Source organism: Triticum aestivum, chromosome 7B (assembly GCF_018294505.1).
Source record: "Triticum aestivum cultivar Chinese Spring chromosome 7B, IWGSC CS RefSeq v2.1, whole genome shotgun sequence".
Taxonomy (NCBI): Eukaryota; Viridiplantae; Streptophyta; class Magnoliopsida; order Poales; family Poaceae; genus Triticum; species Triticum aestivum.
In genome coordinates, this window is record NC_057813.1 from 391,991,361 (window position 1) to 392,063,449 (window position 72,089).

The following is a 72,089-nucleotide window of genomic DNA, read 5'->3' on the forward strand; positions in this document are numbered from 1 at the left end:
TAGGGGTGTGCGAAGACCAGGCCCGTGAGGCCTGGCGAGGTGGGGTACGCCAGGCGTGACTTGAGCGTAGCCCCTGTGCCTAGCCCCCTCGCGCTACCCTCCCGAGGGAGAGCAGCGCGATGAGGCTGGTCAATGAGCCTGGAGGCTCCTTGAGGTTAATGCGACCGCGAGGCCACCCCCAGTTGTTTATCACCAACACGGAGCATAGCGCTTTCGCTCTTGCATGGGCATAGCCGCTCCTCGGCAGTGTTGACGGCCAGCACGGAGCATGGTGCTTCCACTGGTGCGTGGGAGGGGGCTCCCTCTGAGGAGAGCCTTCGGGGCTTGTACAGCCCCGCCCTGACATGTGGCCTGCACGGCAGGGCTGAAGGAGGTGTGTATGGGCACCCGTGAACCAGCACGGTACCCACGAGGCCCTTTCTAAAGGCGGGTTGCACCTGGTCTTGATGGGGGATGCTTGAATTAGTCCCGCGAGATGGTTAGGCAGCCTACACCGAATGAGTCTCCTGAGGTTATTGCATGAGAAGGCCAGGCACCAACGACCCCAGGAGGTGACGTGAACGGGACCGGCGCGCCAGACAGAGCTCAGCTGCTGGGTTTATCGATGCTGCAGGGACGGACCAGAGCACAGACACCATGCCCAGTCTTCTCGTGCAAATATCCTGAAGAAAAACAACTGGTGCGCGGTTCCCGTGGCCACGGGGGCACCAGGCCGCGCGCCCTCACTCGTCCACCCGCGATTAGCTCATGCGAGAACAAGGCACCAAGGGCCATGGGAGGTGACGTACACGGGGACTAGCCCATGAGCCAGAGCTCAGCCACTTGGATTTAGCGACCCTGTAGGGACGGACTCAAGCACAGACGCCGTGCCAGTCCTTAATCATGAGGCAGTTACGGGAGGGCTTGCGAGGGCGCGAGATGTTCTTAGCGATGAAGTGTCGGTCAGGCAGTTAATAATTCAAAAGTAGATTGCAAAGGATTGTAACTGGCTCTGATAGATGCAGAAGGGATACATGCCGTAGGGACGGACCCACACGGCCTGGGGATGATGCAGCCCAAGGGGCGCCCCCAAACTGAATGAACTAGAGAGATGTCACCTGGTACCATCGCTGAAGAGGTGTTGAAGTAGCCAAAAAACGCGCGCTGTTGGAGTCGTTCTTCATGAGCCCCCTGGTGCTGAGCCTCGGGAGACTCAGAGGGACCGGAGGAGCTAAAATTGCTGAAATACAGAATAAAGCTAAAGCATGAGAGGCAGTTCTCTACCTGGTTGGATACTTTGTTGTAATCTTCTTTTCTTTCTTTTTGTTCCTTTCTTTCTTTTCTTTTTCTTTCTCTTCTTTTTTCCTGTTGTAGACCTTTTTTTATAGATTTCTCTTGATGTCTTTTTTCTTTTCTTTCTTTCCGTTCTAGGGCTTACCTCAAGCCATTAAGACTGCTTTACTTAGTTTATTAATTAATAAAAGTGTAGTGGGGTGTTTACCCTACTGTTTATAGTCAAAAAAAGGTGCTCCTCCATCTCCGCTAGGATCGCCTGATGCCTGGCCTTGCAAGACGTCTGGATGTCTCTCATGCAACACTGGAACGCTTCAGCCACGCCCGGCAGGCCGAAGGGCATGCAGACGTAGATGTGAGGTGGACCCTCGCACCGGCCGACACGAGACGGCCAGATGAGCTGCCGGGACGCGGCCCTGTTGAGCCCGGGAATGTCTATGCAGACATGGAACTCCTTACCCTCGCTAGGGCAGTGAGCTGCGCCGCGCGGCAGGCGACGATCGCCTTCCAGAACCCTTGCCTCTTGAATCTCCTCGATTGCCTTGCTGATGAACTCCTGAACGCCTGGTGCCTCACGCATGTTGCCTTCTCCTGGGAAGCGTGCGCTGAAGAGCGCCTCCACATGGTGCCCGAGCGCCTCCCTCATGACCCTGGCTAGGTCTGAGGCCCTCCAAAGGAGAGCCCCTGAGCCTAACCCGAGAGGGGCATTGGGCGCGCCTTCCTATGCAATGGGTGAAGGTGCCGCGGCCGAAGACGCGAGGCTCAGCGTGGTGGCCTCAAGCGATGTTTCCTCATGAGACCCTTGTTCCAGCTGCAGCTTCTTCGTCTTGGGGCGACCTCAGGAGGGAGGGCGCCATCCTCGTCTTCTGAGTTCTCGACCACTGCAGCCTGGAAGGCGCGCTCGAGGGAGCACACTTCATCCTTATCTTGACACACGACCATGATGACGCCGCCGCTTCCTGGCATCTGAGGACGTTGTAGCCATGGTGCGTAGCCGCCATGAACTTGGCCAGTGCTGGGTACCCTAAGATGGCATTGTAGGGCAGGCAGATGTCAGCGATGTCTAAGTCGATGAGCTCAGTGTGGTAGTTGTTGCGCTCGCCGAAGGTGACAGGGAGGCGAACCTGCCCTATCGGGTGTGTAGAACCGTTGGTCACTCCTGAAAATGGCTTGGTTGGGTGAAGATGGTAGCATGGCACTTGGAAACTGTCGAACGTCTGAACAGACAGAACATTGAGCCCTGCTCTGCCATCGATGATGAGGGTCTTGGTGACGACCACATTGCTGATGACGGGGGAGCAGAGCATAGGGAGCATGCCAGCAGTGGCCGCACACTTGAGCTGGTCTGAGGAGTCGAAGGTGATGGCGCACTTGGACCACCTGAGAGGGCGAGTTGCTTCGGGCTTGGGGAGTGCTACGTTTGCCTCACGCGCGAACTGCTTGAAGACGCGGTGGGAAGCCGGGGCCTGTGAGCCGCCTAAGATGCAGGCGATGGCGCGAGGCTCCTGGAAGCCCCCAGCCCCCTCGTCCCGGTGGTGATCTTCATTCCTTCTTAGTGGTGGAGGTAGAGGAGGCAGAGCAGCGTTGCCCTGAGGGTGCTCCTCACAAGGCTGCTCCCTCTAGGCGCCCTCACGAGGCTGGCCCTGCTGGCGGTCCTCACGAGACTGGTCGCGCCACTCCTGATGATGGTCGCGTCCGTCCCAGCGTCCTCCTCCTCGGCTGCCCCCACGACCGTAGCCTCAATCCATTGCACTTGGGGCATCGACCAAGGCGCCCGTCATTGAGGCCCTGAGCTCCTGGCAGTCATTTGTGTTGTGGTTGTGAATGTTGTGGAAGACGCAGAACGGCCAGTTGCTCTTGGATGACTCGGGGTGGTCACAGCCGCGCTTCGTCTCTGGTTCTGCCGCAAGCACGGCTAGCCCATTGTGCTTCACGTCCTTGGTCTTGGCCTTCTTGTCTTCTGGATCAGCATCGGGGAGCTCGAGGAGGGAGAGGCATCCCTCCTCAGCCCTTGCGCACTTGATCACCATGTTGAACATCTCCAGAGCGGTGCAGAGATCCTCATGGATGGTGAGCTCTTCCTTCATCTTGATATCGCGGACGCCATCAGTGAACGCTGAGATGATGGCCTCGCCAGACACCTTGGGGATCTTGAGGCGGACGTTGTTGAAGCGCTGGATATACTTCTGCAGGGTCTCTCTGGGTTGCTGCTTGATGCGACGCAGGTCACCTGCGGCCGGTGGATGGTCGCGAGTGCCTTGGAAGTTGGCGATGAAGCGGCTGCGCATCTCCTCCCAGGAAGAAACCGACCCCTCGGTCAAGTTCAGGAGCCAAGAATGCACGCCATCCTTGAGGGCAATCGGGAACCAGTTCGCCATGATCTTCTCGTCGCTGCTCGCCGCCTTGATGCTTAGCTCGTAGAGCTGCAGGAAATCGGCGGGGTCGGCGGTGCCATCGTAGCGTGGAGGCAGGCCAGGCTTGAACTTGCTTGGCCAGACGATGTTGCGGAGCTTCGGAGTGAATGCGCGGCATCCTGCCGTGGCCACTGGAGGTTGTCGAGGGGGTGGAAACTGGTCCTGGTGCACGCGCACCGCCACCTCCTGCGGCGGTACGCGGGCCTGGTGCTGGGGTGCTGGAAGCACGCGTGCTTCCCCCTGGGGACGCTGCACGACCTGGCAGCTCACGTCCTCCCGAGCTGGCGCAAGGCGTGGCGGGTCGCACCGTGGAGCCACACGCCTTGGCTTGATGATGACACCCTGGGCCTGAGGTGGTGGAGGAGCCCCGTGTGCCACGTCGCCCGCTGCAGGTGGTTGCTAAGGCAGCGAGTGAGCCGGCTCGATGGAGCCCTCGTGCGCAACACTGACGAGCTCAGCAATCCGCTCGAGCCACTCCTTGTAGAGGTCGCCCACCGGGCGGTAGCGAAGGAGCTCCCCCACCATGTGCAGAGCGGCCTACGCATCCGCTTGGCCATGACGCAGGTGGGATGACGAAGCTGCTGGGGTCAGTGACGGAGTAGCGGTGCGCCCATCGCGGTGCACCCGTTGCGATGCATCGACGGGTGCAGCAATGAAGCTTGCTGCTCGTGGCCGGCAGGGCTCGTGGCGGCGTTGGCCACCGGAGATGGAGTGCGATGGGCACAACCATCACCCGCGGGAGCCGTCTGAGCGACACGGGCGGCGACTGCAGCCCGACGCTCGGCGCGAGCCCGACATGCATCGGCCATGGAGGTGTCGGAGTGGTGGTGGATCGATCGACGGAAGAGAAGATCTGACGCACCCCTACCTGGCACACCAAATGTCGGATTATGGGATCCTCAAACCCTTGAGAGGTTCGAACTCTTGGGTGCATGCGGAGATCTCAACCTACCCAGCCTGCCTACTCGCGATCCTCCTAGGCCTAGCGCGTCAAGCACAAAGAGATAACGAGACACAACAGTCTATTCTGGTTCGGGCCACCTTGCGGTGTAATACCCTACTCCAGCGTTTTGGTGGATTGCCTCGAAGGGCTGAGGATGAACTAGTACAGTGTATGAACTGGCCTCAGGAGGTAAGGTGTTCTTGAGCTGGTGTGGTGTGTGCTAGTTCTACTTGTCTTGTCCCCTCTATGGTGGTGGCTAGTCCTATTTATAGTGGCCTTGGTCCTCTTCCAAAATATTGGCGGGAAGGGATCCTACAACGGCCGGATTTGAAAGCGGACAAGTAGTACAGCCTATCCTGACAAATGTAGTCTTCGCCTGCGAAAAGCCTCTGGTCGTGACGCTGCGGTGGGCTCGTTGATGACCTCCATCCTGGCGGTCTTGGTCTCGTTGCACCGAAATGGAAACCTTTGACTGATTCCTCGGGACTCCGCGCCTTTGGCTTGCCTCCCTTGCACCGAAGAGGAAACGTGCACTTTGCGCCCTCCTGGTGCCCGCCTAGCCTTGGTCGTCATGGCTCACGTCAGCTGAGCCTCGTGAGGTGAACCTTGCATAGAACTCTCCGCCCCTCGGGGGCCAGCCTGAGGAGGCCGATCCCCTCGGGGGTCTTGGTGACGCCCGCCTCGTGAGGCTTGGCCCCTCGCGAGGGTCTTGTGTTGTTGTTGATGAAGCTGGGCCGTACCAGGCCGTTGATGGTGCCACGTGGTTGGCCGAAGGCGGGCAGGGCTGGATACCCCCATATCCAGGATGCCGACTAGTTCAATGATTAGCATGGCATGGACTAGAGATGTGGACCCCTCAAAATGCTATGGACACATATTGGCAACAAGCTCAAGACTCTACATTTTTCATTTAAGTGATCCGAGATCATATTGAGTCAATAGGAAAGCCAATACTATTAAAAGGGGACGAGGTGTTGCTTAATGGCTTACTTTCTCAAAATGCTTAGTGATATGCTCCAAAACCCTCAACTACTCATTTCCACATATGTCCTAAACCTAAAAGTCAAAGTCGGCCCCACCATTTGATCTATCCGGCGCCACCGAGTTCCATTTGACATAGCCACTGCCACAAACCCTAGTCACTTTGGTTTCATCGATAGGGATCTCAGTCTCACCGAGATGGGATTGCAAACTCCCTGTTTTCTTTTTGTAACATTTTGGTCCCAGCGAAATGAGTGAATCGGTCCCACCGAGTCTGCATTGCAAATTCAGTGTTTCCTCTTCGTAAAACTTCGGTCCCACCAAAGTGAGCGAATTGGTCCCACCGACTTTGCCTGACCAACTCTTTATGTGCCTTTTGCTGAAATAGGTCCCACCGAGTTTATGTGATCAGTCACACCGAGATTCCGTTATGCCCTAACCCTAGCATATCGGTCCCACTGAGATGACTGTGTCGGTCCCATCGAAAAGGCTAACGTTCATATTTTGTCCTGAATCGGTCTGATCGAGTTTTACCATTCGGTCTCACCGAGTTTTGGAATTTGTGTGTAACAATTAGATTTTGTGTGGAGGCTATATATATCCCTCCACCCACTCTTCATTCATGAGTAGAGCCATCAGAACGTGCCTACACTTCCAACATTCATTTTCTAAGAGAGAACCACCTACTCATGTGTTGAGACCAAGATATTCCAATCCAACCACAAGAATCTTGATCTCTAGCCTTCCCCAAGTTGCTTTCCACTCAAATCATCTTTCCACCATAGCCAAATATGTGAGAGAGAGTTTAGTGTTGGGGAGACTATCATTTGAAGCACAAGAGCAAGGAGTTCATCATCAACACACCATCTATTACCTTTTGGAGAGTGGTGTCTCCTAGATTGGTTAGGTGTCACTTGGGAACCTCCGTCAAGATTGTGGAGTTGAACCAAGGAGTTTGTAAGGGCAAGGAGATCGCCTACTTTGTGAAGATCTACCCTAGTGAGGCAAGTCCTTCGTGGGCGATGGCCATGGTGGGATTGACAAGGTTGCTTCTTCGTGGACCCTTCATGGGTGGAGCTCTCCATGGACTCGCGAAACTGTTACCCTTAGTGGGTTGAAGTCTCCATCAATGTGGATGTACGATAGCACCACCTACCGGAACCACGCCAAAAATCTCCATGTCAACATTGCGTTTGCTCCCTCCAAACCCCTTCGATTTACTTTCTTGGAAGTTGCATGCTTTACTTTCTGCTGCTCATATACTTTTTGCATGCTTGCTTGAATTGTATTAAGATTGCTTGACTTGTGCTACGTTGCTAAAATCTGCCAAGAATTAAAATTGGGAAAAGGTTAAGCTTTTATTTGGTCAAGTAGTCTAATCACCCCCTCTAGACATACTTTCGATCTTACAGTGTCGTAGTTTACGGGATGCCATGAAGACTGTGTAGGCTATCTTCTGATAGTGAGGGTATCGGAATTTGCGAGGTGTAAGGACCTCCGATACATAATAGACAGGTTTTTGGGTGGGGAATTTATGTCCCACTTCCCCTCGTTCGACAACGAGCACAACACTAACTACTTGGTTAGTTGCCGAAATATCTAATAACATAGGCTCGCGAACACATGGTGCAGCTAGGATTGGGTTGGTTGCGAGAAGGGCTTTGATTTCTTCCAATCTGGCTGTGGCAGTGTCCATCCATTTGAAGTTGTCAGTACATCGTATTAGTTTGTAGAGTGGTAATGCTTTTTCTCCCAATTTGGAGATAAAACGGCTTAAGGTTGCGACGCGCCTAGCTAATTTCTAGACTTGTTTTAGGTCTGTTGGTATGGCCAATTGTGACAAAACTCGGATCTTGGCTGGGTTTTCTTCAATTCCTCTGTGGGAAATAATGAACCCTAGCAATTTTCCAGCTGAAACTCCGAAGACACACTTTTCCGGATTGAGTCGTATGTCGTATGTCCGGAGGTTGTCGAAGCTGAGGCGAAGATCGTCCACCAGTGTTTCGATGTGTTTTGTCTTAATGACCACGTCTTCCACATATGCTTCGACTATTTTGCCGATTTGTTTTTCCAAGCAAGTTTGAGTCATACGCTGGTAGGTAGCCCTAGCGTTTTTGAGCCCGAAGGGCATAGTGTTGAAGCAGAAGGGACCGTAAGGGGTGATGAACATGGTTGCGGCCTGGTCCAATTCCTTCATCTTAATCTGATGGTATCCGGAATAGGCGTCCAGGAAACACAAAGAATCTTGCCCTGCCATTGCGTCAATGATTTGGTCGATGCGAGGCAATGAGAAGGGGTCTTTAGGGCAAGCCTTTTCGATGCACAGGCGCTAGGATTTGACCTTCTTTGGTACCATAACCAAGTTGGCTTACCAATCCGAATGTTTAATTTACCTAATAAACCCAGCCTCTAGCAACTTGGCTAGCTCTTCTCCCATGGCTTGACGCTTGGGTTCGGAGATTCGCCGTAGTGTCTGCTTCACGGGTTTGAATCCCTTGATTATATTGAGACTGTGTTTGGCCAGTCTGCGTGGGATGCTGGGCATATCTGAAAGGTGTGAGGCAAAAATATCCCAATTCTTTCGCAGGAATGTGCGTAGGGCGGCGTCCACTACCGGATCCAGTTGTGCTCCGATAGATGCTATTTTGTTAGGGTCTGTCAGGTGCACTTGAAATTTGACTATTTCCTCAGCTGGCTTGAAAGAGGTGGATTTGGATCTCTTATCGAGAATCACATCATCCCTATCCACCATGGACCATAGGGTGGTTAATTCCTCCGTCGCTAGGGCTTCAAACAGCGCCTCGAGGGCCAAGGATGCAGTCTTGTTTTCGGCACGAAGGGCTTTGTCCAGGTTGCTCAAAATTGTGATGATTCCATTGCGTCCGGGCATTTGGAGCTTCATATACCCGTAATGGTGTATAGCTTGGTAGTGTGAGAAAGTGTCCCGCCAAGGATGGCGTGATACCCACTATTGAAGGGGACCGCATGAAAGAGCAACTCTTCGGATCTATAGTTTTAGGGCATGCCGAATACCACATCCAGTTTAATTTTCCCAGAGCATCGTGCTTCTCGTCTAGGGATAATGCCTCAAAAGGTGATATTGCTTTCCTCAATGCCTGATCTGTCCATTTGCATTTTATCGAGCATGTCCTCATAGATGAGTTAAAGCCCACCGTCGTCGTCCATAAGCACTTTCGTAAGTCGAAAACCATCCACAATGGGGTTTAGCACTAGGGCAGCGGGTGCTCGGACTAATCGAGCCTTTGGTTCGTCTTCGGCCGTAAAGGTTATTGTCGTATCGTTCCATGGGCTTAGTGCGGTAACTTGGTGGACTTCGGCGAGGTCGCGGAGTGCTCATTTGCGCCGATTGTTCGAAGAAAAGGTCTTGAAGACCATGAGGACGCTAAAGGTGTCCATCTCCGGAGAGTATTTCTCTAGAGTGGTGGTGAGGATGGCCTCTCCACTTTTTGCTACCTGTCAGAGTACCCAACATGCTCGAAGGCTATGGGTTGGGACTATGTGCAGAGTGGCGTGTATCGGGCAGGGCTTGTCCAGGAGTTCATCAAGAATGGACCTATGTCCCGTGAAGGGTTTATTTTTCGTGCCCATAGACTGGTGGTCGGGTGACCCGCCAGGATGTATCCGTTTAGTCTGGGCTGCACACTACTTAAAGGCAGTGGGCTCCAAATGAGTTTTCTGGGCCCTGCAGTGCTTTCCATCGCTCAGTACTTTTGCAATACTTATGATAGTTCTGTAAAGCTCTGTATGTGGCGACGGTCGAGGGCATTCAATATTCCCTCGTCAGTGCAATTACGATGAAAGACCGAAACTATGTTGTCATCCGGGCGGTCTTTGATCCTGTTTTTAACAAGCAGGAATCTGGTCCAAAAGTGGTGGACGGTTTCCTGAGGCTGCTGCCGCACATACATCAGGTCGTATATATCTAGAGGACCTGAGTTGCTTGGAGAATATAGATTGTGGTGGGTGGGCGGTTTAAATTTTAAATGTAGTCCCACATCTGTATTGCTTGAAAGGTCTTCAAGGCGACCGGTTTGGGTCCGGGGAGGCCCAAGGTCTCATGCAATCCTATGCTTGGCCCAGAGTCCGGAGGGCGTGAGGTCTCATCCGAAGGGGGAGTATCCGGCTCAGGGGATTTGGAGACCCGAACATACTTAGTCTTCAATATAGGGAGGGAAGTGTCCTTGGCTGGTTCCTCAATGACCGCTACAGGTGGGTGATCGACGGGTGATTAATTTCCCTCTGGTCGGGCTTGAGCCCGATACGATCATAGTCCGTTGAAACCCCCAGGGTGGCGATGCAGTCCAGCAGTTCATTTAAAGACGAGACATCTACCGGATCCGACTTTTCGGAATACTTGGGGTCGACGCGAAGACGGTGTTCGGCGGTCGTAAGGGGTGTTGCAGGCTCGACGGCTGTGCAAGCTTCTACGGTGAAACTGTTGAACTGGAGGGTCTTCCTGGAAGCCAGGCACCTTCCAGAAGTGATATTGTTGTTGATGACTAGACGAGCCATATATCGCTTTTTGTAGATAGCACGACAGAGCTCTCAATGAAAGCACCAATGTCGGTGTCAAAACCGGCAGATCTCGTGTAGGGGGTCGAAGTTTTGCGTCTCAGGATCAATGGTAACAGGGGACCAGGGGACCTAATGTTTACCCAGGTTCGTGTCCTCTTAAAGGAGGTAAAACCCTACTCCAGCTTGATTATATTCGAAGAGTATGAAGATTACAAGAGTCGATCTACCTCGAGATCGTAATGGCTAAACCCTAGATATCTAGCCTATGAGTATTCCAATGACGGTAATGAAGATAGCCTCTACGGACTAACCCCTCTAGTTTATATACACAACGGAGGGGCCTAGGGTTTGTACAAGGTCGGTTCATAAGGGAAGGAAACACCCGGACTCTAATCTTGCCGTTTATGTATGGAGAAGTCCCATCCGGACATAGAGAATAATCTTCAGCTTGATCTTGTACGGCCCATCCACCCCGGCCCATACTCCTGGGTCGGGCACATGAGGACCCCCAAATCTAGGACTCCCTCAGGAACCGCCACTAGCGTGTTTAGCATGGAAGATGTTGATAATTGATGGTCGTGAAGTAAAAAAGAAGGGTGCATTTCTCAAAATATCATTTCCCCCTGTTTTAAAAACTTGAGCTCTCGCACCGCTGCAAATCACTGCTTCCCTTTGCGGAGGGACTATCTATTTACTTTTATGCTCTATCATCACCTTCTAAAATAAGCGCCAGAACCTAAGAGCACTGCTGTCATGCTGATGCATTGTGTGTAGCTAATGTTGGGTGCATCATGACCGGATCTTTTCTACCATGAATTACAATGTTTAGTCGTTGCTTGGACTTTGGGCGTGCTCTGTATTTATGTTTTACGGTCTTAGAAAGGGCTAGCGAGATACCACTATTGTCATATTATATCATGGTTTTTTTGATAACGTGTTGCTGTTTGAGATGTATTATTATTGCTCGTTAGCTGATTATGTCATTGATATGAGTTAACATAATCTTTAAGAGTTATTGTCAACATGGTTAGTTATATTATTGGCTGAAAACCTGGGTGATGTTTAAGCTTAGAAGAGCATAAGAGTTCGTAAAAGTTTTTGTTTTTCACTATCAGTTTATCAACTGAATTGCTTGAGGACAACCAAAGGTTTAAGCTTGGGGGAGTTGATACGTATCCAACGTATCTACTTTTCCTAACGCTTTTCCTCTTGTTTTGGACTCTAATTTGCATCATTTGAATGAAACTAACCCTCGACTGATGATGTTTTCAGCAGAACTACCATGGTGTTGTTCTTGTGCAACATTAAAATTTCTTGGAATGGAACGAAACTTTACGAGGATTTTTTATGCAATATATGGGAATTTCTGGAGCCAAGAACCACCGAAGACAGGCACCTGGGTGGGCACAACCCACCAGGGCGCGCCCCCCTCCAGGCACGCCCAGGTGGGTTGTCCCCACCTGATGGCCCCACAGACCCTGAAACCGATGCTATAAAATCACATATTTCTAGAAAAAAATCAAGGAGAAAGAATTATCGCGTTCCACGAGATGGAGCTGTCGTCACCTCCTGTTGTTCATCGGGAGGCCAGATCTGGAGTTCGTTTGGGGCTCCGGAGAGGGGGATCTTTGATCTTCGTCATCACCAACCCTTCTCCATCGCCAATTCCATGATGCTCCCCACCGGGAGTGAGTAATTCCTTCGTAGGCTCGTTGGTCGGTGAGGAGTTGGATGAGATTCATCATGTAATCTAGTTAGTTTTGTTAGGGCTTGATCCCTAGTATCCACTATGTTTTGAGATTGATGTTGCTATGACTTTGCCATGCTTAATGCTTGTCACTTTGGGCCCGATGCCATGATTTTATATCTGAACCATTTATGTTATCACCATTATATCCATATTCTAGATCCGATCTTGCAAGTTATAGTCACCTACTACGTGTTATGATCCGGCAACACCGGAGTGACAATAGTCAGGACCACTCCCGGTGATGAACGTAGTTTGAGGAGTTCATGTATTCACCGTGTGTTAATGCTTTCTTCCGGTTCTCTATTAAAAGGAGGCCTTAATATCCCTTAGTTTCCAATAGGACCCCACTGTCACGGGAGGGTATGACAAAAGATGTCATGCAAGTTCTTTCCATAAGCACGTATGACTATTTACGGAATACATGCCTACATTATATTTATGAACTGGAGCTAGTGCCATATCGCCCTAGGTTATGACTGTCATATGATGAATATCATCCAACAAATCATCGATCCAATGCCTACGAATTTCTCTTATATTGTTCTTGTTATACCACTGCTATCGTTACTGTTGCCCTTGCTACAAAACTACTGCTATCACTGTTACTGTTGCTACTGCTGCTGCTATTATTATCAAAACTATCATACTACTTTGCTACTGATCACTTTGCTACAGATAATTAATCTCCAGGTGTGGTTGAATTGACAAATATTCTACCCTCGAAATCTATAAATTTGGGTTGAATATTACAAATATTCTTTGCCTCCCCTTGTGTCGAATCTATAAATTTGGGTTGAATACTCTACCCTCGAAAACTGTTGTGATCCCCTATACTTGTGGGTTATCAGCAAACCTTAACCATCTTTGATCAACGAGCTAGTCAAGTAGAGGCTCACCAGGGACACGGTGTTTGTCTATGTATTCACACATGTATTTAGGTTTCCGATCAATACAATTCTAGCATGAATAATAAACATTTATCATGAATAAGGACATATAAAATAACAACTTTATTATTGCATCTAGGGCATATTTCCTTTAGTCTCCCACTTGCACTAGATTCAGTAATCTAGATTACATTGTAATGATTCTATCACCCACGGAGTCTTGGTGCTGATCATGTTTTGCTCGTGGAAGAGGCTTAGTGAACGGGTCTGCAACATTCAAATCCATATGTATTTTGCAAATATCTATGCATCCCTCCTTGAGTTGATCACGGATGGAGTTTAAGCGTCTCTTGATGTGTTTGGTTCTGTTGTGAAATCTGGATTCCTTCGCTAAGGCAATTGCTCCAATATTGTCACAAAAGATTTTCATTAGACCCGATCCACTAGGTATTTCACCTAGATCGGATATGAACTCCTTCATTTGCTGTTTCCGAAGCAGCTATGTACTCCGCTTCACACGTAGATCCCGCCATGACGCTCTATTTGGAACTGCACAAACTAACAGCTTCACCATTGAATATAAATATGTATCCGGTTTGTGACTTAGAGTCATCCAGATCAGTGTCAAAACTAGCATCGACGCAACCATTTACGATGAGCTCTTTGTCACCTCCATAAATGAGAAACATATCCTTAGTACTTTTTAGGTGTTTTAGGATGTTCTTGACCGCTGTCCAATGATCCACTCCTGGATACCTCCCTGTCAAACTTATAGCAAGGCACACATTAGGTCTGGTACACAGCATAGCATACATGATAGAACATATGGCTGAGGCATAGGGAATGACTTTCATTTTCTCTCTATCTTCTACAGTGGTTAGGCATTGAGTCTGACTCAACTTCACACGTTGTAACACAGGCAAGAAAGTCCTATTAAGAATCTTGATCTATCTCTATAGATCTTGATGCCCAATATATAAGCAGCTTCACCGAGCTCTTCCATTGAAAAACTTTTATTTAAGTATCCTTTTATGCTATCCAGAAATTCTACATCATTTCCAATCAACAATATGTCATCCACATATAATACTAGAAATGCTATAGAGCTCCCACTCACTTTCCTGTAAATATAGGCTTCTCCGAAAGTCTGTATAAAACCATATGCATTGATCACCTCATCAAAGCGTATATTCCAACTCCGAGATGCTTTCACCAGTCCATAGATGGATCGCTGGATCTTGCGCACTTTGTTAGCACCTTTAGGATCAACAAAACCTTCTGGTTGCATCCTATACAATTCTTCTTTAAGAAATCCATTAAGGAATATAGTTTTGACGTCCATTTGCCAGATTTTGTAATCATAAAATGTGGCAATTGCTAACATGATTCGGGCAGACTTAAGCATCGCTATGGGTGAGAAAGTCTCATCGTAGTCAACTCCTTGAACTTGTCAAAAACCTTTTGCAACAAGTCAAGCTTTGTAGACAGTAACATTACCATCATCGTCAGTCTTCTTCTTGAAGATCCATTTATTCTCAGTGGCTCGCTGATCGTCGGGCAAGTCCACCAAAGTCCACACTTTGTTCTCATACATGGATCCTATCTCAGATTTCATGGCCTCAAGACATTTATCGGAATCTAGGCTCATCATAGCTTCTTCATAGTTCGTAGGTTCGTCATGATCTAGTAACATGACTTCCAGAACAGGATTACCGTACCACTCTGGTGCGGATCGTTCTCTGGTTGACCTACGAGGTTTTGTAGTTACTTGATCTGAAGTTTCATGATCATCATCATTAGCTTCCTCTCTAGTTGGTGTAGGCATCACGGGAACGGTTTTATGTAATGAGCTACTTTCCAATTCGAGAGAAGGTACATTTACCTTATCAAGTTCTACTTTCCTCCCACTCACTTCTTTCGAGAGAAACTCCTTCTCTAGAAATGTTCCATTCTTGGCAACAAAGATCTTGCCTTCGAATCTGTGGTAGAAGGTGTACCCAATTGTTTCCTTAGGGTATCCTATGAAGACGCACTTCTCCGATTTGGGTTCGAGCTTATCAGGCTGAAGCCTTTTGACATAAGTGTCGCAACCCCAAACTTTAAGAAACGACATCATAGGTTTCTTGCCAAACCACAGTTCATACGGTGTCATCTCAATGGATCTAGACGGTTCCCTATTTAACATGAATGCAGTTGTCTCTAATGCATAACCCCAAAATGATAGTGGTAAATTGGTAAGAGACATCATAGATCATACCATATCTAATAAAGTACGGTTACGACGTTCGGACACACCATTACACTGTGGTGTTCCGTGTGGTGTGAGTTGTGAAACTATTCCACATTGTTTTAAATGAAGGCCAAAATCATAACTCAAATATTCGCCTCCGCAATCAGATCGTAGAAACTTTATTTTCTTGTTATGATGATTCTCCACTTCACTCTGAAATTCTTTGAACTTCCAAATGTTTCATTCACCAAGTAGATATACCCATATCTTCTCAAATCATCTGTGAAGGTCAGAAAATAACAATACTCGTCGCGTGCCTCAACACTCATCGGACTGCATACATCGGTATGTATTATTTCCAATAATTCATTGACTCGCTCCATTGTTCCGGAGAATGGAGTTTTAGTCATCTTGCCCATGAGGCATGGTTTGCAAGTATCAAATGATTCATAATCAAGTGATTCCAAAAGTCTTCTTCATGCGCTTTACACCAATGTGACCTAAATGGCAGTGCCACAAATGTGTTGCACTATCATTATCAACTTTGCATCTTTTGGCATCAATATTATGAATATATGTATCACCATAATCGAGATTCAACAAAAATAGACCACTCTTAAGGGTGCATGACCATAAAAGATATTACTCATATAAATAGAACAACCACTATTCTTTGATTTAAATGATTAACCATCTCGCACTAAACAAGATCCAGATATAATGTTCATGCTCAACGCTGGCACCAAATAACAATTATTTAGGTCTAAAACTAATCCTGAAGGTAGATGTAGAGGTAGCATGCCAACAGCGATCACATCAACCTTGGAACCATTCCCTACGCGCATCGTCACCTCGTCCTTAGCCAATCTTCGTTTAATCCATAGCTCCTGTTTCGAGTTACAAATATGAGCAACCGAACCAGTATCAGATACCCAGGCACTACTAAGAGCATTAGTAATGTACACATCAATAACATGTATATCAAATATACCTTTGTTCACTTTGCCATCCTTCTTATCCGCCAAATACTTGGTGCAGTTTCGCTCCAGTGACCAATCCCTTTGCAGTAGAAGCACTAAGTTTCAGGCAAGGGTCTAGCTTTGGGCTTCTTCCCGGGAGTGGCAACTTGCTTGCCATTCTTCTTGAAGTTCCCCTTCTTTCCCTTTCCCTTTTTCTTGAAACTAGTGGTCTTGTTAACCATCAACACTTGATGCTCCTTCTTGATTTCTACCTCCGCAACCTTGAGCATTGCGAATAACTCAGGAATTGTCTTTTCCACCCCTTGCATATTATACTTCATCACGAAGCCTTTGTAGCTTGGTGGCAGTGGTTGGAGAACTAATATCTGAAATATTAACTCCCAACTGAGTTAAGTAATTATGATATCAGACATTTTGAGTATGTGTTAACTGATAGAACTGTTCTCCTCCATCTTGCAGCTATAGAACTTGTTGGAGACTTCATATCTCTCAACTTAGGCATTTTCTTGAAATATTCACTTCAACTCCTGGAACATCTCATATGGTCCATGACATTCAGAATGTCTTTGAAGTCCCGATTCTAAGCCGTAAAGCATGGCACACTGAACTATCGAGTAGTCATCAGATCAAGCTTGCCAGACGTTCATAACATCAGCATCTATCCTGCAGCAGGCCTTTCACCTAGCGATGCATCAAGGACATAATTCTTCTGTGCAGCAATGAGGATAATCCTCAAGTTACAGACTGATACGTCCATTTTGCATCATGCTTTTATATCAATATTTATTGCATATTGGGCTGTTATTACACATTATATCTCAATACTTATGGCTATTCTATATTATTTTACAAGGTTTATCACGAAGAGGGGGAATGCCGGTAGCTGGAATTCTGGCTGGAAAAGGAGCAAACGCTGGAAACCTATTCTGCACAGCTCCACAAGTCCTGAAACTCCACGAAACAACTTTTTGTAATTAATAAGAATTTCTGAGTGAAAGAAATATGCCAGGGGGGCCACACCCTGTCTAGGAGACAGGGGGCACGCCCCCCCCCCTATAGGGCGCGCCCCCTATCTCCTGGGCCCCCTGGTGGGCCTCCGGTGTCCATCTTCTGCTATATCATCACTTTTACCCTGGAAAAAAATCATGGGCAAGCTTACGTGACGAAACTCCGCCGCCACGAGGTGGAACCTTGGCGGAATCAATCTATGGCTCCGGCGGAGCTGTTCTGCCGGGGACACTTCTCTCCGGGAGGGGGAAATCATCACCAACATCATCACCAACGATCCTCTCATCGGGAGGGGGTCAATCTCCATCAACATCTTCACCAGCACCATCTCCTCTCAAAACCCTAGTTCATCTCTTGTATCCAATCTTGTATCAAAACCACCAATTGGTACCTGTGGGTTGCTAGTAGTGTTGATTACTCCTTGTAGTTGATGCTAATTGGTTTACTTGGTGGAAGATCATATGTTCAGATCCTTCATGCATATTATTACTCCTCTGATTATGAACATGAATATGCTTTGTGAGTAGTTATGTTTGTTCTTGAGGACATGGGTGAAGTCTTGCTATTAGTAGTCATGTGAATTTGGTATTCGTTCGATATTTTGATGAGATGTATGTTGTCTTTTCCTCTAGTGGTGTTATGTGAACGTCGACTACATGACACTTCACCATTATTTGGGCCTAGAGGAAGGCATGGGGAAGTAATAAGTAGATGATGGGTTGCTAGAGTGACAGAAGCTTAAACCCTAGTTTATGCGTTGCTTCGTTAGGGGCTGATATGGATCCATATGTTTAATGATGTGGTTAGATTTACCTTAATACTTCTTTTGTAGTTGCGGATGCTTGCAATAGGGGTTAATCATAAGTGGGATGCTTGTCCAAGTTAGGGCAGTACAAGTACCGGTCCACCCACATATCAAATTATCAAAGTACCGAACGCGAATCATGTGAACGTGATGAAAACTAGCTTGACGATAATTCCCAATGTGTCCTCGGGAGCTCCTTTCTCATTATTAGAAATTGTCCAGGCTTATCCTTTGCTACATAAAGGATTGGGCCACCTTGCTGCACTTTACTTACTTTATTTACTTGTTACTCGTTACTATTTATCTTATCATAAAACTATCTATCACCTACAATTTCAGTGCTTGCAGAGAAAACCTTACCGAAAACCGCTTATCATCTCCTTCTGCTCCTCGTTGGGTTCGACACTCTTACTTATCGAAAGGACTACGATTTACCCCCTACACTTGTGGGTCATCAAGACTCTTTTCTAGTGATGTTGCGGGGGAGTGTAGCGCTTTTGGTGAGTGGGACTTGGTAAGGAAATATTTATATAGTGTGCTGAAATTTTCTGTTACTTGTCACTATGGAAACTAATCCTTTGAGGGGCTTGTTTGGGGTATCTTCACCCCAACCAGAAGAGCAAAGAGTTGCTCCTCAACCTACTGAACTTTATGAAAACATTTACTTTGAGATTCCTTCGGGTATGATAGAAAAACTGCTGGCTAATCCATTTGCAGGAGATGGAACATTGCATTCCGATTTACACCTTATCTTTGTGGATGAAGTTTGTGGATTATTTAAGCTTGCAGGTATCTCCGATGATGTTGTCAAAAGGAAGGTCTTCCCTTTATCTTTAAAGGGAGATGCATTGACATGGTATAGGCTTTGTGATGATACGGGATCTTGGAATTATAAGCGATTGAAGTTGGAATTTCACCAGAAGTTCTATCCTATGCATCTTGTTCATCGTGATCGTAATTACATATATAATTTCTGGCCTCGTGAAGGAGAAAGCATCGCTCAAGCTTGGGGGAGGATTAAGTCAATGTTATATTCATGCCCCAATCATGAGCTCTCTCGGGAAATGATTATTCAGAATTTTTATGCTTGGCTTTCTATTGATAATCGCAACCTGCTCGATACTTCCTTTGCTAGTTCTTATATGATGAAGACTATTGATTTCAAATGGGACTTATTGGAAAGAATTAAACGCAACTCTGAAGATTGGGGTTCCGATGATGGTAAGGAGTCAGTATGGCACCTAAGTTCGATTGTGTTAAATCTTTTATGGATACCGATGCTTTTCGTGGATTTAGCTCTAAGTATGGACTTGACTCTGAGATAGTAGCTACTTTCTCTGAATCTTTTGCTACTCACGTTGATCTCCCTAAAGAGAAGAGGTTTAAATATAATCCTCCTATTGAAGTGAAAGTAGTTGCACCTATTACAGTCGAAGAAAAGACTATTACCTATAGTGATCCTATTGTTCCTACTGCTTATGTTGAAAAACCTCCTTTTCCTGTTAGGATAAAGGATCATGCTAAAGCTTCGACTGTTGTTCGTAAGAGTAATACTAGGACTTATACACCTCCTGAGCAAATTAATGTTGAACCTAGTATTGCTATGGTTAAAGATCTCTTGGATGAGGACTTAGATGGGCATGTTATTTCTTTCTGTGGTGAGACTGCCAATATTTCTAGACCTGATACTAAGACACGTAGACCTGTCGTAGGCATGCCTGTTATATCTATTAAAATAGGAGATCATTGTTATCATGGCTGATGTAATATGGGTGCTAGTGCTAGTGCGATACCTTATGATTTATATAAAGAAATTATGCATGACATTGCACCCGTTGAATTAGAAGACATTGATGTTACTATTAAGCTTGCTAATAGGGACACCATTAAACCTATTGGGATTGATAGAGATGTTGAAGTCTTGTGTGGGAAGGTTAAATACCCTGCTGATTTTCTTGTTCTTGGCTCCCCACAAGATGATTTTTGTCCCATTATTTTTGGTAGACCCTTCTTGAATACGGCTAGTGCTAAGATTAATTGTGAAAAGAATATTTTCACTGTTGGCATTGATGGTATGTCTCATGAGTTTAATTTTGCTAAGTTTAGTAGACAACCTTGTGATAGGGAACCACCTAGCAAGGATGAAATTATTGGTCTTGCTTCCATTGTTGTTCCTCCAACTGATCCGTTAGAACACTATTTGCTAGACCATGAAAACGATATGTTTATGAAGGAAAGGGAGGAAATAGATGAAGTGTTCCTTAAACGGGAACCTATGCTGAAACATAACCTTCCCATTGAAATTCTTGGGGATCCCCCTCCACCCAAGGGTGATCCCGTGTTTGAACTCAAACCATTACCTGATAATCATAAGTATGCTTATCTTGATGAAAAAGAAATATATCCTGTTATTATTAGTGTAACCTTTCAGAGAAAGAAGAAGAAAGATTATTGAAAACTCTGAAGAAGCACCGGGATGCTATTGGATATACTCTGGATGATTTTAAGGGCATTAGTCCCACATTATGCCAACACAAAATTTCAGTGGAGAAAGATGCCAAACCAGTTAGAGATCCTCAAAGACGATTAAATCCCAAGATGAAGGAAGTGGTAAGAAAGGAGATACTAAAGCTCCTTGAGGCATGTATTATTTATCCCGTTGCTGATAGTGAATGGGTAAGCCCTGTCCATTGTGTTCCTAAAAAGGGAGGTATTACCGTTATTCCTAATGATAAAGATGAATTGATCCCGCAAAGAATTATTACAGGTTATGGGATGGTAATTGATTTCCGTAAGTTAAATAAAGCTACTAAGAAAGATCATTACCCTTTACCTTTTATTGATCAAATGCTAGAAAGACTATCCAAACACACACATTTCTACTTTCTAGATGGTTATTCTGGTTTCTCTTAGATACCTGTGTCAGCTAAGGATCAATCTAAAACTACTTTACTTGCCCTTTTGGTACTTTTGCTTATAGACGTATCCCTTTTGGTTTATGTAATGCACCTGCTACCTTTCAAAGATGCATGATGGCTATATTCTCTGATTTTTGTGAAAAGATTTGTGAGGTATTCACGGATGACTTCTCCGTCTATGGATCCTCTTTTGATGATTGTTTGAGCAATCTTGATCGAGTTTTGCAGAGATGCGAAGACACTAGTCTTGTCCTGAATTGGGAAAAGTGTCACTTTATGGTTAATGAAGGCATTGTCTTGGGGCACAAGATCCCCGAGAGAGGTATTGAAGTTGATAAAGCCAAAGTTGATGCTATTGAAAAGATGCCATGTCCCAAGGACATAAAAGGTATAAGAAGTTTCCTTGGTCACGCCGGTTTTTATAGGAGGTTCATTAAGGACTTTTCTATAATCTCTAGGCCTCTGACTAATTTATTGCAAAAAGATATTCCTTTTGTCTTTGATGATGATTGTGTAGAAGCATTTGAAACACTTAAGAAAGCTTTGATCACTGCACCTATTGTTCAGCAACCTGATTGGAATTTACCTTTTGAAATTATGTGCGACGCTAGTGATTATGTTGTGGGTGCTGTTCTAGGGCAAAGAGTCGATAAGAATTGAATGTTATCCAGTATGCTAGTAAGACTCTTGATACTTCCCAGAGAAATTATGCTACTACTAAAAAAGAGTTCTTAGCAGTTGTGTTTGCATGTGATAAGTTTAGACCTTATATTGTTGATTCCAAAGTTACTATTCACACTGATCATGTTGCTATTAAATATCTTCTGGAAAAGAAAGATGCTAAGCCTAGACTCACTAGATGGGTTCTCTTGCTCCAAGAATTTGACTTGCATATTATTGATAGAAAGGGAGCTGAGAACCCCGTTGCAGATAACTTGTCTAGGTTAGAGAATGTTCTTGATGACCCACTGCCTATTAATGATAGCTTTCCTGATGAACAATTAGCGGTCGTCAATGCTTCTCGTACTGCTCCTTGGTATGCTGATTATGCTAATTACATTGTTGCTAAATTTATACCGCCTAGTTTCACATACCATCAAAAGAAAAAGTTCTTTTATGATTTAAGACATTACTTCTGGGATGATCCACACCTTTATAAAGAAGGAGTAGATGGTGTTATTAGACGTTGTGTGCCTGAGCATGAACAGGAACAGATTCTACGTAAGTGTCACTCTGAATCTTATGGAGGACACCACGCTGGAGATAGAACTGCACACAAGGTACTACAATCTGGTTTTTATTGGCCTACTCTCCTCAAAGATGCTCGTAACTTTGTCTTATCTTGTGATGAATGCCAAAGAATAGGTAACATTAGTAGACGTCAAGAAATGCCTATGAATTATTCTCTTGTGATTGAACCATTTGATGTTTGGGGCTTTGATTATATGGGACCTTTTCCTGCCTCCAATGGTTATACACATATTTTAGTTGTTGTTGATTATGTTACTAAGTGGGTAGAAGCTATTCCAACTAGTAGTGCTGATCATAACACTTCTATTAAAATGCTTAAAGAAGTTATTTTTCCGAGGTTTGGAGTCCCTAGATATCTTATGACTGATGGTGGTTCACATTTTATTCATGGTGCTTTCCGTAAGATGCTTGCTAAGTATGATGTCAATCATAGAATCGCATCTCCTTATCATCCGCAGTCTAGTGGTCAAGTAGAGTTGAGCAATAGAGAGCTCAAATTAATTTTGCAAAAGACTGTGAATAGATCTAGAAAGAATTGGTCCAAAAAACTTGAGGATGCATTATGGGCCTATAGAACTGCATACAAAAATCCTATGGGTATGTCTCCATATAAGATGGTTTATGGAAAAGCATGTAATTTACCTCTTGAACTTGAACATAAGGCATATTGGGCTATTAAAAAGCTCAATTATGACTTCAAACTTGCTGGTGAGAAGAGGTTATTTGATATTAGTTCATTTGATGAATGGAGAACCCAAGCCTATGAGAATGCCAAGCTTTTCAAAGAAAAAGTCAAACGCTGGCATGATAAGAAGATACAAAAGCATGAGTTTAACGTAGGAGATTATGTGTTATTATTCAACTCTCGTTTAAGATTTTTTGCAGGAAAACTTCTCTCAAAATGGGAAGGTCACTATGTTATCGAGGAGGTCTATCGTTCTGCTGCCATAAAAATCAACAACTTCGAAGGCAAAAATCCGAGGGTGGTAAACGGTCAAAGAATTAAACATTATATTTCAGGTAATCCTATCAATGTTGAAACTAATATTATTGAAACCATAACTCCTGAGGAATACATAAGGGACACTTTCCAGAACGTTCCAGACTCCGAAAAGGTATAGGTATGTGGTACGGTAAGTAAACCGACTCCAAAACAACTCCAATGGCAATTTTTATCAGTTTTGGAATATTTAAGAATTTTAGGAAGAAAGAAGTAGTCCGAAAGGGACACGAGGCTCCCACGAGAGTGGAGCCCCCCCTGTAGGGCGCGCCCCCTGTCTCGTGGGCACCTCGTGTGCCTCCTGGACTCTGTTTTCTTGCACGTTACGTATTTTGGTCAGTAAAAATTCATTATATATACTCCCGAAGGTTTTGACCACCGTATCACGCAAATATCCTCTGTTTTTGTTTCGAGCTGTTCTTGTTGCAGAATAAAGCAAGATGTCTTCTCAGGAGTCAGTTGGGGAGAGTCGGGTGTCCCACCCAATGCCAGGTCCAGGAGCAAATAGCGATGCCTATCACTTTGGACCATCAACGGAGGATGAGATGGAGGCTGATTTGAAAAGAATACATGCCATGGAGGAGGATCAAGAAGTTACCTCTCGTCTCTGAGCAGAATTCACTATGGGAGAACTACCTAGCCTGGCTGTCCCTACTTCGGTCACTCCTTCCAACTCTAGATTTCTTTCTTATGAAAATATGAAAAAGAGTTTCACTTGTTCTCTAGAAGCTATGCAGCATCCTTGGGTAAAAGGAGCTTTGGCCATTACAGGCAAGCTCCATAAAGAAATTATGGACCTCAAACAACAAGTCAATAAGCTCAAGGAGGAGAACCGTATCCTGAAGGGCATCATCGCCAAGAATATCATAACACCAACTGTGAAGAAGGAGAAATAATCACATGGGTATGGGCACTCCCCTTGGCAACTGCCAAGCTTGGGGGAGGTGCCCCGGTAACGTATCACCATCACACTCTTATCTTTACCTCTTTATTTAGTTTGATCCTTTTAGTAGTATCTTGATCTAGTAGATTGAAGTTTTGATATCAAGTAGTTTGAGTTTTGCATTGTGATCTCTTTATGTAATCGAGTCCGTGAGCTATCTATAATAAAGATTAGTGTTGAGTCAAGGGCTTTGCTATGTTGCTATGATCCTGAGAAAGTAGAAAGAATAAAAGAGTTCATATTGATCTTTTGGATAGTGATAACTTCACACATAGAAAGTATGAGACATAAAAATTGTTGAGAGTTTATGAACGTAGCCTTGGTCATCGTTGCAATTAATAGGAAGTGAGAAGGAAAGAGGGGTTCACATATAAATATATTATCTTGGACACCTTTTATAATTGGGAGCACTCATTAAGTATGACATGCTAAAACAGTTGACGTTGGACAAGGAAGACAACATAATGGTTTATGTTTTCCGACATCTCAGTTAAAGTATATTGTCATTGACCTTCCAAACATGTTGAACTTGCCTTTCCCCCTCATGCTAGCCAAATTCCTTGCACCAAGTAGAGATACTACTTGTGCTTCCAAATATCCTTAAACCCAGTTTTGCCATGAGAGTCCACCATACCTACCTATGGATTGAGTAAGATCCTTCAAGTAAGTTGTTATGTTGCAAGCAATAAAAATTTGCTATCTAAATATGTATGACTTATTAGTGTAGAGAAAATAAGCTTTGTACGAACTTGTTGTGGAAGTAATAAAAGCGACGGACTGCATAAAAAAGGTCCACATACAAGGGGCAATATAAAGTGACGTTCTTTTGCATTAAGATTTTGTGCATCAACCCTAAACGCACATGACAACCTCTGCTTCCATCTACGAAGGGCCTATCTTTTACTTTATGTTTTTACTTTATGCTTGAGTCAAGGTGATCCTCACCTTTCCCTTTTTCATTTTATCCTTTGGCAAGCTCCTCGTGTTTGAAAGATCATGATATATATATCCAATTGGATGTAAGTTAGCATGGGCTATTATTGTTGACATCACCTAAAGGTGAATACATTGGGAGGCAACACAATAAGCCCCTATCTTTCTCAGTGTCCGGTTGAAACTCTATAACCACAAGTACTGCGTGAGTGTTAGCAATTGTAGAAGACTACGAGATAGTTGAGTATGTGAGCTTGCTGAAAAGCTCTATTGTTGACTCTTTCTGATGTTATGATAAATTGCAATTGCTTCAATGACTGAGATTATAGTTTGTTAGTTCCCAATGAAGTTTTTGAACCATACTTGACATTCTGAATTGGTTGTTACTTGAGCATAAGAAATCATATGATAAATTCTATATATGTTGTTGCTATAAGAATGATCATGATGCCCTCATGTCCGTATTTTATTTTTATCGACACCTCTATCTCTAAACATGTGGACATATTTTTCGGTTTCGGCTTCCGCTTGAGGACAAGCGAGGTCTAAGCTTGGGGAAGTCGATACGTCCATTTTGATCATGCTTTTATATCAATATTTATTGCATATTGGGCAGTTATCACACATTATATCTCAATACTTATGGCTATTCTCTCTTATTTTACAAGGTTTATCATGAAGAGGGGGAATGCCGGCAGCTGGAATTTTGGCTGGAAAAGGAGCAAACGTTGGAAACCTATTCTACACAGCTCCAAAAGTCCTGAAACTCCATGAAACAACTTTTTGGAATTAATAAGAATTTCTGAGCGAAAGAAATATGCCAGGGGCCCACACCCTATCCAGGAGACAGGGGGAGCGCCCCCCCATAGGGCGCGCCCCCTATCTCCTGGGCCCCCTGGTGGGCCTACGACGTCCATCTTCTGCTATATCATCACTTTTACCCTGGAAAAAATCGTGGGCAAGCTTACGGGATGAAACTCCACCGCCATGAGGCGGAACCTTGGCGGAATCAATCTAGGGCTCCGGCGGAGCTGTTCTGCCGGGGACACTTCCCTCCGGGAGGGGAAAATCATCACCAACGTCATCACCAACGATCCTCTCACCGGGAGGGGGTCAATCTCCATCAACATCTTCACCAGCACCATCTCCTCTCAAAACCCTAGTTCATCTCTTGTATCCAATCTTGTATCAAAACCACAAGTTGGTACCTGTGGGTTGCTAGTAGTGTTGATTACTCCGTGTAGTTGATGCTAATTGGTTTACTTGGTGGAAGATCATATGTTCAGATCCTTCATGCATATTATTACTCCTCTGATTATGAACATGAATATTCTTTGTGAGTAGTTACATTTGTTCCTGAGGACATGGGTGAAGTCTTGCTATTAGTAGTCATGTGAATTTGGTATTCGTTTGATATTTTGATGAGATGTATGTTGTCTTTTCCTCTAGTGGTGTTATGTGAACGTCGACTACATGACACTTCACCATTATTTGGGCCTAGAGGAAGGCATGGGGAAGTAATAAGTAGATGATGGGTTGCTAGAGTGACAGAAGCTTAAACCCTAGTTTATGCGTTGCTTTGTTAGGGGCTGATATGGATCCATATGTTTAATGTTGTGGTTAGGTTTACCTTAATACTTCTTTTGTAGTTGCGGATGCTTGCAATAGGGGTTAATCATAATTGGGATACTTGTCCAAGTTAGGGCAGTACCCAAGTACCGGTCCACCCACATATCAAATTATCAAAGTACCGAACGCGAATCATATGAACGTGATGCAAACTAGCTTGAAGATAATTCCGAATGTGTCCTCGGGACCTACTTTCTCATTATTAGAAATTGTCCAGGCTTATCCTTTGCTACATAAAGGATTGTGCCACCTTGCTGCACTTTACTTACTTTATTTACTTGTTACTCGTTACTATTTATTTTATCACAAAACTATCTATCACCTACAATTTCAGGGCTTGCAGAGAAAACCTTACCGAAAACCGCTTATCATTTCCTTCTGCTCCTCGTTGGGTTCGACACTCTTACTCATCGAAAGGACTACGATTTACCCCCTACACTTGTGGGTCATCACGGACCTAGTCCGTGTAGTTGCTACCATCATCTTTCAACTTAGCTTTCTCTAGGAACGCATTAAAATTCAAGGGAACGGTAGCACAGGCCATTGATCTACACCATAGATATGCAAATACTATCAGGACTAAGTTCATGATAAATTAAGTTCAATTAATCAAATCACTTAATTAATCCCACTTAGATAGACATCCCTCAAGTAATCTAAATGATACATGATCCAAATCAACTAAACCATGTCCGATCATCACGTGAGATGGAGTAGTCATCAATGGTGAACATCTCTATGTTGATCATATCTACTATATGATTCACGTCCGACCTTTCAGTCTCCAATGTTTCGAGGCCATGTATGTAATGCTAGGCTCGTCAAGTTTAACCCGAGTATTCCGCATGTGAAAAACTATCTTGCACCTGTTGTACGTGAACGTAGAGTCTATCACACCCGATCATCACGTGGTGTATCAACACGATGAACTGTAGCAACAGTGCATACTCAGGGAGAACACTTTTACCTTGAAATTTAGTTAAGGGATCATCTTATAATGCTACCGCCGTACTAAGAAAAATAAGATGCATGATAGATAAACATCACATGCAATCAAAAAAATGTGACATGATATGGACATCATCATCTTGTGCTTTTTGATCTCCATCTTCAAAGGATCGTCATGATCTCCATCGTCATCGGCTCGATACCTTGATCTCCATCTTAGCATCGTGGTTGTCTCGCCAACTATTGCTTCTACAACTATCGCTAATGCATAGTGATAAAGTAAAGCAATTACATGGTGTTTGCATCTCATACAATAAAGATACAACCATAAGGCTCCTGCCGGTTGTCAAATATCTTACAAAACATGATCATCTCATACAATAACATTTATCACATCATGTCTTGACCATATCACATCACAACATGCCCTGCAAAAACAAGTTAGACGTCCTCTACTTTGTTTTTGTAAGTTTTACGTGGCTGCTATGGGCTTCTAGCAAGAACCGTTCTTACCTACGCATCAAAACCACAACGGTGTTTAATCAAGTTTGTTGTTTTAACCTTCTTTAAGGACCGGCCGCAGTCAAATTCGATTCAACTAAAGTAGGAGAATCAGACACCCGCCAGACACCTTTATGCAAAAACTAGTTGCATGTCTGTCGGTGGAACCGGTCTCATGTGCGTGGACATGTAAGGTTAGTCCGGGCCGCTTCATCCCACAATACCGCCGAATCAAAATAAGTCGTTGGTGGTAAGCAGTATGACTATCACCGCCCACAACTCTTTGTGCTCTACTCATGCATATCATCTATGCATAGACCTGGTTCTGATACCACTGTTGGGAAACGTTGCATGGAAAAAACATTCTACGCACACGCGATGATCTATCCATGGAGATGAATAGCAATGAGGGGGAGAGTGTGTCTACGTACCCTCGTAGACCGTAAGCGGAAGCGTTTCACAACGTGGTTGATGTAGTCGAACTTTCTTCGGGCTCCATCGATCGAGTATCGAACGTACGACACCTCCAAGTTCTGTACACATTCAGCTCGGTGACGTCCCTCGCCTTCTTGATCCAGCAAGGTGTCGAGGTAGTAGATGAGTTCCATCAGCACGACGGTGTGGTGACGCTGATGGTGTAGTGATCCTTGCAGGGCTTCGCCTAAACACCGCAAGAATATGACCGAGGGTGTAGAGGGGGGCGCCGCACACGGCTAACAATTGATGTAGTGTGTTCTAGGTGCCCCCTCCCCACATATATATATATAGATGGGGGGAGAGAGGCAGCCAGGGGGCGCCCCAAGTAGGATCCGAATCCTACTTGGGTTTTCCCCAAGTGGCGCCGCCTCTTGTCCTTCTCCCACTCGGCCTCCTGCCATAGGGGGGGCGCCACCCCTTGTAGGCTGGTGTGCTCCCCTCTGATGGCCCATATGGCCCATATCTTCCTCCCGAGGGTTCCAGTAACCCCTCCGATACTCCAATAAATACTCAATACACTCCGGAACACTTTCGTGGCCGAATACCATCGTCCTATACATCAATCTTTACCTCTCGACCATTTTGAGACTCCTCGTCATCCGTGATCTCATCCAGGATTCCAAACAACATTCAGTCACCAAATCACATAACTCATATAATACAATATCGTCATCGAGCGTTAAGCATGCGGACCTTACGAGTTCAAGAACTATATAGACATGACCGAGACACCTACATATTCTACGGAGATCTTTATCGGTCGAACTATTATGACAACATACGTTATTCCCTTTGTCCATCGATATGTTACTTGCCCGAGATTCGATCGTCGGTATCTTCATACTTAGTTCAATCTTGTTACCGGCAAGTCTCTTTACTCGTTCCGTAATAGATCACCTCATGGCTAACTCCTTAGTCGTTTGCTTGCAATCTTATGATGTGTATTACCGTGAGGGCCCAGAGATACCTCTCTGATACTCGGAGTGACAAATCCTAATCTCGATCTATGCCAACTCAACAAACACCTACGGAGATACCTGTAGAGAATCTTTATAATCACCCAGTTATGTTGTGATGTTTGATAGCACACAAGGCATTCCTCCGGTATCTGGGAGTTACATAATCTCATAGTCGAAGGAATATGTATTTGACATGAAGAAAGCAATAGCAATAAAACTGAATGATCATTATGCTAAGCTAACAGATGGGTCTTGTCCATCACATCATTCTTCTAATGATGTGATCCCGTTATCAAATGACAACTCATGTCCATGGCCAGGAAACCTTAACCATCTTTGATCAATGAGCTAGTCAAGTAGAGGCTCACTAGGGACACCGTCTTTGTCTATGTATTCACAAATGTATTTAGGATTCCGATCAATAAGATTCTAGCATGAATAATAAACATTTATCATGAATAAGGAAATATAAATTAACAACTTTATTATTGCCTCTAGGGCATATTTCCTTCAAAAGAATGGTGGAAAAAGGAATAAACTTTATTTATGTTTGGGAACCGCCTATGATTTATCTAGCATGGAAAGTATTGGGAATTCTCGGTTGTTTCCGTTGACAGGAAAAGCATGCCTTTCAAAACAATTTTATCTCTCAATTTAAGCTTTGAGCTCTGGCACCTCTACAAATCTCTGCTTTCCTTTGTGAATGACCTATCTATTTACTTTATGCAATTTTTAATTTTTTAGTCTCCATCTTCTCTTATAAAGCACCAACTAGGGAACACTATTATCATACTTGTGCATTGGGCATAGTTAATATTTGAGTGCGTTTCATGAATGGATCAATGACTGATCATAATGCGCTAGGGATAGCTTTCTTTAGTGTTGATATTTTGAAAGACATGGTTGCTTGTTGATATGCTTGAGTATTGATGTCCTCATGTCAATTATAGACTATTGCTTTGAATCATCTAAAGTCTAAATGTCCATGCTACAAAAGAAAATAATATGTGATGAATATGTTAGGCAACATTCCACATCAAAGTTCTATTTTTATCATTTACCTACTCGAGGACAACCGAGAATTAAGCTTGGGGATGCTGATACGTCTCCAGCGTATCTATAATTTTTAATTATTTCATGTTGTTTTATTATCACCCTTGGATGTTTTATATTCATTTACTATCAACTTTATATCATTTTTTGTGACTAACCTATTGACATAGTGCCCAGTGCTAGTTGTTGTTTTTGCTTGTTTTTTTACTTTGCAGAATATCATTACCAAACGAAGTCTGAATGCCACAAAACTTTTTGGAGATTTTTTTTCTCCCCAGAAGACACCCAAGGAGACAAAGAAGTGCATGCGAGGAGGCCCGTGGGGCCCACAAGGCAACAGGGCACGCCCTTGTGGGTAGTGGGCACCACGGGAAGCTTCTATGCCGCCATCCACCTCTATAAATACTCTAAAATCCCAAAAACCCTAGGGAAGTCGAAAGAATATAGATTTTGCCGCCGCAAGTTCCAGAACCATGAGATCCAATCTAGAGGCCTTTTCCGGCCCTCTGCTGGAGGGGTCAACGATCACAGAGAGGTTCTTCATCATCCTTGTTGCCCCTCCGATGATGCGTGAGTAGTTTACCATAGACCTACGGGTCCGTATCTAGTAGCTAGATGGCTTCTTCTCTCTTTTTGATCTTCAATACAATGTTCTCCTCAATGTTCTTGGAGATCTATTTGATGTAATGACTTTTTGTGGTGTGTTTGTTGGGATCCGATGAATTGTGGGTTTATGATCAGTTCTATCCATGAATATTATTTGAGTCTTTGCTGAACTCTTTTATGTATGATTGTTATGGCCTCGTATTTTTTTCTTAGAAATTTTGGTTTGGGTTGGCCAACTAGATTGATTTTTCTTGCCATGGTAAGAGGTGCTTTGTGATGTGTTCGATCTTGCGGTGCTCAATCTCAGTGACAGAAAGAAACATGACACGTATGTATAGGTTCTATTAAGGATGAAAAGATGGGGTCTATTCCTACATGAATAGATATTGTCTACATCATGTCATCGTTCTTATTGCATTACTCCGTTTTCCCTGAACTTAATACACTACATGCATGTTGGATAGCGATCGATGTCTGGAGTAATAGTAGTAGATGTAGGCAAAAATCGGTCTACTAATCTTAGATGTGATGCCTATACACATGATCATTGCCTTGGATATCGTCATGATTATTCTCTTTTCTATCAATTGCCCAACAACAATTTGTTTACCCACCGTATGCTATTTTCTCGAGAGAAGCCTCTAGTGAAAACCACACCCCCGGGTCTATTTCCTATCATATTAATACCAAAAATACCTTGCTGCGTTTTTCCTGTATTTATTTTATTTTGTGTTTTAGTTAGATCTATTTATCAAATCTCATACAATTTAATCTATCTCAATACCGAGGAGGGATTGACAACCCCTCTTACGCGTTGGGTTGCAAGTATTTGTTATTTGTGTGCAGGTGTTGTTTACATAGTGTTGCTTGCTTCTCCTATTGGATTGATAACCTTGGTTTCATAACTGGGGAAATACTTATCATTGCTGTGCTGCATCATCATCTCCTCTTCTGGGAAATACCAACACAGATACAAGCAATCCACAGCCGCCAGCGCCGCCTGGTAGGCGGCCTCCGCCTCCTGGTCCTCGTCGCGCATGACAAGGGGTGGTGGCGGGGAGCGATGCGACACGTCACGGGCGTCGCGCCTCCTGGACTCCTCGTGCTTGAAGGCGAACTATGGGTCCCACGCTGGGGAGTCGAACGCATAGACGGATTGGCAGCGCTGCTCCAGCGTCAGCAAAACTCCCGCTGGTGTGAGCAACTCCCACCGGCGTCGCATCTCCTCTGCATGCGCCCTCACCGACCACGGCATGACCGAAACTGGGATCCTTTCTGGATCCAAGTGCCATGTGTGTGGCAGCGTTACGTCAGGATAGGGCAATGGGACGCGGTGCTCCCAGTGCCACCTTGCCTGGTGTACTGGGACGTTGATGCGCTACCGCGGCCGGCGGACAGATGACGACGGAGGAGGGGGGAGGGGAGAAGGGCTGGTGGGGGCCTTGCCCCTACCCTTGCCGGAAAAGAAGGTGGCTAGGGTTTGTCAGCGATGGGGGAGCACAGGGCGACGGGATGGGGTGGGAGGCGTCTGTAAGCGATGTGGACGACCTCCCACCCCATGCTCAGATTAAAAAAGGCCGACCGCCATCGCTGACGTGTGGCCTGAGGTGGGTGGTCGTCATTAATAAAGTTGACGCGGTAGTTGGACGGCCACCGGGTGGGGACGCGGCAGACACCGAGAGGGCGCGCGACGTATCTGCTTCGTGTCTGCGCCGACGAATTTCAGCCACAAATGGGTCCGCGCGGATGCGATTTGCGAATGGGTTGATGCGTTGGTCCTCCACTTTTGTCCGCACCGACCCAAACAGACGGCAGCAGATGAAATGGGTACCTGCATTGGAGTTGCCAGCCGTACAGCTGATATAGTCCCACCCCACCAGTTATCAGCCGTTCCCGTTGTTGACCCTGCTATCCTTCCACCCGAGGTCGCCTACCCATTGCTCTACCACTATGCCAGGCCGAGCCCTCGCTTCTTGTCCCATGTCTTCCATGTGGTCACCTCAACCATCGGACCATGCACTTCCTGGTCTTCCGTGTCTCATTCATGCAATCCATCGCTGCTTTGGCGCCCTCATGTAGTTTCTCATGAGTGCCCGCCACATCGTGGTACCGGTCGATGCCGGCTGATGGACAGGAGCAGTGGGATGAGCTGGCACGACACATACCAACTACATTTGCGTGAGATAACATGACCATCAATGATGACACTACACTGGGTCGCTCTACTCGCCTTGTGCGCATGATTGTCGTGCGACTGTCGAAGTACGACCCCGCGGCCTCAACTTAACTTCATCGTCGGTTGCTCGTGTGTGTATGTGCCTGCCTGCGTGCTAACTAGTGTGTGTCTGCCCGCTGCCCGCTAGTGTGCGAGTGCATGCATGCGTATTGTGTGCATGTTTCAACGGTAACCCGCAAAAAACCTCACATATTTATCTATGAACAGAGGGAACCAGTCCACGGACAAAAATACGGAAGGCAGCCATCCAACGCTAGCCGCATACATTTCAAACCGCATTTTAACAAAGGAGACAATATTCATGCAAACCGCCCGATATTCATCAAAGTTCGGATAAAAAATAGAACAAATCATTCACACATAGCATGCACATTAAGTCTAGTACAACAAGATCTCAAATTCGACTATATCCCGGATGTCCAACAAGTTTTTGATGAATGGATCATGTCCTCCCACACATACTTCCCCTTCAGCTTCATCCAGTAGTGTGTGTGCACATAAATGACTGTCCCTCTGACCGGTGGTACAGCACGGCGGGATGTGCGAGCTACATATAATATGTAGACCAACATTGAGTGAATGAATCAATCAACAAGTTGACAAAGAGGAAGTAAAACTTACCATCTCCTCCATGTCCGCGTGCAATGGCCACCTTGCCTCGAGCTGACTAACCAAGTTGCAAAACTTGATAACGCTGACCTGGATAGCGCGTCTGTGATATGACAGCGACGCCATGTTGCATCATTGAATGATCTACATGTCGTAGGGTGCAATGTGCTTTCCTGCGTGAAACTTTTCATGCACTTTCTCCTAGAAGGGCGGCCCTCTGGTCCTGCCTATGAAATCCGCGGTTAAGGCCAGCCACACATTGCACAACAACTCATCCTCCATGATCGAGTAGCTCATTATCCTTTGTACTCTAGAAAATGACATAGCATTTGAAAATAAGCTCAATGATAATTGACCGAACACCTGTCGGGTGTGGTGTCCGCCATGGAGATCATCGACAGGGGACGGAGTGTACCTGGGTCCAAATGGTTCCAGGGTTGAAAGCTCCGTCGAAACGGCGAGCGGGCGTGTCAGTGCTGGTTGCGGACGTCTGACAATACCTTTGTGGTGGACAGAGATGAACAACAGCGGCGGAGGAGGTGGAGAGTGATAACGCACAAGTATAGAGGGTCGCAACAATTTTCGAGGGTAGAGTATTCAACCCAAATTTATAGATTCGACAAAAGGGGAGCCAAAGAATATTTTGAAGTATTAACAGTTGAGTTGTCAATTCAACCACACCTGGAGATTAAATATCTACATCAAAGTGATCAGTAGCACAGTAATATGATAGTTTTGATAGCAGTGGTAACAGTACCAGTGATAGCAATAATTTTGTAGCAGTTATGACAGTAACAATAGAAATAGTAACTTAGCAAGAATAATATGTGAAAAGCTCGTAGGCATTGGATCGATGGTAACATTGGATAATATTCATCATATGACAGTCATAACCTAGGGTGACACAGAACTAGCTCCAGTTCATAAATATAATGTAGGCATGTATTCCATAAATAGTCATACATGCTTATGGAAAAGAACTTGCATGCCATGTTTTGTCCTACCCTCCCGTGGCAGTGGGGTCCATAAGGAAACTAAGGGATATTAAGGCCTCCTTTTAATAGAGAACCGGAACAAAGCATTAACACATAGTGAATACATGAACTCCTCAAACTACGGCAATCACCGGAAAGAATCCCAATTATTGTCACTTTGGGGTATGCAGATCATAACATGTAGCAGGTGCATATAACTTGCAAGATCGGATCAAGAACATAGATATAATGGTGAAAACATAAATGGTTCAGATATGAAATCATGGCACTCGGGCCATAGTGACAAGTATTAAGCATAGCAAAGTCATAGCAACATCAATCTCAGAACATAGTGGATACTAGGGATCAAGCCCTAACAAAACTAACTCGAGTACATGATGAATCTCATCCAACCCACCACCGTCCAGCAAGCCTATGAAGGAATTACTCACTCCCAGCGGCGAGCATCATTAAAATGGTGATGGAGGATGGTTGGTGATGACGAAGACCGATGACCCCCCTCTTCGGAGCCCCGAATGGGCTCCAGATCTAGTCTCTCGATGAAGAACAGTAGGCGGCGGCTACGTATCGTAAAACATGATGAAACTTCCTCTCCTATTTTTTCCTTAAAAAATAGGATTTTATAGCGTCAGAATTAGGGTCAGCGGAGCCTCGTGGGCCGACTACCCACAAGGGCGTGCCAGAGGGGGGTGGCGTGCCCTGGTGCCTAGTGGGCAGCTGCCCCCTCTAGTGGGTCTTGCTTCCAGCAATTATTATATATTTGAAAATAATTCTCCAAAAAGTTTCGTCCAATTCCGAGAACTTTTATTTTTGCACAAAAATAACACCATGGCAGTTCTGCTGAAAACAGCGTCAGTCCGGGTTAGTTTCATTCAAATCATGCAAATTAGAGTCCAAAACAAGAGCAGAAGCATTAGGAAAATTGATACGACAGAGACGTATAAGAGGGTGCGGATGCAAAGCAAGGGGAGAAGGGGCGGAGTGGAAGGAAATGGGACATGGAGGGGGGATTGGGTGGGTCGGGGTGTCGGAGTCATACGTTCCGGGTGTTCGAACTTTTGCAAAGCTCCCACACTTTTGTCTCCAATTTACGTAAGAAATCATGTCTGGACCACCCCATGGAACGATACAGGCCAACGTTGGAGGGCCTCCATGGTCCGACAGTTACGAGAGGTTTACGGGTTCGCCTTGCCCTTATAACATGGATTCACTCAAAATAGTACCTGCGAACAGAGGGATTAATTGGACAATGTTCACGAGTAGTAGCAAGAGGTGTGAGGTTTGATACACCACTGGCTAATAATTTGTTCTATGTGGAGATAGGTAAGGTGATTAAGAGCAACTCCAAGTCTCCAACGCGCCGAGCCAAACGGATTTGTTGTCCATCCTTTTTTCATTTGAGTCGGCAGTGCGCCCAACGTGTAGACTCATTTTCGCCCTTGTGGCCAGCTTGCTGTGGTTTTTCAAACATAATTCAAACAAAATACAAAAAAATTACATAGTTTCACAAGCAAAAAACTATAGCTTAGTTCACTAGCTAAACGAATATATCATAATTTACAAGCCAAATAAAAATTAAATTGTCTCAAATACATTAAAAAAAGATACATCTATTGTTGCCAACATGAGCCCACATATGGCCAACCAAATCATTTTTTCAACTGAACGTGAGTTTCCCAATCACGCATTTGATGATGAAATTGGATGAACTAAGAAAATGTTATTGCTTCTCCATGCTCAGGCACAACATTGTTGCCCTGAAACTAAAATCCTTGGTCATAGATATGTTCCGGGCGTTCATCCTCTATGATCATATTGTGCATGATCGCACAAGCAGTCATCACCTCCCACAACTTCTTAGTGCTCCAAGTTCTCGCAGGATATCAAATGATACCCCATCGAGATTGCAGAACACCAAAGACACGCTCCACATCCTTCCTAGAACTTTCTTGCTCTCGTGCAAACCTCCTCCTCTTCACTCCTACAGGGTTGGAGATTGTCCTCACAATAATAATCCACTAAGGATAGATACCGTTAGCTAGGTAGTATCCTATGTTGTAGTTGTGGCCGTTGATGTTAATATTCACCGGCGGGCAGTTGTCTTCAGTAAACCTTGCAAACACCAGAGAGCGTTGAATCACGTTGGTATTATTGTGATATCTGTCCATGCCGAAGAAAGAGTGCCAAATATAGAGATCTTGTGAAGCCACGGCCTCGAGTATAATGGTGCAAGCTTTGACATGCCCCCTATACTGCCCCTGCCAAACAGAAGGGCGGTTCTTCCACTCCCAGTGCATATAGTCTATACTACCAAGCATCCCTCGGAAGCCCATACTGGCATTCATCGCCAACAAGCGGGCTGTATCTTCAGCATTTGGCTCTCTCAAGTACTCATGGCCAAACACTGCAATCACAGCATAGCAAAACTTGTACATGGAGTCTAGGCACATAGACTCGCTCATATGAACGTACACATTAATGAGATCGCCGGGAACTCCATATGCAAGCATCCGAATAGTTGTAGTGCATTTCTGATAAGAGGAGAAGCCAATCTTTCCAAGGGCATCCTCCTTGCACTCGAAATACTCATCGTATCCGAATAGAATTGAAAACATGCCTAGCCATACAAAAACGGTGATGGAATTGGTAATGTTCGAAGAGTGGGCTGGATGTCTCGATGTAGTCCTTCCAAAGAAGGAAATGGCCACTCTCTTGATTGCGATTCAACGCTAGAGTGTGCCCGGGATAGAGCCTCGGAACAGCGACCGCTGCCTACTAAGGTGGCCATGGACGACCAACACAGCGGCCACCATATCCTCATTGTCCGATGAAGAATCATCTGAGTCGCAAAGGAAATTGTTGAAAAAGTACTCGTTGGCAGAGTCAGTTTATACCTTGCGGGCAAAACTGTTGAACAGCTTGCAGGCGTCGACAAAGAAGCTAGTCGGCAAAGAGATGTGCACCTCCCCAGGACCAGATAGCTGCCCTGGCAGCGTCGGGCGAGCGTGGCGGCATTGACGAAGGAGTTGGCCGGGGGCACTTGGGGGCGAGGTGGTGCTCCCGGCGACCTCCAGGGGGGAGCTGCGGTGGCAGTAACATGGGAAGGTGGCGTGGTGCAGGGGTGGTATGTGGGTGCAGACTACTGGCGAGAGAACTGAAACTGGGCAGCGACTATGGGGTGGGGCGGCCAGGGGCTTGTTGTCGATAGGAGGAAGAGAATGGCTTATGTGCCACCGACTAGTGGGCCAAGGGAGGAGTAGGCGGGCGTCATGCGCGTCCACCTCATGTCCGTGCCGACGCAAGTGAGTCCCAAATTTTGGCTAGGAATGGGTCGCCGGGCGGACAAAAAGCGGACGCACATCCATTTGGGTCGGCACGTTGGACCGACTTTTGTGTCTATTTTGACCCAAACGGACACGCGCAGACGAAATGGGTCGGCGCATTGGAGTTGCTCTAAGGCTGACACTGCTTTCTTTACCTAATAACGGCTATTGCTTCTGTCCGCTCACCGTCGCGGCGTGTTTACGCAAAAGTCCCTCTGCTTTGGCTAATTTAACCTACAGTCCTTGATAACTGAAGAAAAACGGTTCAATATTTTTTTTCATCAAACCATCTGTGCATGTTTGGCTTTAGATCGAGCGGCAGCGCTCCCGATCTGATCAGGATGAAGGACGACGGCGGCGGGGCTCCGGGTGGCGGGGAACAGCAGGGAAGTGTTGGACGTTGGGGTGAGGCTGATTAGGTTGGGATCCAGTGCGACGGCGCGGAGGCCGGCAGCGGTGATGCTCCATGGCCATGGCGGCTCGGTCTCCTGCGAAGAAGAGACGAGGGAGAGAGGAGGTGAGATGGAGAGAAGAGAAGGCAGAGTAGGGATGGTGTCTCTTCCTGCTGCCAGTTCGGCGATGGCTCTAGTTCGCGGATCCAGGTTTGATTTCCGGATTCCTCTCATTCCCGCTGCACAATGGGGGTTGCCCAGCCGCCAATATTCCTACCCTACGCACCTCCTCCCCCTAGCCGCACCTCCCCGCGTTCATGCAGACGCCGTCCCCCTCGCCTACATCTCGTTGTTGCTTTGTTGTCCATGGATAAGGAGCGACAGATTTGACAGTAAATAGAAAAGGAGTACATTTTTAGGTAAAAGGAGAGGATCTCAGAACGAAGGGAATTTTTGGCTATGTTTAACGGAGAGAAGTGTTATTGCTGCTGCTTTTGATGGTTCTGAACATTTACTTTGTGATTTGCCACTCATTAGTTGACGATGAGACGGTAAGCTTGTAGGGGTTTTTTAACAAGCAAAGGCACCGAAGTGACAAATTCATTCAGCTCATAGAGAAAGTACAAAGAGGATTAAATAGATCTGCTGAAGATATAGAGGGGAGGAGTAGCATTATCTAGAAAAGAGAGCTGAAGAAAGACCTTATATGAGGCAAAGTGGAAATAACCACTAGACCATGATCAACACGGTCAGAACAAGCAGAGGAACACTATGAATCTGAAACTAGGAACTATTATTGCCTTTTGCTTCACTACTCATCAACCATCTTTCTTGAAGTAAGCAGATCAAGGTCGTGTGGAAACAGCAAAATACATCTGCAACCAGGATGAAAACCCTGCAACTTAAGAAACCAATGTACTCCAGCTTCACGTTATAGCATCAAACTCCAGAGATCTGTAGAATAAAAAGCCAAGAACAACGCTTAGTACAGAGAGAAGGCAGAGCCGAAGAAGTAACAAAAAACATGCCCAGGCTTCCATCTATAACTGAGATAAAAACTTGCCATACCAAAACATACAGGGAGAAAATTAATAACAGTGAACTGTATGAATTCTAAAGCCCTCGGTCTGAAAATTTTCAAGAAGAGGCAGTATTGGTCAAAGACCTGGAGTGTGCTTGCTGCAAAACAAGAGAGCCTAGTGTCACCAATAACACGAAAAACTTGTTAAGCGAGATTATGAGCAATGCCGTTGATCTCCCTAGAAATGTGAAATGTCTTTGTCTGCATCTAATAAGTAGTCTTAAAAAACTAGCCAAAGATTTCTTGATACTCCATGGAGTTTCAAAAGTGGAGACATTACCTAGAGCAGCAGCCCCCGCTAAAACTAAGCAGTCCGCCAAAAAAGTAGGCTGAGCAATGTTGAGTTGAGATGCAAAATAAGAAGAAAAATTTAGTGCAAGAGCCTCCGCTTGAAGAGGAGTAGAAGTTGGAGGAGCTGAAGCTTGCACTTGCACATTGATCTCTCCTCGATTAGAGGGTAAGGAAATAAAGACCCCCACACCTGTGCCAACCTGTCCTTGCAACAAACCCGAAATTTTCTTGGTCCTAAAAGCTGCATCCGAATAGATTTTAGCCCCATCAACCAACAAATCATACCTAAGGGTTCTACTAGGCAAAGGAAATTGATTAGAAGACAACTAAGTTGGAGTTGGAGGCTGATACAACATAAGCAGCTTGTAGGTGAATCAGGCTCTACATGCTTCGGTCTGGCTGGTGCTAGCGGGAGCTCACGGGCGATCTCCTAGTCTATCGCCCCAACGGCCAGGAGACGCAGCTCTCTCACCGGGAAACCGACACGATCAACCCCATTGGAAACCTATTCCTGGACTGGATCAATCGGTCCACGCACAACTGGATCAAGTAGGTTGATGGATTTTCATAAGGATGTTAGCTTGAAAGTTGCAACGTACAAAGCTTGCTATTAGGCGTTGTCCTGTTGCCTCTCGTCGGGACACGTATGGATCCGCTAGGCAGGCTAGATGCCAATCTCCACATGCCTAGAGTCGCTGGACCTCCGTCCTCCCACTTCAAACTTCATGCATAGCCTTCATCCATATGCAGAGAAGGCGCCAACTGCGTCGCCGGCTACTCCCTCTGTTCCTAAATATAAATCTTTCTAGAGATTCTAATATGAACTACATATAAAGCAAAATGAGTGAATCTACACTCTGAATTACATCTATATAGATCTGTATGTAGTTCATATTAAAATCTCTAGAAAGGCTTACATTTAGGAACGAATGGAGTAGATGGCAGCCTCGGCGTGACTAGGAGCCTATGACTCGAATGGTTCCATTAACCTCCTACTTTTAACCATCCCACGCATGACAACAAGCAATTCTTTTTTCTTTGTTCAGAGTTATTTAAAAGGTATGTATGCATTTCAATCAAAGAGATTTACTGATTTGCTCTAATGGCTACTCAGAAAGTATGTGACAGCGATGCTTCTCCTCTGACCCCAGGATCGTGAACTGGAGCAATGTGACATAATTTAATTGTGCTATGGTTAAACCCAAGGCACGTTTGCTACATCAACGGACTTTTACTGGACGTTTATGGAGTGATATTGACTTGCCAATTTTTTATAGGATTAAGGGGTAGGCTGGGGCCCCACCCCGGGTGAAAATAGGGGGGGGGGTTGAAGAGTAGTTTTGGAGATCCCATAACAGCCCCGTATGCGGCCCCTGAGTTTAGCATTATTGGTCCCATGATGCCCACGATTGGCGGGGGATGGGTGAATACTAGAGTAGACACCTCGTGTCCCATGGCACACGCGAAGACGGAAGCAGATGCCACCTCTTCATTATTAATGGGCTGACATGAGTACGGTGGTGCCTCGGCCTCGCCCATTATGGGTTGACATTAGCGTTGGCCCATATAATTTTGCCCTCCCCTCCATCTCGATCCGCCTGAAATCAGTTCTAGTCGGTAGGGTCAAGGTTCCCTCGTGTCACGTTAAGAAGATGGGCCTAGGCAGATCTGTCGAAGCCCTTGAAGAGAATAAATTGGTGCTCGGGTCGCCCTGAGCACCCTGGGCACCAGGGCAACATGGCTTGCAAAGGACAACTAGGAGCGGTTGAGATCACCCTCTTCTTTTAACATTCCCGCAAGAACAAGAGATGTGTCGGGAAAAGTTTCCCAAGTACAGGCCCGATAAACGACAAAAAGGTAGAAGGTTGGCCTGACGACACCTCCTTGAGGCTACTCATAGTGGGGAGTAAATTATACTAGTGTCATGCACATGACACTAGTCGTGCAAAGTAACATAGTAGTAGTGTCATAGATGACTTTATTTATTAGCTTGTAGACTCATATTGTCTTAGAAAGCACTATGTTACAGTAACATATTATGTTACAGTAACATATTATGTTACCACTTGTCATTAACTACTTGCCACATAAACAAAATTTTCTCGGAGTACGCTATGTTACTAACTAAGTTACTCCCACTATGACTAGCCTGACTTTGTTTCAAGCATTGTGTTCACATGCGCTTAATGGCTACACCCGCAGACCTATGATGGCCTATCGTGCATAGGCCTTTATGACCGGGGTAAGCCGTTTTCCTTGACTTTTGACCTACTGAAGGTAGCATATCTCGCCGACACAGCCTGCATCCACCACCCTAACATTTGACAGACCCGCATGCAGTGGCGGAGCTTAGTGCAAGCAAAACCAGGCTGTGGCCCGCCCAGGTTTGCTGCAAGCCGATGGGCTTGAAGGGGCTAAATGTGCCATGGAAGGAAAAAATGCTGCTCTTTCTCTAAGTCAACCCACACAATTATTTTATTCTAGCTCCGCCACTGCCCGCATGAGTACAGGTCGGGATGACTGGGACCGCTTGTGGCAAGGGGGCGCGGGGCTGTTGTAGTGCCCACGGGTTCCTATATAAGAGGAGGGGGGTGGCGAGCCTAAAAGAATGGGAGTTTTTGTAAACACGGAGAAGAGAGGGAAAGAAAGAGAGTAGTCCATTATGTAATCAATGATGCATGAATAGATGAAGATACACAAAACCATAATGTAGGGTATTACACCATCTCGATGGCCTGAACTTGGATAAAAAAGTTTAAGCCATGCGTGAAGATTTCTGAATTGTTTTAGCCTTTGACCGGATAAATAAACGGGGATCCCCATGATCCCTAGTATCGGTAAACTCATCTCGACAGTGGTGGAAGACCCTAGCAGCTAGGATTTTTGGGAGTCTACTAATTAAGTTCCATCGACTCAATGATTCTCAAAAGGTAGAAACTACATTATGCCTTCTATATTTGCTGGAATTTTTATCGTGCTCTTGGGGCTTCGAACCTGTCCGTCCGTCCCGAGCATATTAATCGGGCATAGCTTCCATGAAAAGAACTTTTGTCCTCTTTATGAAAAGGAGTCGAGCCCGAATGGGCGGGTGGATCGAGAGTCCCAAATTTGAGATGGTTGAATGTAGCACTACAAGCTAGATGGCCATGGCTACAGAGACCGGATGCAGAGCGACCATGGTCAGAGTTTCATATCAAGGTCCCAAAGGAATCCTTGGCCCTGTTCCACGCGGCCGCCAAGGCTAGTGTGGGAAACAAATAGAGCACTCTCTTTTGGGAGGATAGGTGGATGGACGGCTACCGAACCTGTAAGTTGGCATCGTTGATATACGAGAAAATACCGAAGTGCAGCAGGGACACAAGATCAGTTGCGGGCGTGATGACAAATGATGTGTGGGTAGAGGACATTGGCCCGGACCTCACTGCAACCGCGATACAACAGTTCCTGCACCTTTGGTCGAGAGTGGCGGAGGTACAGCTTACCACCGACGTCCAAGAAAGAATCAAGTGGGCCTGGGAGAAGGACGGATGCTTCTCAGTTCAGTTGGCATACACTGCCAAGTTCGTCAGCCTTGAATTTTGGCCGACGACCGCGTTTACATGGAAATCGAAAGCACCGTTGCGGTAACATTTTTTCGCATGGTTTGCGTTCAAGAACCGGTGTTGGACTTCTGACATACTGGCTCGGCGCGGCTTGCGTCACCAAACGGCTTGTCCTTTCTGCGATCAACACAACGAGACCCTTAATCATGTACTTCTAGGTCGTGTTTTCTCTAAGGAGCTGTGGCACCAGTTTAGCTTGGCAAGTGGGAGGCCGGAGTTTGAACCACTGGATGGCAAGACGCTCGGAGATTGGTGTGCAAGGCAAGAGCGAAGGGGTGACCAATCAAGAAACAACCGTTGTATTGGTCTTTTGGGCATATGGGAGATCTAAACGCACCGAAATTACATCATTTTCAATGGGGCAACACCGTCTCTGGGTAAGCTCACGTGGAGGATCGACGGTGAAGGAGGGGCTTGGAGGCAAGCGGGACTACTAAAAGGGGGACCTCGATGGGTTCTTAGCGGGATTAGCATTGTGGGTAGTGCATGAGTAACTAAGGCCCAGTTCTTTTGGGCGATTCTCCCGGAATCTTGAGAATCGACCCTCCACCCAGCTTCTCCCAGAATCTTGTATCGTTTCTGTGATGTCTATCCCCTCCTTCTTTTAATGTCTATCCCCTCCTTCCTTTAATGAATGATACGTATATTCGTGCATATTCGAGAAAAAAAGAAGTCCGAGACGTGGTCTTGAGAAACTGAATTTGCATAATGTGCACAATATGCATAATGAGTATATACTAGTACAGTCAACACACACAAAAGTCAACACAGGTGCAACAGCTTCTTCTTCTCCGTCCGACAGTTGGAATAAAAGCTTCGATCAGAAGAAGGCCCTGAGCGCGACCTGCGCAATGCGCGCGGCAGCCATGGCCGCCATCGGGAACCGGCGGAGGTGGAAGGACAGCAGCGCGAGCGCCAGGGCGGCCGCCCAGAGCGCCATGCCAGCGGCGAGGTGGCTGTCGGCCAGGCGAGGGACGGCGGCGCGGAGGAGATAGGAGGCGCCGAGCAGCACGTATACGGCGGCGTGGAAGTGGAGCCGCCGCTCCAGCTGCTGAGCAGCATTGTGGTCGAGGAACGGCGCCGGACGAGCAGCTGCCATACTGCTAGCTCTTAGACTTGGTGTCAGTTTATACTAGCAAGTATACTGTTTGTTCGAGTGTCAGCGCCCCTATTAATTTGGATGAACTCGAAGTAGTATATTTGTGGATTAAGTGTGTCTCTCTATATATAGCTAATTAGAGAGAGGAAGGGCGGAAGACCACAGCAATCGAAAAGCTGATTGGTTATACTAATACTAAGTGGATGACGGCTATTATGTGTGCTACTCATGGTCGTGGCTCGTGAACAACGGCGTTGTCTCTGGTCGAGGGAGCCGTACGCGCTCACTAGGTGGCGCGTGACGGGAAAAGTGCTGAGAGGTCATCGGCCGGGGGAGTCGCTGGCACCCATCTGTTGAGGACGCGACGCAAATGAGGGCACCGGAGATGTATCGAACCAACAACTGCGTAGGGCCGGGGAGCCGAATTCAGGTGGTGGGGGCAATTAGAGCGATAACGGTCGGCCCACATGTGTTGGCGCGAGTGCACGCACGTCGGGCTGGCATGCATGCCGCACGTGCGCGCAGGCCTCCAGTGGAGCGCTGATGGCGGCGCTGACGAACGGATCATTGCTGATCGGCAACCCTACCAGTAAGGGCAGCCGGCCGGCACAAACTTTCGACTGGTTAACTTTTATAAGGGCATGTATAACGGTATCTAGTCAGCCGTCTGTAACGCACGCTACGTAGGAAATAAAATGACGTGGGAGAGAAAGAAAGATAAAAAATGGCCCGGGCTACCTGTAGAAATAAAGACGATCTATACCCTTGAAAATCTCTGGTTCCAGACGAACTTTTCAGCGTTGTACCAGTGCGTCGCTTATCGTGGGCAGTTAGATCGATCCCGTGCTCCGAAAATTGATTCCCTTTTTCCCGCGAGCCTCAAAACAAATCAGGTCCTACGCAAACACATGGCAGACCACAAGGATATCATCTCAGTTGATTAACATAATTTACATGCCGTTGAAGAGTTACGGCCGGCCAAACAATCACTTCATCGTACGTGCAGTCTACGCTATAGTCTATAACTGACATGGACGAATGCTACCGCCGGTGTCCGACTGAACCAATGCACATGCCCTAAAGGCGTGTACATTAGTATCTACTGAGCCATCTGCAATGCACGCCACGTGAGATCTTTGTCTAGGTGAAGAAAAGAGATTAACTAAAAGGAGGCAGTCCATCTGCAGAATTAAAGATGCGCATGTGACAATCTGTTTCTTCCTCTGAAGAAATCCTTTTTAAATTTTCAGTCCCTCGCTTTGGCTGGCTGCCGTCCATATCGGTTAGTTACGGACAACCATATAGACAGTGTTCTATGATAAGTGTGTAGGTGTTGTTTTTAAGATGATATATGATGACTACACAAATAAACTAGTTTGTTATCTTTTATGTCGATTAGATTGAATAGATTGAATGAGGTGCTATAAAAAGTTTGTCACATAAAATAAAAAAATGTATTGTGTTGTTACTAACGAGCTTAACGAGCTACTATTCGTTAAGATCATTAAGCTTAGAGAGTTGAAAATAATTAAGTCTGCTCATTAAGAAGCGGGCTACGAGCTTAACGAGCCGAACTATCGAAAACTCATTAAGCTCACGAGCTACGAGCTTTGGGTCCAGCCCAAGATAGTGTGTTGCAATGTGGGTCGATAGTAAAGTCTGTATGTGATATGTCATGGTATTATAGACAGCCCTTGTGTACAGACACCCGATGTCTATACCGTACGTACACAACATCTATACAGACTACTCGAAATATAACAAACAACAGGGGTATCTGTTAGGCCGGCTGTAACACTCCAACCACCCGTAAATACCTGGCCCACGAAACAAGAGATCTAAACAGTTCATGACAAGCGACTGACTCGTACAGCGGCAAGCATGCTAACTGTACGCAGCGGTTTTGGGGGGAATAGACCGTCGATATTTTGGCAGAGAGACTCGATCGGTTTTACCCCTCTCTCTGCCACATCATTTATTTTCTTATACGTCGCCTCTATCATAGACAGCTGACTAGATACCTTTGTACATGCTCTAAGAGCATGGTTAATAGTACATCCAACAATCAGCTATAAAAAGTTGTCATGTCATCTAGAGCTAACCTTGTAGTAGGCATGTACAATAGTAAGTTTTATATGTGTACTACTTTATTAGTAGGGTTGGCCTATCTTACAACTCACAAAGTGTGTTAGGGCTCGTGCTAGAGCCGGGTACTAACCAAGAGCCCGCTTCCCTTCTATCTCCTGTTCTCTCCCCTCCAACTAAGTAAAAATATAATATTCTAGTCCTTATAACTTTCTTATGTCACCTTATTATGCTTGCTCTAAAGCGTACGATTTAGAGGCTGGAAACCCTATGATCTATTCCCCGACACCAATACACCACACACGTTCCAGCACCCTGCTCGGGTGGTGCACACTTGTCGGCTCCGCCATGTGACATCAATTTAGCAATTGTCAAATGTGGTCGTAGCCGGTTGTAAGAGCATCTCCAGCCGTTCGGCCCTCCCATGACGCTGAAAAAACACCGTCTAGGGCCGAACCGGCGTTAATTTTGGCGTGGGGGCGAACATGTTCCCAGACGCCGCCCCAGGTCGCCCCCAAATCGGCACAAACATGGCGCAAACTCGGCGATTTCATTTAAATTTGTACAAAAACATAAAACATGATTTAAAAACAACTACGCCTAGCCCCTACTATGCCGTTGTCGCCGGCCGGCTTCTACATGCCGAGGAGCCTATAGAACCAGGTGTAGTCGCCGCCGTCGTCATTGTCGTCGCCACCCTACATCCCGCCGGAGCCGCCGCCGTCCCTGCTGCACCCCTGGCCAGGATCGCCTTCGCGCGGGGGGTTGGATGGCCCGGGCACGTCCTCGTCATCACTGTCGAGGACGACGATGCCGCCCTCCTCGCGTCTGCGGCGCCGCGCTTTGATCTCCTCGTAGGCCCAGCGCTGGCACTCCACCTGCTCGCGAACGTAGTCCGCCTTCGCCCACTTAAGGGCGGTCTCATCATCGGCGGCCATCTCCTCGTGCTCCTTCTTCACGGGGTGCAACCCCGATTCGGTCTTCGGCCGGACGAGGTGGATGGAACGAGGGGAGGGGTGGCCGCCCTCGTCGATGACAAGGGCGCCGCGCCCAAGCGGCGTGTCCTCCGGCTCCGGCTTGACGGGGCGGAGCGCCGACGACCCGGAGGAAAGCGAACAAGAGCCCGACGACGAGGAGGTCGCCGTCTCCATTTGCTGCGGCATCCAGGAACTACCGCGGCGGCGAGATAAGGACAGGGGCGCCGGGTACTCGAGGTGCGGCGTGTTGCCGGCCTCGATGTGGTCGAGGACGGCTTCGAGGGTGCGGTTGGGCACGCCCCACCATTCGCGCCGCCCGTCAGAGTTGAGGCGGTCGCGGGGGATGATGTCGTTTGCGGAGGCGGCCTGGTCGGCGTGGCGGCGGTCGAAGTACATCGTCCATAGATTGTGGCTGTCGGCGGCGTACCTCGGCTCGTTCCGCTGTGCCTCCGACGGCGACGAACAAATGTGCGCTATCTCGGCGCGTCTTGAGCACCGGTGGGCGCCGGGGGCACCGGGACGCCGCAGGCGCTCAGCCTCCACGAGCCCGGCACCAGCATGTCTGGGGGTTCCGGGTAGTCGGGCTCGTAGAGGAGGCGCGCCTTGTCCTCGCACAAATGGCGTCGGTTGAAGCCGTTTGCCGCCGCGGCGTCGCCTGGGTAACGCTCAGCCATTTCTCATCAGCGGGGGAAGTGGGAGAGAGGGGGGCTACGATGGCGAGAGGGGTGAGAGCAAGAGGTGGCGAGTTGTGGCGTTCACTGGCGGGGAGGTCGGCTTTTATAGCCAAAGATGGGCGGTGAGAAGCAGCCCGCAGGGTGCCGCGTGGCCGGAGCGGGCGGGACGCGCATCGCGACGCCTTCACTACACCGCCCGTGAGGCATCAATGGAAGGCTGACCAGCGCGGGAGCGCGGCAGCCTTGGCATTGATTCCCGCGGGAACTGACGCGATGACGACGACGAAGGTGGCGAGCCGCTGACTCGGTGGACCCACTCCAGGTGGCGATCCGGGTTCGGTCTGGGTCCACCGGCGCCAGTTTCGGACCTAACCGGTGAAAAATGGGCTCCTGGGGGCGCGACTTGGCCTTTTTTGGGTGTCGGCACCAAAAAAGAGGCCTGAGGGCCTGTTGGGGGCGCGGCTGGAGATGCTCTAACCCCCGCCGTAAGCCGGTTGTAGCAATTCGTCGCCCTTGCCACGCTAGCAGCACGTCGCTTCGGTCGCAACATCCATTGATGAGCTCACGTGGTCGGGATTCGTCATATCTCAGCCTTCGTTTTTATTTTCCTCGTTCAAACACCTCGATTGCCTCCAAAATTGAACGTTTCACATCATTTGGAGCCTAGGCGCCTCCTTCTCTTCCTGACACTATCTACTCTCTTGCGTAGAATCGCGCCTTGTCCTCTTCTCCTGGATCTTCATCTCCTCCACCTTCATCTTTTCTTGCTTCCTCTTCTTTGCATACTTGTTCCTTGTCCTCATCAAGTCGCCTATCTTGTTTTTCATCTCCTCCAACTCATCCTCTCTCTTGACCATCTCCTTGGCTCCCTCTCTCTAGTCAGACCAACCCGTGCTAGATGACGGAGTGGGCCTAGAAACCCATTCCTCTCCATCAACATCATCTTCTTCATTGCCATCCATCTCCAGAGAGGAATTGCTGTAGTACCCATTTTTTAGAGGGGCTTCATCATTCCTCATTTCCACTTATCGTTGCCTTCCAGCAGATTACAACAATGTCGGAGGCAAAATGATTTGCCATTCGAGTTGGCCAATAGTTAGTACCTCTCTTAGTATATATTATCGTTAAAAAAATTCTAAACTAGATGAAAAATGCTAAAGTGGTGCAAATGTGGGAACAAAAATATAAGAAAATTGCTTACATATTGGTCAATGGTGGCATCGCTAGGAGGAGTGTGGTGTTTCACTTCTCCAAACAACCCACCCTTCACTACCCCGCCTGTTTGTGAGAGATTTGAGGGTACGATTTGTTGGACACTCAAGGTGATGTTTGAAACACTCTCGATGTGCTTCCAATACTTAGCCCTCGTTTGATCTTTCTCGACGACCACGTCGAGAGTGATCTCTTTCCCCTCACAAGAGCAATATCCACATCCACGGTGTAGTTTACATCCTAAATTGCTTCTTCCTCGACGAGTCGAAGGGATGGAATTTATCAAATTCTGTATCTTGATCGTCCAACATCCAATTAATTAAAATGCGACAATGATGCGCCATCAAGGTTGAAACCCTTAGTCTTGATGGAATCACCCATCATACTATGGAGTAATAATTTATCATTGACCATCGCCCCCCCCCCCCTCCCCCAAATTCATAAAATCCTCGGTACACCTCAAACATTTTACATTGTGCACCATTTTCCATGACCACATTGCGCTCAATTGAGCCAACCCAAATAGAAGGCAAAAAGGAGATTGTTTTACCTCATTGGCATTTCTGCTCCTGTGTCGGACTGGGAAGGCGCTTGAGTTTAGCTGTCAATTGTGATAATTGCAGGACGGGAAAAGGGGCGCCCTACCCCGTCTTCTTCCTCCATCTCTTCGATGCAGACCGCTATGACCCCTGAGGGGAACGACGGTTGTAGGTGGCGGCATAGGGTTTGTCACCTCCACACAGGATTTGTCACCGGTAAGGTGAATGAGCGAGGTACGGTCCTAGGCGGTGGCGGGCATCGTCGGAGGCACATCAGGCGCAACAACCATTGAAGTTGCGGGATCTGAATCCATACGATGGATTGGGATGCGGGGGTCAAGGTGGCATCAATGGCGTCATCGGCATGGACTGGGGATGTCTGAAAGTGGTCACACGCGGTGATATCACAAGGGAGGGAAGGCGGCGGCACGAGGAAAATCTCACTCGTGCCAAACCATTTCGGAATGAAGTGCACTTCAAATACCCTGTTCCTATTTAGTGCCCTCAGTGCCGGCTATGGGGTATTCTACATATTGGTGCACCGCCCCCCCCCCCCTCCGTCCTAGGCTCGTCCTATTTAACTTTTTCAAAATTTCAAAAAATAGTGCGTGATCTAAGATTCAAACTCAAAACCTATGGTTTCAGTTCCAACCACGTAACCACCCAAGACAACGTACCGGTTCCTTTTCCTCTTGTTGTGTAAAAAGCAGAGTGCCTTCCACATCTGGTTTTCTTTTCTTTTTTTTTCGGCTTTGTTTGGCCATTTTTCTTTGATTTTTATTTATTTTTATGCTTTTCTCTTCATTTTCATTTTCTTTTCCCTTTTTAAACTTCATGAACTTTTGATTTTCCAGAATTCATGAACATTTTTTCAAATTCAAGATTTTTCTTAATTTCGTGAACTTTTTTCAAATGCATGAATATTTTTCAAATCAACAAATTATTTTCAAAATCCCTGAGTTTTTTTCTAATTCCTAAACAATTTTAAAATTGCCATTTTTTTTGCAAATTCGTTTTCTAATTTTTTAAAATTCATGAATTTTTCAAGACGCAAAAATTTGAAAAATTCATGAACATTTTATAAATCAGCAAACTTTTTCCCAAATTCATGAACTTTTTCAAACAGTGAAATTTTCAAATTCTAGAACATTTTCAAACAGACATTTTTTTTCAAACTTGTGAACCTTTTTCCAAACTCATAAACTTTTTCAAATTCATGAACTTTTTCAAAGCGATGAACTATTTTAAAATCCACCAAACTTTTTCAAATTCATAAACTCTTTCAAACTTTTCAAATCCATGAACTTTTTCAAACCTAAACTTTTCAAATCTTCAAATTGTTTTCATATCCAAGAACTATTTCCAAATTCATGAACTTTTTCAAATCTGTGAACTATTTTTCAAACCGCAAAGTTTTCAAATCCGCGAACCTTTTGCGCACTCGAGTTTGTAATTTTTTTTAAAAAAATCGTGAACTTTTTCTGATTCGTGTTTTTTAATTCATGTACACTTCATGAGTTCACAAACTTTTATCAAATTCTTAAACTTTTTTACAAATTCCTGGATGTTTTTTAAAATTCATGAGTTTTTTAACTCCATGTATTTTGAACTTTTTCCCCTGAAAAAGTCAACGACCGACCAGCTAATTGGTCCATCGGTCAACCTCTCAAGTATTTTTTTAGCCAAGTCAACCTCTCCTGCAAGCGAGCGAGCAGGTGTTACCCCATCGGCACGAGCCAGGCGAGCGAGCGGGGGAGGCAACCGAACGAGTGATCTCGTGCTGATGGATATTTGGTGGCACAACGAGCGTCGAGGAGGAGCTCTCCTCCAAATATCCCCACATTCGTCAATTATGAAGTCTTGCGGGCTGGATTTTAAGTGGTCTCCAAATATCATTGTTCAAAGTCAGCCGATTGATTTATCGCTACTCGTTGGGTGACCGATAAGATTATGCCATATCATCACCGTTTATGATTTGGGCCGATTTATCACTCTGACAAGCTATTTATCAGGAATCTACCGATAAATCGGGCATATTTCTAGCACTATGCGTGCAACAACTATGTTTATTTATATTTTGTGGACCTTGTAATGCAATATGTATTATTATCCTATTTTTAATCATTGTATGAGGATTCAAAGGCAAGAAATCAAGGCAAGAAATCAAGGTAACACATCTGTCCAATACTATTATTGTTTTGAATGTAGCACATTTTAGTGCTGGAACATGAGATTTGTAAAATGAAAATGGCCGATTAATAGTCAATCTATAAAATGGATTAACCGTTCAATTTCAGATTAATATCTGATCCCCAGCTGTTTGAGACACTAACGATAAGTGACATTGTCAACATTGCCAAATCTTATGCCGGTTGCGTGAGGGATGGTGGCCTACTGGATTGCCTTTCTCGGTCATGATCGGCAAACGGTGGTTATTAGGGCATGTACAATGGTTCTATCTTAGCAATGTCACGTAAGATAAATGATGAAACGGAGGAGAGAGAAATCATAAGAGAAGGCTTGTCTTCTCTTAATTAAGAGAAGACAAGAGATGATCTCTTAGCACAATATGTCTCACCACGTTTTTAGGAATAACTAGTTATTGACGATAAGGCTAAAAAATGACCCATTATCGATATTTTTTTTTGTCATTTCTAAATTACATGTAAGATTTAAGATAAGACTACCTTATCGACCATTGTACATGCCCTTAAGGTGATGGATCATTTGTGGTTACTGTCTTAGAGTTGCTTTGACGGCTGACAAAAAGAGAGGGCCCTCCCTTGTGTTTTCTTACTGTCACCTTGCATGGCCAAATATGTGACCAACTAATAAAATAGTTAAACGAGAGGAGAGAAAACATGAAAAACGAAAAAAAAGAAAGAAAGAGAAAGAGACGAGAGTCGCATCCTTTGCGGACATGCATGCACGCGCGTTTCGGCGTTTTTCTCCCTTTGGGAAAGCCCTCAAAGACATGACAGCTAGCGCGCCTATCTCTCTTTATTTTCTTTTTGAGCTGGAAGGCGCGCCTCTCCCTAAGGCATGCCATGGAAACTCACGACCCGGTCTCATCGTGAGGGCCCAGGGTCCGCCAAAAAGGATGCAACTATTGCACTGGCAGGCAAGCGGCTGTAGATCGACTCGCTTAGTCTAAGTCAATTCTTTCCCAGCATTGGATCACCAGGCTCCGGTTGTTTGTGCACTGGCAAACCGCGACATACCAAAAAGTTTTTTTTTCGAAACGTCATATACCAAAAAGTGGAGAGCAAACACCTTTTCGTCTGAGGAGGGAGCGGCATGCATGCATCGTTTCGCTCCTATCCTGAAAGGTGTAGAGGTGTGTAAGTGTGTGCTATATGTTTTTTCAAACAGAGCCTAATGATTTAGCTCATCCATCAATTAAGAAGAGAGTTACGCAATTAATTAACCAAAAATCGGGTGGAAATCGTCATAATTTACGGAGCGGCACACAAGATACCTCACGCACATCCTACAAACAAAACCTCATCAAGGTAGCACAAAGGCATCATCACCGTCACTTCTCCCGGAGCAAGCGTCATCACCGTACCTTCTATATGGGCAAGCAATTTTAACTTCACCGCAGACAACCCCCAACCCGCCCACAGCGCCGTAGAGGCCATGAGAAGTCACATGAAGATCCATGCCAATCACCGAGGCACCCGCGATAGGGAGAACACAACTCAGATTCTGCCGATGAGCTACGAAGGATGACTATGCAAGGCTAGTGTTGCGTAATATCATCTAACAGACCACTTGCTGCCTGTCATCAGTGGCGGATCCAGGACCCAGGCCGGGAGGGGGGGGGGGCCTAGGGCGTGGAGATGATTTACTTCGTGTACTATAGCGATGTGTGCACTGTAGTGGTACTGTAGCACACTATAGCAGGCCTGGGGCCCGGAGCTTGGCACAATCCTAGCTCCGCCCCTGCCCGTCATCATTGCTGCCCGAACCCGCCGCCGTAGCAGCTCCGACTTTACGATAGCAAACGGACCCACGGACACATCGGAAAAGAGCCGGCTAGCACAACCATGCCGTGATCCCGACATCGCTCGCCACACTGTCGTTGCCATAGAATTCCCGATGCCAACATTGTTGTCTTCCACCATCCACACGCATACTAGTGCCTCTAGCTGGTGGCCACTCTAAGAACGACACCCCCAAGGGGGAGGATGATGTCAAAATACCATCATCGTTCGATCTAGAGAAGATCGGAGGCTTCCCCGGGAGTGTTCGAGGTAGTGTATGTTATAACATGAACATTTACATTATGTCATCAAAACATATGGCCATTTGCATCCTAGACTAGAAAATAGAAACCACACGTAGAGTCACACATAGAATGTTCTTATTTTTATTTTCTGGCAAAATCCAGTGCCAAGCAGGTAAAATTTGGGACCATATGTCAATCTCTAAATGGGGCGTAAATTACTAAAAAAACTGAACTACAAAAAGTGAACCTAAAGATTTTACTAAATTAGGAACATTTATAAAGACAACCGTGAAAAAAAACAAGCTGTATACAGAGAGAGTTTCCCTGATTGAACAAATCTTGCACGGACAACATAAGCAACGTAACAGTAAATGTCTATTTTGCACTTTTAAAGCTAGACTTGCAAGATGATGAACATTTACAAAACAGCCACGATCATGTCCTCTTCTCGACCTCCATGTCGACATGATCGAAGGCCCCCACGCCCATGACATGAGTACGTACATGTAATGTATGGAGGTGTCTTCAGGATCGTTGTGAATTAGAAAAGATGACATGAAGGACATATGTTTATGTGAGTTAAGGGATTCAGATCTGGTGTTTTTTCCATCCCTTCTCCTTTGTGAATTTTCAGTTTTGCCTTTGTTGTCATATAGCTGCAAGCAATCGTGACATCAAAAGCTAGCTAGACGCAGGAGAGGCCGGATGTTGCAGAGCGAACACGGCGGCATTTCTTGTTGTCGTTGCTCGCCAGGTGCTTTGGAAGAAACCATGGCACGCGGCATGAGGGGTGGAGTTGCGTATGCGGCTTGACGGCATACAACTACTCCGCACACCTCGACAACATGCTGCATGGAAAGGTCTTGTTCCCTTAAGACCTACCAAACCTCCTTTTCGGTGTCGTGAATGGCATTACCACTCATGTGATCTATCATCTTTTGTCGATACTTTTTATTACTACAAGAAGATTTGAAAGCTTGAGGCGAGAAGCTTTTAGTGTTGCTTGAGTGGTCATCTACTGTAGAAATTCAACGATTTCTATAATATTATTTTAAATTTTTTTGGTAATGTATAAATATGCAAGGGGTAATGATATTTTACTAGACAGACAATTTATATCTTTAAAAATTATTATGCCAAGAATTCAGTAGAGCCAACTAATAATGTTACAAACAAGGCGTTGCTGAGTGCAACAAGAAATTATTAGCATGATGATCTCATTAGTAGAGAAGCTAAAACAAATTTGAAGATGAAGTTTGGGTTGCATCTGCTTAATTTCTTTCTCTAGGACAGGGGCCGCAACCATGCTAGCTGCTCGGGCGCGTGCAAGATAGCCGGGGATCCATGTGTGGCCTTGTGGTGTGGCCTATGGCTTTCTTTCAAATTGTTCATGATGATGGCACATTTTTGGTGGTGAGATTCATAGTTGCACGGTGTGTGGCATGCTACCAGCTCATTACCATTTTAGGCATTTGATTAGTTGTAGTCTTTTAAATGCGTATTTCAGTTAGCGCCATGTTCATAGTGTGTGTTTGAAATTTAAAGTGTGTAGGTGAGAGTGGAATGGAGATTGCAAGCAGGATAAGCCAATGATGGGTGGAAGAAGAAGATAATGGGTGGAAGAAGAAGAAGGTAATAAACTAACAGTATCATATAATATGCAAGGGAATACTAAGGTATATGCTAGACACGATTAATTTCGAGCTGCTAGAATATGCATGTCCCCGTAGCAACACACGGGCAATTACCTATCTATATAAAGGAGTAGATGGTGTTATTAGACATTGTGTACCTGAGCATGAACAGGAACAAATCCTTCGAAAGTGTCACTTCGAGGCATATAGAGGGCACAACGTTGGAGACAGAACTACACATAAGGTATTACAATCTGGTTTTTCTTGGCCTACTCTCTTCAAGGATGCACGTAAGTTTGTCCTATCTTGTGATGAATGTCAAAGAATTGAGAATATTGGTAACGTCAGGAAATGCCTATGAATTATTCACTTGTTATTGAACTTGATGTATGTGGTTTTGATTATATGGGACATTTTCCTTCCTATAATGGGTATAGTTATATTTTAGTTGCCCTTGATTACGTTATTAAGTGGGTAGAAGCTATTCCAATTAGTAGTGTTGATCATAACACTTCTATTAAAATGCTTAAAGAAGTTATTTTCCCAATGTTTGGAGTCCCTAGATATTTAATAACTGATGGTGGTTCACACTTTATTCATGGTGCATTCTGGAAATTCTTGCTAAATATGATGTCAACCATAGAATTGCATCACCTTATCCTGCTCAGTCTAGTGGTCAAGTTGAATTGAGTAATAGAGAAATGAAATTAATTTTGCAAAAAGGCCATTAATAGATCTAGAAAGAATTGGTCTAAGAAACTTGATGATACATTATGGGCTTATAGAACTTCTTATAAAAACCCTATTGGAATATCTCCATACAAAATGGTTTACAGAAAAGCATGCCATTCACATGTTGAGTTAGAACATAAAGCTTATTGGGCAATTAAAGAAGTTAATTATGATTTCAAACTTGCCGGTGGAAAGAGGTTATTTGGTATTAGCTTTCTAGATGAATGTAGGACACAAGCTTATGAAAATGCCAAGTTGTTTAAAGAAAAGTTAAAAGATGGCACTCAAAGAGCCAACTCAATACGTGCAAGAAGAAAGAAAGGCTTCCACATGACAAAAGAATCCAAAACGGGAATTTTAAGTAGGAGATCAAGTTCTTTTGTACAACTCTCGTTTCAAATTATTTGCAGGAAAACTTCTCTCAAAAAGGGAGGGACTATATATCATCAAAGAAGTTTATTGCTTCAGTGCTATCAAGAACAACAATGCCAAAGGCACTAATCCAAGAGTGGTTAATGCACAAAGAATTAAACATTATATCTCATGTACGCCCATTAATGTTGAAACTAATATTATTCAAGTGATGACACCGGAGGAGCACATAGAAAAGACCTTCTAAGACACTCCAGAACCATGAAAAGGAGTAGGTACATGTACGGTAAGTAAACCGACTCCAAAAGTTCCATAAAATCACAATTTGTTCATTTCGAAATATATAAAAAATTAGGAAAATAATAAACAATCATGGAAGTGCACGGGGAAGCGACAAGCTCAGGGGGCGTGATGTCTACTACACAACCTTCTTCTTGTAGACGTTGTTGCTCCTCCAAGTGCAGAGGTTTGTAGGACAGTAGCAAATTTCCCTCAAGTGGATGACCTAAGGTTTATCAATCCGTGGGAGGCGTAGGATGAAGATGGTCTCTCTCAAGCAACCCTGCAAAAAAATAACAAAATGTCTCTTGTGTCCCCAACACACCCAATATAATGGCAAATTGTATAGGTGCACTAGTTCGGCGAAGAGATGGTGATACAAGCGCAATATGGATGGTAGATATAGGTTTTTGTAATCTGAAAATATAAAAACAGCAAGGTAACTACTGATAAAAGTGAGTGTAAACGGTATTGCAATGGTAGGAATCAAGGCATAGGGTTCATACTTTCACTAGTGCAAGTTCTCTCAACAATAATAACATAGATAGATCATATAACAATCCCTCAACATGCAACAAAGAGTCACTCCAAAGCCACTAATAGCGGAGAATAAACGAAGAGATTATGGTAGCACTACAAACAAAAATACACTTCCGTAATGATACATGTTTGTCACAGTAGGTCGCGTTTTTTCTCATGCATGTACATCCATGACGATTTTATGACAGAATCAAGATAGTCATACCTGTGCTGTCGTAGAAGTGTTCCATGACATTACCAAAATTATCATCACAGAAGTGTCCACTTCCATGACGATAAATCGTGCGTCACAGAAGTGCTTTCGTCAAGGGTGACCGACACGTGGCATCCACCGTAACGGAACGCCGTTAAGCTATCGGGTCGGGTTTTGGATCTGATAACCCGTTAACAGCTCCGACCAATGGGGATTTTCCACGTGTAAAATCATCATTGGCTGGAGGAAACACGTGTCGGCTCATCGTTGGGACAGATGTCATCCACTCATTGGACGGAAGGCCCCTATGATATGTTGACACGTGGCACGACCCAATAGAGGCCCATTCCTGTGAAAAGGCCGGCCCGTTTGACTTGGTCAAAAGGTGGCGGGCCGGCCCATGGAAAGCCTGTTAATGGCCTATTCACATATAGCCCATTTACAGCCCGCTAACCCAAGGCCCATTACGCCCTATCCGAATTAGGCCCAGTAGCGTCATCTGGGCCATCCAATATGATTCCAGCCCGTTTTCACTTCTGGCGCATGTATGGTCCATGACGTCTTTCGGCCCATATGAGGCCCTATGTAACTCTTGGCCTATTAACGACCCGTGGTGAAACTGGCCCGTAATGAACAGTGTATCACTTTACAACCATTAACGGCCCATGGCGAAACTGGCGCGTACTGAACAGTGTATCACTTTATACCCATTAACGGCCCGTTATTCCGTTGGGCCGTTTTCAGCCCATGTTATCTTTCGGCCTTCTCAGAGCCCATTTACTCTTGGGCTCATTTCCAGCATTCGTTTACTTACGGCCCGTTAATGTCATTTTCTGCTTGTGGGCCAAATTTAGCCCGTGGTTACAGTCGGTCCGTTTGTGGTCCGTTAATATGTTGGGCCGTTTTCATAGCATCATCAAATATGGCCTATTAACGATGGCCCGTTATGGTCGGCCCATGAACGAACGATTCCAACTCTAGCCCGTTTACGACCGTAATGCGGTCTGTTTGGCCCATGTTTGGCCAATCAATCATATGGCCCGTATAAGGCCCATTGATGATACGGCCCGCAGAAGGCCCATTGTTTCTATGGCCCGTAGAAGGCCCATTGTTTCTACGGCCCATAGAAGGCCCACTGTTTCTATGGCCAGTAGGAGGCCCAGTGTCACTACAGTAAATATTAGCCCATCGTTATTGTGGCCTAGTTTTAAAAAATAGGTTATTGCAGCCACTAGCTATCCGCGAAAAAAGAACTGCAATGACTACAAGCAAACAAATAAACAATACAACAAGGAAAAAATAAACAAGCAACTAACGCTAGGCTATCACGGCTATTACACATATTACATCCAATGGGCATCAAAGTTCGCCACCAGTGCAAATATAGGGAACAAAGCAGCATATCATATACACTGGTTGTCAAAGTTGGCGACCAGCGCAAATAAACGCCGCAGCAAAACAAATCCAGAACTGAAACCACTTCATAAGATCTCAAGAAACAATATCCTGGGTACCCATAATGCTGGCAAGATGCTTAGCAAGCTTATTAACTTTCTCTTGTTTGGCGCTTAAATCCTCCAGCGCTTGCTGTTGCACCAGAAAATATGCATCTGAATTCTGCAGGGACTTCCTCAGTCCTTCAGCTTCCTGTCGCAGCACATCTGATCGATGTCTTTCAACTTGAAGTTGAGACTCAAGAAGACGAACTGATTCAGGCAGCGAGTTCGAAGAGCTTGTGCCAGCAGTAGTGGCCAGTAACTCGAACACTACATCAAGACAGGACTTTTGGGTTCCCTCACTATCGTCAAGATAGTTTTTATCAGCTTTCTTGGAGACCAACAGGGATGTCTCACTATCTTGAACCTTATCTGCATTACTTCCTTTACCATTGGATAACGCGGTACTGTTCTCCAATATTTTGTCCGCATTCTAAAAGAGAAACAAGCAGACACATCACATGTTTACCATGTTGTATATGAAACTCATTTTGGTAAATGAGTTCAGTAGTAAAGTGGACAGGATAACAACATGAAACAAACATATATCTATGTACCATGGTCACTTTATGGTCTATATCATTCTAGTTTTTGTTGCCAAATCAAGATAGAGACACAGTTCAAATAATATTTGTTCAAGACAAAGCAGAATAGACAGAATATAAGTGTGGGTAACTATAGAGCAATAACAACACTTGTAATGTGCATGACATGAGAACATAACTGTTTATTCAATTGAAACTGAAATCAACATAGAGCAGGTTACAACAGCAAACCAGTTAAAGAAACAGGTTTAAAACATACCTGTTGCGCCATTGGAGTTTCAATTCCATCCTTCAAATTTGAAAATAGTTGGTATGAGTAAATACAGTAATGCAAGAGCAAAGGAGTATGAACCATAGCTACAGAACCTGACCTGAGAACAAATCTTCTTCTCCTTTAAGCGTTGAGTTGGGATTCGGAGTGGTGGTCCTCATGCTTTGGGCACTGCAGTTCCCTTACTAACTGCTCGTGTTTGGGTGCTCTGTGGTGGAGACGGTGCTGTGTCAACTGGAACTGGGTTACTATCTGCCGGGGTTGGGGTTAGAAGGGGTGTAGCTGGTTCTCTGTCCAACTGGGTAGGGGTACAATCTGCGAGAGTCTGGGTTATGTGTGGTGGATCTGGTCCTTGGGCAAGTACAACCGTGGTTCTATCTGCATCAACTGGTAGCACTATCTTTTCTGAAGACCGTGTTGTTACTCCCTTAGATACTGCCATCACGCTCTCCAATTCAAATGGCTGATAAACAAGAAAAGTAATTGAAAGTATAGACATTGTATGATAGACAGGTGCAATGGATAGTGGGGAATAAAAGAGGGCATGAAATAATTCATATTTATGTTGTCTAACCAAACAGGATAGCATGACACAATTTCACATATATGATGGCTAACTAAACAGGATAGCATGACACAATTTCACATTATGATGGCTAACTAAAAAAGATGGAAAGACATAGTTCAAAATATGAGACTATGTAAACAGGATGACATGACATAACTATATAATGTGTTTATTAAATAGGTTGGCATGCCATAATTCACATACATTCACGGATAGAATGCCATAATTCAAAATATGATGACTGTAAACACTAAACAGGATGAGATGATATAACTATATGATGTCTTTATTAAATGGGTTGCCATGCCATAATTCAGATAGATGATGTGTATGTACTATGTAAACATGATGGCATGATATAATTCAAATATATGATTTATATAGTAAGCAAGTAAGCAGATGGCAATCCATATATGATGTAAAAACTAAGCAATGCAAGACAACATGCATGACATGGGTAATATAACCCTGCCAAGTTTGAGCATAGACCTCAGGGGGGAAATAGGACTGGTCATCAGTCTCTGAATCCTCCTCTGAGGAGCTCTCTGTAACCAGCAAGATGTCTGCTTCAGCAGGTAGCATTGTCTGCTCTGAATACCTTGTTTTCACTCCAGATACTTCCATCACCGCTTCAAATGGCTGATGCACAGGAAGAGTAGTTGAATATACAAACGTTGTCGACAAATGGAACACGTAATACAAAAAATGATAGCATGATATAATTCACATACATGATGATTGGCTAAACAGCATGGCATTGCATAATTCACATATATAATGCCTTTGCAACAAGATAGCATTGTATAATTCACATATATAATGTCTTGCAACAAGATGGCAATGCATAATTCACATATATGGTAATTAGACACTGAACAGGTGGCATTCACACAAAGCATGTCTAAACTAATCAAATGACATAGCAATGCGAGACACCATACGCACGATATGAGCAACATAACCCTGCCAAGTTAGAGCATACACCTCGGGGGGGGGGGATAGGACTGGTCATCTGTCTCTGAATCCTCCTCTAAGGAGCTATCCATAACCAGCGAGATATGCGCTTCGTCAGATAGCATAGTCTGCTCTGAAGACCTTGTTTTCACTCCAGAATTTGCCATCACCGTGTCAAATGGCTGATGCACACGAAGAGCAGTTGAATGTACTAACATTGTTGACAAATGTAATATGTAACGGAAAAAAGGATGGCCTGATATAATTTACATATAAGATGACTGGCTAAGAAGGATGGCATTGCAAAATTCACATATATGATGCCTGGCTAAACAAGATGGTGTTGCATAATTCACATAAACGATGAATAAACTAAACAGATGGCATTCGCACAAAGGATGTCTAAACTAAGCAGATGACATATTTGATGTATAAAGTAAGAAATGCAAGACACCATATGCATGATCTAACCAACATCAGCATGACAAGTTAGAGCGAAGACCTCAGGGGGTAAATAGGAGTTGTCTTCTCCTTATGAATCCCCCTCAGAACAGATATCTTCCTCTCGATTACAATCCGAAATGCGTGGAGGGGGGGGGCTGCCTTTGCGCCTACCATGGAGCGACGTCTGCATGAAATTTTATTGCCATGCAAGGCTCATCTCTTTTTCTCTACATGTTCTGTTCCATTGTTTACAATAACTGTCATGCATAAGAATAAAACATAGTGAGATTATGTAAGGAGTGCATGCAGAAATCCAGAGTGATGGTAGCAACCTGTGGATAGACCCAAAACCAATAATAGCAGGCATATAATGGCTTCAGTTAAAAAATACAGATAATGGCTTCTTTACTGTTTGTTTCGCACCCAACATGAAACTCATAGTAGACACCGGAGATTAACCAGATAGTAGATAGATACTGTTGATGGCGGCCCCGATATGTACCCCACAACCATTTAAAAACTCAAGTTTGACCATTAGTTTGGAGCTGACCCAGAGTCTAATCGATGAACAAGACAATAAAGTAGCATGTAATATTAAGCGATGCATAACATAAGCAGACACGAAAGAGTGCGACCTCTCTTGCGGACCCATGTAGTCCTCGAGGTCATCTACTTGGTTGATGATGGTAATGCAGTTTTCATGGCTGCCAGCGACGTGGAAGAAGATCTGAGGTGGCGAAAGACAGTCTGGAGGCCGGATCCCTGCTGTGCTGGACCCTTATGTCGTTGGAGCAGCTGAGCTAGGGGGGACGACGGCGCAGCAGGAGCGGGACAAACCACGCAAGGTTTTATTTGACAACTATCTGTAAGAGAAGTAATTCTGTAAGGGCTCGTTTGAATTGGAGGATTCCAACAATGCAGGGATAGGAAATAGACAGGAATAGGATAGGAATGCACGTGCAAAACAGAGAATTTAAAAACACATGATTTCTGCCAATCTGGGTGTTTGATTCACAATAATTGGAAGATCACAGGATGCAAAGAAGCATGGTGAGATTAAGTCAAACCACAAGAAAATGTACGATTATAATGCTATTATGCTACTATCTCTTAGTCTTGTGCTTCATGAATAGGAATTTGAAAAGGAGGACAAGTGAAAATTAAAATTCCTACATTTTTTCTTTCAAGGAGACACTAAAGGAACAAATCCGTGTGCTCAGTGGACAATATATATAACATGTAGAGTAAAAAAGAGATACAACAAGTGTACAACCTCTTTGGCGAAGCCATGTCGATCTCAGCATGATTGGGTTGGCCGGTGAGGATGCTCCGGCTGACTTTGCTGTCGGAGGAGGGGAAGAAGATCTTAGGCGTTTGGAGATGGAGCTCGAGGTACTGCTCCGCTGTGATGGAGGGTTTCGTCGTTGGAGCAGCTCTGGTGAGTTGTATGACGTTAATCTGAGTGGAATTCTAATAGCATCTCCAATACATGACGTAAATACATAACCACAAAGTGCTAGATGTAAAATACATCAGCCGCTCATCTATGAACTTAACTGTCGATACTGAACTTAACTGTCGAAACCGAACTTAACTGTCAAAACTCAATTTTGCTGTCGAAACTGAATTTTGCTGTCGAAACTGAACGCACTAGCAAGGTGAGGCTACACGTCGGTCGACTGACTTTTTCATCTCTGGTCAGTCGATTTTGCAGCCGTTGGATACGAAATCAAGGGCCTGCGGTTCATCTTCAACCTCCACCCCCTTGAGCCTCCAGCCACCACCGGCGAAACAGCAGCCCCCCGCCGCCCACGGCCAGCGGTGCGCCGCCCCGCCCGCCCCGAAAACACTCCCCACCGCTGGTCCGCCGCCACCCCGGCCATCCCTCTAGGCCCCCCCGTGCCGAGCTTTTTCTCCGGTGATCCCCACGCCACCGCCCTGCCAACGCCCCGCCACCGCCGGCGACCACCGCCCCCATCCTGAACCCTAAGATAGATAGTGGGGTACCTCTCCGGCGAGCCCCCCTCCCTGCTGCGGTTGGTTCTTCCTTCACCCCGGCGAGCCCCCCCCCCAACCCCTGAAAATCGACTGACCCAAAAGTTGATTCAGTCGACTGAAGTGTAGCTAAATCGGAGCAGCATCGCAAGTAAGAGCAAGAGCGAGAGCAGCAACGCGAGCAAGAGCAATAGCAAGAGCAGACCAGGCAGGGGACCGAGAGCAATAGCAGAGCAGTAGCGCGAGCAAGAGCTAAAGCAGCAGCAGCTCCTACTAATGTGGACGTCACCACCGAGGGAGCAACACTGTTGAGGAAGTGGTCAGTGATGCCGCCGTGGATGGAGCCATGCCGTGTCGGCTCGGGACCGAGCGCTGGCAGCACCATGAGATCGAATCAAGAAGAAAATGCGGCGATTAGTGTACAACCTCTTTGGTGGCGCCGATTAGGCCGCAGCTTCATCCGAGGAAACTGTGATGATGATGCTCTTCCGATGGTGCAGGTGAAGACGGCGGTGTGGGAATGGAGGTGGTGCGAAAGACGAGGGGAACATCGGGGCAGCTCCTTGGAGGTGGAGGACGGGGTGGCTGAACCGGCGGGACGATGAGATCGACGATGGATCATCAGCCGGTACGGTGGATGCAGGACATCGAGGTGTTGTTGTGGACGACGTCGTCTGGGAAGAGGCTCCGGCTGGGTGGCGGACGGAGCAGGGTGTGGGGTTTCGTCGCGGGTTTTCGCGGCCTCGGTGTACGAATGGGTGGGCGGATGGGATGGCAGTGGGGAACCATGGATTAGAGACGTGCTTGTCCGAAATGTGAGGTAAGTTACGAAAGTACCCCCACCGATTTGAGGCGGTTCTTTCAGTTCAGTGGTACCACGAGCATTTCGCGTGTCGGGATTTCACAGGAGGTGGGAGTTTTCACGCGCGTTGTAATTTCGGAATAGCAAGGCGCGGGTTGAGATGGAGGGAGTTGTCGGAGCACAACAAGACAAAGATATATCTTAAATATTTCGGGCTAACAAGGCGCGGGTTGAAATTTCCGGACAAGCCTAACGTGTACTGTACCAAATCAACGCGCACTACAAATGTCATTCAAAACTTTGAATTCATGTTATGTTCAATTATAATATTTCGCTACGTGTATAATGCATGCAACCTACTACTCAAATGAACGTTTTAGTGCATTCCAAACATATATACTACCGCTTCAATATGAACTAAATTTGAATTCGTTTCTCTATTTGAATAAGATCTATAGTAATGATTGTTGTGAAGTCAAAGCATTTGAATTCGTTTCTCTGTTTTAATAAGATCTACAATCATCATTATTGTCAAGTTAAACCATAGTTTGTGTATTATCTTCACAACACACCACATGATTAGTCTCGAGTTACATTTGAACTATGTGTACTATATGAACTCGAACTAGATTTTTTGAATCCACTTTATTTTGATTTCAAATCACATTACATTTCTAGCTCTAGCTAGATCTTCATAATCTAAACCATGTCTCATATGTATAATGTGTTTATCACATTACGTACGGTGCCCCGCCCCCTACGCCTACAAGTATTTAGATGTGAGTTGCAAACACCACACATTACCACAAATTCAAATAAAATGTGAGAATGTTCGATATATAGTATTTTTTAGATTGTTCGATATTTAGTTGTAAGCTGCAAACGCCACACATTATCACAAATTCAAATAAAATGTGAGATTGTTTGATGTATAGTATGGTTTAGATTGTTCGCATTCAGCTGTGAGTTGTAAACGCCATGCATTATCACATTATGGTATAACATGTGCACAACACGTGTATCACCGCTGCATTCATGCATGCAATGTTTAAAACACTATGATCTCCTATTCAAATATATGAATCCGCTTTCATATCAAATTATGATCATTGTTAGTCTCTTACACCCACACAATCCTCTAACCTTTGTAGCTACCACTAACTTTCTCTCGTGCATGCACACGCCCTCCTCGCCCTCCCCCTCCCTCGGAATTCTATCCACCGGGCACATCCATTTTTTTTCTTTAGGTCGTTCTCCCAGAGTCTCCACAACTCCTTTCCGACACACACCGATTGATAAACCTCTCCAGCGATGCCTGCCTACAACATACACACACACCTTCAATCTCCTCCTTTATGCGACCTTGCCTCGTGTCTCTCATACGGTCAGATACACGTGTAAACTCTCGCCCCTCTTTTCATCAATCTCACAACCGCACACTCCTCCCCCTATCTAGCTAGTAGGTGGACCTCTCGCACCACCTCCTAGCTCCATTCTCTATGTCTATCCGTCTCGCTGGGCCTTATTTGCCTCTAACAAATGGACGTACACCGACCGATCTCTCGCTATACATATAGCTAGCTAGGTCCTTATAAGTCGTTTTTACTCACACATCGATCGATCTACCTCATTAGTTGTGTCTCTCCCTTCCTCCGACAAACAACAATTGATCTACGGATCTAGTTAGGTTTGCTTACCAAACACATGGTTCCCCTTCATCATCCATGGATGCATCCCGACAGATCTATCACGCAGAGGCACACACAGAAACACATCCCCACTCTTATTGATAACATTGCAGTTCCACCCTTAGTTTGTCTAGTAGGCCTCTCCCTCCATCTCCGAGAAGCAACTCCATCACTCATCCAACACTCTACCCCTCTCCCTCCCTCTCCCTCTCTCTCTCTCCTCTCTCTCTCTCTCTCTCTCTCTCTGTCCCATCATATTTCCCGTCCTTCTGTTATGTATGGATGTCGATCGATCTCCCTTAAGACATAGCTGGGTCTCTCCTTCTCAACACATATACGAGTCATTCTACCTCTATAGTTAGGCCTCTGCCTACCCCCCACCCCCACACACATCGATACATCGAGCGCTCTAGTCATGTCTCCCTACCACACACAAACTTGACATGTGCCCTCTACCGTTCCGGTAGGCCAGTCGCCCTATATCTTTGACTTGCACACACAATTTCGATGGCTCTCTTCATTGATCTCACACCCACCCACTTGATCCTCTCTTCGACTCTATCGATAGCTATGACCCCTCCCTCTCTTCTAGTGGATTGCCCGATCCTCTATGTATGATATGGACAGGCCTCCATTTCACACACATTGCATGCAAAATTTTGTTTGAGATGTTATCGACACATATTCCCACAAATAATTCACGAAATCAACCCCCAACCCACCCCCACCCCACCCCAAAACAAAAAACACTCACGAACGCGGTTTGTAGCTCTCACACACACCCACGTAGGTGGGGGACGTGCACAAAGAGAAGAGGTGCATGCACGACGCACGTACTCCCGTCTCTTTCCCAACCACACCCGCGCGGGTACACGGTGGAGCTCATTTCTGTACGAAAAAGGAAGCCCACATGGTAATTTGGCACGTGTACTGGTTGTCCACTTGGTGGAGGGAGGATAATCTACCACGGTGAACAAACAAATTGCGACTTGACGTGTTATGTTAAAAAAAGAGGCAAACCATGTGGGGCCTACATTAGAGGCAAGGCTCTATACACTGGAGTACTTTTGATGTGTCCCGTCAACTCGCAGAACGAGGAGAAGCTTGCTTAGTATGCCATCTCCCCCGCCCACGGGCGCGGTGGCTCGCAGGATGTGGTGAAGCTTGCTCCGCCTTACGCCCGCTCCCTCGCCCATGCGCGCGGTGGCTCGCAGGACGAGGAGAAAAATTTACTACTCCCTCGGTTTACTCCTCGTCCCTACTACCTTGGTTATAGAGATTATATCATATTGTTTGGAATATATATGTCCTTTAGTAGATTTCAATATGAACTACTAGTACATACTCCAAACACTTATGTATATAGACGTATTTTAGTGTGTAGATTCACTCATTTTGCTCCGTATGTAGCACTCTCCCTCGCCCCTCGATCCTCGCCCACGTGGTAGACGTGCAGCAATTTATTCGATCTCATATAGCCAGAACAATATATACTGCACTACCATTATTGCTCGACTTCCCGAAGAGACGAAGAGCCAATTGCAAGGTTAATATTTTGGAGATGCCAAGCGCAAGGTTATAGGAGAACGAGTAGTAGGTGCCGCGTCATTTATAAATAAAGTTTTTTTTCTTCAATGGCATGTACGCAATATGATAGGTTCATATGGAGAGAAAAGGAAACCGCTCCAATATATACATAGTCAGGATGGGCCAGCCTACACTGTTGCTTGCTGGGGTTGCTCTCTTCACACTCTCTCACACAAAATAACTGTGGCCACATCTCTAACATCCCGACGGATCACGACCGCTTGGGGAAGGGATGGATGCTTAGTGTAGATGCGGTGTCCATTGCCGACGGTGAAAACCCTCTGTCGGCACGTCCCGGTCAGGGGTCCCCGCCGTTCTCTCTCACAAAGCCAGTGAGGTTGCCTTCGTCCTTGCTCACTGGCGCGACGTGGGTAGTTGCCGCCTCCTGCCGCCCTCCTCAAGGTTGAGCTATGTCCCTCAGGTACAACTCCCTTTACAGCCGGCTTGCACCACTGCTCCAGCTGCCCACATCACTCCCTGTGGATATTTCTCTACTTCTTTGCCTCACACATACCTCTACTGGCTTCTACGTACTGTATTTGTGATGAGTTTATGTCTCATCAACTAGTCCCAGTAATCTTATTCTAATCACGCTTCTTCAATTTCTTTGCCACAGGGATGCTCATCTCGATTTTGGTGAAACTGCACAAAATGATCCGATCATCAAAAGGTTGCAAACTTCATTTATTAGGAAGCTCGAACATTGCCAACAAATTGAAGCTTGGTCAGGGTTCACGGATCAAGGGCTAGGGACTGCATGGATCATTTTTTTCTTTAGCTACCTCTGTTCAAAAATAAGTGTCAACTTTAGTAGTAGTACAACTTTGTACTAAAGTTTGCACAAAGTTGAGACACTTATTTTGGAACGTAGGGAGTACATATTTGCTATGATCTATCAATCATTGAGATGCAATAGCATGCATGTTAGTCTCCTTTGTATTTGATGAAATGTTGCAACGGGCAACCTTGGACGCAATATACATGTAACAGAAGCTCGAAGCTTCATAGCATTGTACAAATTTATCTCGCTGATAAATTACAGTACGTACTATACTAGTACTTCCTCCGTTCCTAAATATAAGTCTTTGTAGAGATTTCACCATGAACCACATGCGGATGTATATAGATGCATTTTAAGTGTAGATTCATTCATTTTGTTCCGTATGTAGTTCACCTAGTGGAATCTCTACAAAGACTTATCTACTAGTAATAGCTAGCCCCCACTACTAGGAATTCTCTATCCTCTCCTTGAGCCACATCATCAAAATTGATGTAGCCGTTAGATGAAGTAAATCAGACCATAATAGCCGTCTGATCTAGACGTTGAGAGGCTCCGCACTAAGCCACATGCAAGCATGCAGAAATACCGTGGCACATGCATGTGAGTGGGTTTTAAATCACATCAACATGTCTGCATGCAAGCATGCACCGGTAGCATGCATGTAAGCGAGCTTTTAAGTCCCATTAACATGTCAAAAAGAAAAATATAATCCCATTATGCACTAGGAGTTGGCTGATCTTTTTTCCTTACGTGGGACGATCTAAATGATGATGGGAGTTTTTTTAGTTTGGCTACCACATTTGTCATGCGGTTATAGAGTTTTTTTAGTTCTATGAAGTCGATAATTTTGCGCAGAGAGATATACCGCTGTTCCACGGCAACACGCGGGGACTCATCTAGTAATATTTAGGAACAGAGGGAGTACTATGTAAAGAGTTAGGTGTCGCACGGTGATAGTGTGAGGTGGGCCATGTAATCATTGAGCCTGCGTGTTTTCACTGCTCTTGCACTCCTCCGCTATAAGAATGGAGAAAATTGTAATCTAGTAGTAGTAGTACCTCCTTTCGTCGAAAGCGTGGGACATCCAGTAGTCCTACCACCTCAGTAATAAAGACCAATGAGCCGTCAAATCACAGACCCAGTAGTAAGTTGGATGGACGAAGCAACCATCACTCTTGTGCCAGTGAGAGGACGCGTCCGCTCTGCCCGGGCATGAATGTGGCACCGATTCTTTGGAGCCACGCTGACCGTTTCGGGCGGGAAGCGCGCGCGGGCGATGGAGGGGCTTTGGGTGGGCCAGCCTGGTCAGGAGCGGGCGTGGCAGCTGTCCGCATGTCCCTACCGGACACGCCCGGAAACGAGAGGATGCACCGACTCTCGCGGCTAAAATCGTACAATACACACCATCTCTCTGTAGGAGTAGGTCGATCTGTCGCTCTCTCTAACACACACATGCTGTTAAACACACACACACACACACTCACACACACACACACACACACACATGCACCTTGGTCCCGTTGCACCTTCTAACGTGACTTATTACACCTAGACGGAGGGAGTAGTAAGTATACGAGATACGGTGGCACACTGACTTAAGTCAAATACAAGTGCCCAATATTTGTGTGCATGTTATAATAAGGATTCACTTAAAATAGTACGTGAGTGAACAGAGGGATCAATTGGACAGTGTTCCCGAGCAGTAGCGAGATGTATGAGGTAAGATACACCGCTGGTGCTTTTAAATTTTCTTATTAATTTGTTTGTTTCACCCTCTGACTGGTGGGACCCTACGTACTACGTGGAGAGAGGTAAGGTGACTAAGGCTGCATTATTTTTGCACCACTGTGGATAGTCTTACCACCAAAGCCACATGACGCGATTATGATTGAAATCCCAATGACTCCCACACACACACACACAAAACATGGCATGCTTGTCACACAAATGCAGGAATGTATAAAAGGTTATTTTCCTCTCGTTGAACATAACGGGAGGGTTGTGTAGCTGGTTAGCCTGTTCGCTCATCAAACTTGAGGTCTCGGGTTCGATAACTACACTTGAGCATAATTTGTGCCAGGAGGATTCTTTGACTGGTCAAAATGTTTTCTAGGGTTTGCACGCTTCACACTCTCTCTCCAGTATATATATACACGCTGGAGCCGCAGCGCTTGTAGTTGCTCTCTTCACACTCTCTCGCCCTCTCCCGCTGGAGCCTCAGCGCTTGTAGTTGCTCTCTTCACACTCTCTCGCCCTCTCCAGATCTAAACAAGACTTCGTTGGCCTCTCTCTCCCCTCACTGCTGCTCAAAGAGCCGTCAGGATCCGTCCGCCGGGAAGGGAAGGAGGCTTAACACTGTCACCGTCAGCGAGGGAGGGAATCCACTACCAGCGCATCTATTCACTTTCCACCCAGCGGCGACGCGGGAGGGCCTCCGACCCCTTCTTCTTCGCCACCGTCCCGTCGCCCACCGAACCATGCCCCAAGAACCTTAAGGTATAATTTACTTACTCCACATGCATTGCTCTAGCTGCATGTATACCATGAATCTAGGACGTGGTTCAAAGAGGAAAGGAGTGGGGGAAAGTAGTGGGAAAAGTTGTATATAGCATGAATCTAGGACGTGGTTCAAAGAGAAAATGATCGGGAAAAGTTGTATAGCATGAATCTAGGACGTGGTTCATAGAGGAAAGGAATGGGGGAAAGTAGTGGGGTAAGTTGTATCGCATAAATCTAGGACGTGGTTCAAAGAGGAAAGGCAGGGGCAACTATTGGAAAAAGTCCCAAAAAGACTCCCTCGGGGTCTTCTTTCTTTAGTCCCAAATGCCCACTTTTAGT